Source organism: Papaver somniferum, chromosome 5, assembly GCF_003573695.1.
Source record: "Papaver somniferum cultivar HN1 chromosome 5, ASM357369v1, whole genome shotgun sequence".
Taxonomy (NCBI): domain Eukaryota; kingdom Viridiplantae; phylum Streptophyta; class Magnoliopsida; order Ranunculales; family Papaveraceae; genus Papaver; species Papaver somniferum.
The window spans coordinates 100,243,846-100,315,934 of record NC_039362.1 but is presented as its reverse complement, the minus strand read 5'-3'; the positions used below and the strand labels follow the sequence as shown (position 1 = coordinate 100,315,934).

The 72,089-nt window shown below is 36.0% G+C and overlaps 2 protein-coding genes and 1 long non-coding RNA gene across 4 annotated transcripts; 2 read left to right on the top strand and 1 right to left on the bottom strand.

Annotated features, from left to right (window-relative positions):
• The first annotated feature begins 31,839 nt into the window (after positions 1-31,839).
• On the top strand, positions 31,840-34,513 carry LOC113277683 (protein mak16-like). Its single transcript, XM_026526717.1, has 9 exons — positions 31,840-32,077; positions 32,174-32,283; positions 32,400-32,518; positions 32,600-32,697; positions 33,182-33,269; positions 33,362-33,520; positions 33,697-33,799; positions 33,927-34,069; positions 34,268-34,513. Exons 1-9 carry the CDS (start codon positions 32,016-32,018, stop codon positions 34,307-34,309), a joined length of 924 nt encoding a protein of 307 aa, XP_026382502.1. The 5' UTR covers positions 31,840-32,015; the 3' UTR covers positions 34,310-34,513.
• Positions 34,514-39,624: 5,111 nt separating this feature from the next.
• On the bottom strand, positions 39,625-40,452 carry LOC113279387. The gene has a single exon (XM_026528080.1). The coding sequence runs from the start codon at positions 40,450-40,452 to the stop codon at positions 39,625-39,627; it is 828 nt and encodes a 275-aa protein (XP_026383865.1).
• Positions 40,453-52,308: 11,856 nt separating this feature from the next.
• On the top strand, positions 52,309-55,048 carry LOC113277682. 2 transcript variants are annotated; one of them, XR_003325050.1, is made up of 4 exons: positions 52,309-52,442; positions 52,832-52,904; positions 54,499-54,527; positions 54,629-55,048. It is a non-coding gene; the product is annotated as an uncharacterized LOC113277682 (long non-coding RNA). The 2 variants fall into 2 exon arrangements; XR_003325049.1 differs by having other exon boundaries at positions 52,330-52,442; positions 52,812-52,904.
• The last annotated feature ends 17,041 nt before the right edge of the window (positions 55,049-72,089 follow it).

Below are 72,089 nucleotides of genomic sequence, written 5' to 3'. Positions count from 1 at the left end.
GTCGACTGCTGGCCAAAATAATTATGTCTTCTTAATATTCAAATGCAAACCTCTTTGTGGACCTTCTAACTGTATGATCTTTAGGGCCTTAGCTACCTCCATTGTATCACCAACAATGGTGCCGTCGTCCAGGTACCATGCACGCAAGTCCAGATTGCATTGTGAAGATATTTGAGCATTAAAGGATGTAAGGTGTAAGGACCCTCAAGCTCGTCAACGCTATTAGACCAGTCAAGTAAAGATTAAGCCGCTAATGACTCGGTCAATTAGAGATGAACCTTAATTAATAGAAATTAATCTAACAACGATCTCGACACGAAACTAGTACCATTAGATGGATCTCGAAGAGTTATGCGAATTAGAATACTCGAACGTGTCATTTAGATATTGGACGAAGAAGAAAACATCAAATTTGTATGAAGGGAAAATTAGTCTTTTGCAGATAAACCGCCTTGGCTGCCCTTATCCGTTTCGTGGGCGCCTTCATAATTTTATTCGGTTTTATCCAAAACCAGATCGAAGAGAATTCATTATTCTCTTATCTTCTTCTTCTTTCTCTCTTTCCCTGTTCTTCCTCTGTTGATGCTCGAGAGATGAATTGAGGGTGATTTTGTTTGAGAGATTCATAAGAATCTTGGTGTGTTAACGAAGTGAAGGAGAAGGTGTTACTTCTGCGGTTGATTGAACACAGGAAGAGGAATAAAGAGTTGCTGCTGCAAATCGAAGTTAGGGTTTCTCTGTGAATCGATGAAGGTGAGGATGATGATGAGATTAAGATCGAGAGATGAACAATAGAGCTGCGGATAGATGAAGATTAAGAGGGTTAATGTTTAATTGAAGTCGTAGAACTGTTTTGAGGTTTGAATCAAGAGTTAGGGTTCATAAGAAGAATTCAAAGAAGGATTAGAAGATGAAATTGATAATTAGGAAAGGCGAATTGAGATGGGTATTGATCAATTGAATGAATTAGGATCAAGGATGAAGAGTAATTCAAGATTAAATAAGATTAGGGTTTTCTGTTCTTCCCCAAAATGGAAATTAGGGTTTCAATAGAATTGAATTGGGAAATTAGCTATCCATAGGATGCTCATGCTTGGGTAAGATTCCAATTTCGTTTGAGTTTAGTATTTTTGTTTCAATTGTTTAGATTGTTGAATTTCTGTATTTGTGAATGAATCTGTTGTTGAGTTGAGTTTAGATGAACCTGATGCTAGGATTGTTAGTATCTGCCATAGAATAGAATTAGGAATGTTTATTGAGTTAATGGAATTTGAGATTGTTATGAATAGAATGAAGTTGTGGTGTAGTTTAGTTTAGATTTGAATTGAATTACAGGGGATCACTGGGGAAATGTAATGAAGAGCTGGTGATGTTTTACAGATGTTGATGACCTGCAGGTGGAATGAGAAAGAGAAGTAGTGGCAGTGAATTAGGATTATACAATTGAAGTTACCAGAATTAAGTAAGTGTCTTTATGTGTATGTAAGAGTCTGAGTTAGTCTGGAATTGGTTGTGGTGATGTTGTTGTGTTGGGATGAGCTGTGAATGTAGCTGTTGGTGCTGATAAAGAAGATTACAGCTGTAATGAATTGAAATTACAGGTGGTTGTCTGTGTTGTGTATGGGAACAAAATATGTGGTGTTGTGGTATATTTTTGAATTGTTGTTGAAGTTAACTGAACTGGTGTAGGTAGAAATGTTGAACTGGGATGAATTGAGGTTGATGGGAAGATAGCTGAAGTTGTAAGTGGTGGTATTTGGGAAGTCATGGAGTGAACTGGTGGTGAAGGGATTGGATATGGAAATATATTGGTGTTGTTGTTGCTGATATAAAGATATAAAGAACGGCTGGATATTGAATTCGCGATATATATGAAGATATATTGGTTATATGTTTACTGGTGTTGCATGATTGATGTAATGATGTTGTTAAGGAATCTGGTGGTGTTTGAATCTGAATTATGTGGAGGTGGCTTGCTAGAGTTTTAATGGGTCTAAACTGGAATTGTAGACGATTACTCATTAGAGATAAAGGCCTTGCAGATCGGAATGTTTGTGAAGTGGAAATGGTAGATGCTAAATGGTAGATTAGGTTGTAATAGAGTTACAAGGTTTGGGTGTTTGCATTTGTATTGCATCTTGATTGTGCATTAGAAGTTTGTCCTGAGCGAAGGCTCTGACCTTGAGATTTTCTGTTCAGTTAGATGTCTCACTGATTTAGTCTAGCTGACTCAGTTAAACTGACTGAGTTGATTTGGTGTTAACTCACTGAGTTCCCTATCTTGACCTGAGTCGACTCAGTGGACTTGACCTGGACCATGGACCCTGGATTTTGACTTGACTCTGGACGTTGACCGTTAATTGACCGTTTGACTGTTTAGATGGACCAGACCTTTTGTTAGAACGGTTTTTCGGAGATCAGCTTTTTTTTTTTTGGGACCATTGTTTTATTTTGGGTAAGACATTAGAAGTAAATTTAGGTCACCCCTTACCTAAATATTTATATTAATACCAAAATTATCCTCCTGATTATTTTTATATAATGATTAGTTAATGTGATTAATCATTGATTAAGGTTAAATTAATAGATGATTGTATTTAAAAGAATAGAATTATTGAGTGACCAAAGTAATAGAAAAATAAGAAGAAGAAGAAGATGGAGAAAAAAATTATTTTGAGATGGGTAAATATGGAGAAAAAACATTCTCTCGGTACCGAAATATGCTTGTAACTTAGTGAATGTTGTTATAAATGGCCTAAAATATCGTCAAAATCAAAATTGTAACAAAAATTTTCAACCAAGTCAATAAAGTTCGGTTATATCATATGAAGAACATGTAACCGAACTTTTTGCAAATGTAGTTCGGTTAATAAATCAAAAATCATAGGCAACCGAACCAAAGCTTTAATGGAGTTTTTGTTTCTGCAAATGTAGTTCGGTTGGGACATTTTTTACGACGTAACCGAACCCAAAGTTCGGTTGAGACATTTTTCCGCGACGAAACCGAACTTTTTTGCGACGTCACCGAACTCAAAGTTCGGTTGGGACATTTTTTGCGACGAAACCGAACTTTTTTTTTTTTGCGACGTAATTGAATTTTTTGCGACGTATCCGAACTCAAAGTTCGGTTGGGACATTTTTGCGACGTAACCGAACTCGAAGTTCGGTTGGGACATTTTTGCGACGAAACCGAACTTTTTTTTTGCGACGTATCCGAACTCAAAGTTCGGTTGGGACATTTTTTGCGACGGAACCGAACTTTTTGCGACGAAACCGAACTTTTCTCTGGAAAAAGAAAAACCTCCATTAAAGTTGAGTTCGGTTAGTTCGACAAAGTTTTTCACATAATTCCTAACCGAACTTCTCTCTACAACTTCCATTTTCAACTCATTTTGGTGATTACTTCTCATTTTTTCAACCAAAAACGATATATATATACATATTTTGATGATATATATGTCTATAGAGAGAGAGAGAGGTGGTGGTGGTCGGAGATGGTAGGTGATGGTCGGTAGTGGTAGCGGCGGCGGGAGGAGGAGGTGGTGGTTATTTATATATATGTATATATATATACATATATGCGATTATTAGGTTAGTTTTAAATTAAGTTAGGTTAAGGATAAGTTAGTCATTTCCACATTTTAGGACACCCCTTATAACTATAGTGAAAGTGACCTAATAAGACCATGGTCCCCCCAAAAAAACCATGGTCCCCAAAAAACCGTTCTTTTGTTAACAGGCCGGCTTGTTGGGCAAGGCCGCATTAAGCCCGCGAGTCGTGGGCTTGGACTTAGGACTAGTTTCATTATTGTGAAGGTTTGGACCTCTTATGGTCCGAATTAGCTTTTGGTTCCTTCTACAAAGTTGTATATCTTCGTAAGACTTACGTACTATGGAATCAATCTAATTGAATTAGTAAACCTTAGATATGCTAAAGGTATAGAACCATAAATGGGTTTATAACCATTAGATAATCCTCTTAGCCTATAACTAGAGACTTGTATGAAATTATGTTATGAGCCTTGTGTGATCCTTTTGGCTAATCTCTTTGAGTGATTGTGTGATTAACAGTTAGTCTTTATTAACAACGATCGATTCAAAGGATGAACCATGGATCTCGAGGTAGGCATGACTTGTCATCAATTCAGGTGGGAGATCCGTAACCTTCTTGTAATCATTAGGTTTATGTTATCTGCGAGCATGATGAGTCTTTAATTTTTGTAAGCATATTGTTTGTAATTCAATGAGTATGTTGGATAATATGCGTTGGGTGGTTTCCCCGCGAAGAGTGTCTGTGTTTCCCCATAGCTCTTGGCTAAGTTTAGTAGGGCAATGCTACGTTGTTTGAATGTTACCTAGTAGCCCGTCTTTACCCCGGATAAATATTATTACATTTTATTGTCTTAAGATAGTAGTCCGGCTTTACCCCGGTTGATTATTATATATACTATTTTATTTGGGGAAGTCACTCATGTGCATATTATACTTGATTGTGCAGTCTTAGTAGTATGACTGGTTACTATGATCTTGACTTAGGAAGAAATTCTAGGATCATGATTGGATATGGTTATTATTCGGTGACTTCGGTTTACGAATAATGATTGGGCCTTTCGTGAACCTGTTGTGCGGGGTCAGATCATAGTAATCAAAATCTTATTATATTCTAGACTTAGATGGTGGAATTGGGTTTTATGAGGTGTACGCATTCCACGATAATATCTTACGGTCCTGGATTCATGTTATCATTTGAGACTGGAGTTATTCCTAGCATCTTCTCCTCCATTGAGTGAGACGAGGTTGGGATAACATATGTTTAGGTTGTTTAATTCTCTTCTAGTAGATCCATCCGGAGGTGGATCTTTCACGGATATTACCACTATGGACGTAATATCTGGGGATTTGAATTGAAGCAATCTTCTGCTCTATGTTGCGTGTAAAAGATGTTTATCGCTTTTCTTTAGTAGAACTGAGATGCATGTTAGTGATTACTTGAATGTTATAATGATAACCAAGCCCCCTTTTGGGATGATGTGCTCACTTGTTCCTACTTCAGTTTCAGTATTCAGAAGAGATAGCGCGCTTGAAGATAATCGTTTCGTAGTTTGAAACTTTAGCAGATTAATAACGTTTATGGATCTTTTAAATATATGTATTCTTTGTTTATTTGTAAAACAACACATTAATATAATCGTATCATATGAGAGTTTTCATCTGTTAAGTATCGGAGTGTTTGGAAATTGTTTTGTTTTACTTTATGCGATCATGTTCCTTAAGTTCGAAGATCAAGATTCTGTTACTTCAGGTTTAGGATATATTATGATTAGCTAAGCAGGTTTAGTATTTGGGGTGTGACATAAGGTCAGGGAAAACAATAAGGGACCAAGAGGGCCACCTTGTTGTACACCTTGTGATGAAGACAAGATATGCTCATTGTAATACAGCCTGGATGGCTGTGTATAACAAAATTCTACCCATTGCGAGATGCTAGGACATTTGTTTCTAACTTCTCTAATTAAGCTTGTTCGATCGACAAGGTTGAACGCGTTTGAAAAATCAATAAGCAACATAGAGAGGTTACTTTGAGTACCATTCAGTTCGAGAAATCTGTTCACTCATGAAAAATTCCATCACTGCCGCAAGGGATTCCAACCCCAAATTGATAGTCCCCCAAGTAAGCTGACATAACGCCACACACGGAGGTTGCTGCCAGTTTAGAACATAATCTCCTCCAAATGGTGCCGACTGCAATGGGTCTCAAACCTCCAACCGTTTTGAGTAATGGAGTTAGAGAGGCGCTTGCAATGTACTCTCCCAACACTGCAGGGCATCTCCCAGCAAGCCAAAGATTTACAACCTTTGTAATGGAGGTTAAAAGCTCATCTGCTACTGCCGAGGCTGCGCCACTCTGGGCATCCAATAGGTGTTGTGCTCTCAAACCGTCCCTTCCGCAGGCTGTCCCCTTAGAAAAGCTTTTTAGTGCATTGAGTACTGCTTTGTTATCCACAGACATAGGTGCTGCCTCAATTGCTTCAGATGGAATGGTTGGTGCGCGTGTTTGGGGGTGTTTTTGTTGAAGGTCATGCAGAGTAGCTTCAGTGGGAGGTGCAATTCATTGGAGGATAAGACTCTAACGGCTGTTATGTAGTGGCCGTAGCTAATCTTTTTCGGCAAGCTTGCAGGTTGGTACTCTCCTGCCTCTTCTTTGTACGACTCTTGCCCTTGTGGTTAAGCTTTTGGTTTTGCGCTTTTTTGGCTGCTAAAAGTTTGTTGGCAATGGTGATGCATCCATTATGGTCTTTCCATTCAAGGATGGCCTGGTTTATGGAAGCTGCCTACAGTTTCTTCCGTGTGCCAGATCGTGTTTCCTGCGAGCTTTTGGGGGTGTACAAACTGAGGATGCAGTTTGGCAGCAGGAGTACAGATAACCAAGAAGATAAATCCATGGGGCTGAGAATGACCTTGTCCATAACACCTTTCAGAGTTCTCGAGAAGTGTAACCTGCATTGGGGTGGTATGCTAGAGATAGTTTTGATCTGGATCTGAAAGATTTTATCTAACAATCCTAGGTTAAGGCCCAATGTATTATCATTATCACATACAATGGTTGATGTTTCTGCAGAATTGGTAGCCCAGGGTTTAACAACACCATGAATAAAAGTTTCAACACAAACACCATTAAATGGACTGGCTATAATGTCACCATTGGTGTGTTGACATGGCCTGCTCCAGGCGTTTATGCGCATGCAGTCAATGCAGAGCCACGTCTGCAACAGATTCAACACCTTCTCCCATGCATAGAAAACATCACCATTATTGTGCATCCTCTTCCTACAGATATCATTTGCTTCTGCTGTGGCACAATGTTTTTCATGAACATTCTTGTAAAAGGAACCCTTTGCGTAGCCTCTTCCACCAACACCATCATGGCAATCATCAAAATTCTTAAAAGGGCAACGAGCATTACCTTCTTGAGAAGTTGAAAAAGTAGAATTTTGTGATGACAGAGGGGATGTGGAGGCTGAGAGTGATAAAGTAGCATCAACATGCATTGTAGATTATTTCTGATCGATTAGAAAAGAAGAAGAACGAGTTCTAGACATGACTGCAGGAACCCGTAACTGCTTAGGAATACTGTAACTGTTATCTATCAGAAACCCTGGATGATGGTAGTATTGGCCGTGGAGGGGGTTGATCGAAAGAGAATGACGAGGGGAATTGAAAGAGAAAGATTTGGGGGGAAACTATGGAAGATTTCCTGGAAAATAGCCGGAAAATAAAACTCAGACTTTCAGTCGCCTGAGAATCACCCGGGCTCTCTCTCTTTCAGACTTTCAACAATAACTCCGGGAAGCCTATGTTCAATTCCTTAAGGAATTAGACATGCGACCAGCCAACTTCCACTTTTAATTGAAAGTATGTGTGGCGCTTTTAGAGCGATTTGATTGGTCGATGGGAAAGAGGGGCCAGCAAGCAATAATATGGGGCGTGGCCGGCCAGCCACGGGAAGTGCCTGCTACGGCAAACTGGCCGGACAAGTGGCGTAGCCGCGCTTCCTTTTGCTGCTGCTTTTATTTGACGCAGTTTCTCTTTTACTTATTGTTTTCTACTTTTGGTAGGATTTTGCTCTTACTAGTCGATGGCGGACCAATTTCCTAGCTTGCCTAGGTTTGGTCTCGACCAATAGGGTTCGAGATATTACGCAGGCCGCAAAAAAGACCTAATTTTGTAAATTAGTAAAATTAGGTTAGAAATATTGAATTTTGTGGGCTGACTAGAGCTGTCAACGGGCCGAGCTAGGGTCAACGCTAACCCTAGTACTATTCATCTACAAGCCCAAAATCTCAACCCTAGCCCTAGACGGGTTGGCTTGCTTTACTAAGCCACACAAAATTCAAGTATTTCTGTTTACAAATAATTTTATTTTTTGGTGCTAATGAATCAATTTGTTCTGGATTTGATATCTCTATGTTATATGGAATGTGAAGGGATTGATGATCTAAAATAATACGAAGGATTTAATCGCTAATTGTTATTTTTTAATATGTATATAATAAACGTAAAATGTGTTTTTTATTTCTTAAGTGTAGGCTGCTTTGATTCTATTGAATGTAAATCTCAAGATATTGGTTGTCATTCAAGAGTAAATAAGATATAAATTTGAGATTATTGAAAAATATAAAATGATATCACCGGAAAAATATTTTTGTGTCTCATATCAACCATAAAATCAGACATACGACTATATGAGCATATACTCACGGGTTGACGGGTAACCCGTGGGTTGACCCTAGCTTGGCTTTTTTTCTACTAGGGATAGATGCTAATCCTAGCCCGGCTTGTTTAGCCAACGGGACAAGCCGAGCCGGGTTGAAACAAGCCAAGATAGGTCCAACCCGCAAGCCGGGTTGAAAATTGACAGCTCTAGGGCTGACACAAAATCAATCGATTTCTGGTGAATTTTGTGCGTTCGTACAAAATCACTAATTATATTTTAGAGGGAAGCATAACTTTGCGTGCCTCTAATTGAGTATTTTTATGCATATCTCAATCCTGACATTTCGGGAAATTCATGCTACTCAGTTGTGAGCGAATACTAAATGTCATGTCAATATCAAGAGTTCGGTTGGGGAACATAGCATAGAATAAATACTCGGCAGGCTCCGGCATTAGTGAGTAATGCGGGTAGGAGTTTAAATACTCATTAGGCTCTATACTGGTGAACAATTCATCAAGGAGCTTAAATTTCAATATAATATGAAGAGAGACATAGACACTCATCATATTTTGATATATTCTTCAAATTCCTTGCGGAATATAAACATATCAGGGTCTACTACTTCTGATGCCGAGTCAAGTAGTCATACTTTTACAGTTTTCGCCCTATAAATTACCATCAACACTAAGGATCAGTAAGAATCCCATGGGATCGGTCATAGTAGAGATCCTTCGTAAGGGATCGGTTTTACTAGAGATCCTTAGGATCGATCCTAGTAGAGATCCTTTTTTAAGGGATCGGTCCTAGAATAGATTCTTTGATTCATTTCAACTACGAAACAAGTTTCGTATATCTACTTTTTTAAACTCATGTGGTGAAACATAGTCTCCGAGACCCGAAAGACCAAGACACTAACTAACAACAAGTTATCAATTAGTGTTTTCCGAATCTACGAAGTTCAAATAGTTGTGTAAAACAATTAGTATATAATTCCTTGACACTTTGATCATAATGAAATGATCAAGTCACCAATACCATGGAAACATTAATATATTTTGTACGTTATGTTTTCAACCTAAACGACTTGAAAGAAACATAGATAGAAATCGAACAAGTCAAGTCTGTGTTACTAACCTCGAACAGAAGGATGTGTTTATTGATGCCGATACGCCTTCAGGTTCTTTAGAGTAACATGAGCGAGTGTCAACATTTCTATTGTTCCTAGTCTAACCTAACGAAATTGACTCATAGTAATCTAATCAAGAAACTTCGAGTTTTATAGCTAAAATATGGCAACCACACATACCAACGCTTTGTGGGTTCAACCGTGCAATGCCATACACTTTGAGTTGTACTTACTCAAATATGGTTTGAATCTCAATCACTATATTCTATATATTTGAAGAGGAGAGCGTTTCAAGTACAACACCAACTTTTTATCTAATAAGATTGTGAACTTGTGTAACATTTCTAACAATTAAAAGGATACAAAACTTTTAATGTGGAAAAATAAAATCACACTTTTTAAACGACTCAATGATAGAGTTAAGATGCCTTACCTCAATTCGATTGGCCTTTGTAAGTATCAAGCAGTCATCTGCAAAAAAAAAAAAACGAATTATAGCTGGACTAGCTCTACAGGCTTTAACTCTTTTAATATGATTCTTGCTCTCGTCATTCACAAAGTCCCTAACAAACACATTCATACACAGGATAAGTAGGTATAGTAAGAAACCCCGTTGTCGCAACCATGTTAAAGGTGTGTATGCACTATTGCTTAGGGGTAATCAAAACACCTAAACCCATGAATTTTAACCAACCCAATCCGCATTTTGGTGGATGGACACCCGATTCATCTCTCGGTATTTGACGTGGGTGGATTTTTGAAACTTGCAATTTTCACTGGTTGGACGCGGGTGGAACATCGCCCATCCATCAGGTAACTAATTCTAAAATTAATTTTGGTATCATACATATATATATATGAAGGTTATTATACAAAATTGTTAGATACATTAGGGCTTAGTCTTTTCTCTTCAGAGTACTTTGTTCCTACCTAGTAAGTTTTAGTGCTTTTTGTACATATACCTAACAACTTTTAATCTTGCAGATACATTGGAGGTCCTCAAAGATATTCCATAAGTATCCATTTTGAATTGATGGGTGGCCTTCATATCGATGAATATTTTAATTTTGGTTGTTGGAAAGACGTTACATTATTCATGTGTTGTAGCAAAAATGTTTCCACAACAATCCTCGAGATTTGTATTGAAAGACATAATCTTAACTGATAGGTGAATTAAGATTTATACCTTATCAATGAATTCTGGTGATAGTATATGAATCGTTAGATGATTCATTAGTATTTTTCGTGATGCGTTCCTGATGTATGAGAATTTTCCATCTGCTTGATGAATTATAGTTCTCCTAAAGCTTTGGCTCTTCAAGAATTGTTGATGGATGAAAAGGGGGGGAGTACCTGCAAAGACATTCTGATGCCTCAATGAGTAAGAGCTCTAAGCAGGTTTTTATGGAGAGAGAAGGATTAGAAATTTGTACCTTTCCAGTTGGAATTCCACCTTTATTTGTAGGTTATGGAGGAATTGTATTCAGTCCAATTTACCAGGTTCATCCTGGTCAAAACCAGTTTCTCTTTTTTAATTAGGATCCACAACCTTCAGGTTATACCTGGTCTTCTTCTGTTTCCCCCTTTTTCTAGGGATTTATAACTTCCAGGGTTTGAATGTATACCTGGTATTAAAGTGATTCCTCCTTTTTTATGGGGATCGGTAACTTCCAGGTTACACCTGGTCTTCCTATGATTCCTCTTTTTTCTGAGGATCAATAACTTCCAGGTTAAACCTGGTCTTCTTAATAACTGATTCCTTCTTTTTTTGAGGATCAATAACTTCCAGGTTATACCTGGTATTCTGGTGTAGAATGATAATTGATGACATGGCTATAATTATCCTTCCATATTTTTACCCAAGAGCCCAATGCTTATCTTGGGTAGAATTATTGGGATGAGGAACTTGGGCCTATTTACCAAACTATATGGTACAAACATCACCCCCTCTTAATCCTCAACTTGTTGATGGGTTAAAAAGAGTCCCTTTGTTCAACTGTCTCAGCCTTTTAATCAGACGCCCCCAATCTGCTTGTTGAAGTGACATGGTAGTCTTCTTGCTAACAAGGTTGCACTTGTATCGCTGGATGAGAGTTTTCCATAGTCGAATATGAATGATGCTTGATGATTATATCACGAGTTTCAAGTTATACGTTTTCTGCTTTAACATGTTCTTGCTTGCAGCACAATAACTTTTTTTTCCGCTGTGGCAACTATTGCACTGACTGCTATAAATGTTGGTAAGTCTCTTAGATAATGTACCTCATTTTTGAGACAAGAGCTCGTGGTTGCACTGGCGCAAAACTTGGTGAGATTTTTTGTTTGCGATGAGTGAAAGACTTAAGTATTCACTTGTGATTTGAGTCCGTAGATACCAGCACGACGGAATACTTTCTGCTTGTACTGTAGTTGTTGTACAGTTCGGAAAAAATTGGCGTATTTCTTCTGTGGAGTATAGACCATTGTGCTTAGATTTGTATGATGCGGTATAAATATACTCTAATCGATGTTCCAAAAATGATGACGATGTTGAATCGTCATCTACGCCTTTTATATGGTTGTAAAATATCACAACTACTCATGCATTGAGACATTGATAAGTGATGTTTTTTGAATGATGCTTCACTATTTCTCATTCCTAACCAGGGGAGCATGAGGTAAAATATGAAACTTGAAAAAGCGGGGATCTAACAACCACACCAATATTTCGTTTAGGAAATTTGTACGTACTAACTCCAATGTATTTCCAAGAGAATCAACTAGACAGTCAGACTTAATCAAGGAAAATACATCAAAGAGTTATATCTCGATTTCTCAAATCAATCTGCAATCGAACAGATAGAAATCTGTCAGTCGCACTAATATGAGAAATAACTTGGATGGTACCAAAGACCAATATCCAAGCGTCAATCAATTTCAATCAACAACCAAATGTTGGATTCACCAATTGATTGAACTACGCACAACCTGTGATATTTCAATTATATAGAAAATATAATGCAAAAAAGAAATAAAACAGACACCAGACATTTTGTTAACGAGGAAACCGCAATGCAGAAAACCCCCGGGACCTAGTCCAGATTTGAACACCACACTGTATTAAGCCGCTACAGACTCTAGCCTACTACAAGTCAACTTCAGCCTGGAATGTAGTTGAGCCCTAACAAATCTCACACCGTTTAAGGTACAGTCGCGATCCTTACGCCTCTGAATCCCAGCAGGACTCTACGCACTTGATTCCCTTAGCTGATTTCACCAACAACTAAGAGTTGTTGTGACCCAAACTCGAAGACTTGATAACCAAATTTGTCTCACACATAAAAGTCTATTAAATAGATACATCTGTCTCCCACACAAATACCTACTAGTTTTTGTTCCGACTTTTGATAAATCAAGATGAACAGGAACCAATTGATACAGACTTATATTCCCGAAGAACAACCTAGTAATATCAATCACCTCACGATGATCTTAATCGTATGGTAGGGAAACAAAATATTGTGGAATCACAAACGATGAGAAGAAGATGTTTGTGACTATTTTTTATCTTACCTATCGGAGATTGAATCTCGAGCAAATCTTAGAGAAGATAGTACTAAATACGATTGAACTAAGTAAGATCAGAACACGCAACTACAGATAAAATAGTTGGGTCTGGCTTCAGAATCCCAATGAAGTCTTTAAGTCGTTAACCTATAATGGTTTTAAAAAAACCTAGGTTAAAGGAGAATCGACTCTAGTCGCAACTAATATCACACATGAGGTGTGGGGATTAGGTTTCCCAGTTGCTAGAGTTCTCCCTAGTCTTCAAATCAAGGTTCGCAATCACTGCTACCATGCATTCAATATTCACCGTTAGATGAAAACCTGATTAGATTCAAGCTACTATCTTTCAACCGTTTGATTGAACTTGGCTTGTTATACACAAATGAAATGTGTCTTCATTTAGATATGGGTAACCGTACCTAAACGTGTACACTTGGTTGGCTCAACAATAGTTAACCGAAGTTGGCCATATGAATACTTTCATATCATCCTTGTTCATCTTTTTCACAACTAGTTCAAATGACTCAAATGAAACTAGTTATAGAGTTGTTCAATTGTTTATATTCTCATAGAAGTATAAAAGAGACAATTGAAGCAAAATCGATTTTGATTCACTCGAATCAATTCATGAACATTATATCCACGGTTTGCAAAATATTGCATTCCTTATTATATTAACATATTTGTTCATGACCACTCAAGTATGCAAACGTGTACGCATACTTAGAGTTCCAGACTTGGTATGTCCACCAGTATGCGAACGGGTACGCATACTGTCGTTCACGACCAACTCAGTTGAATTAGTATACAAACGGGTACGCATGCTAAATTCTCGGATTTGAACTGTTAAGCCAGTACATACGGGTATGCATACTAAGTTCCTGGACTTCAACTGTTAAACCAGTACGGATACGGGTATGCGTACACTGGTTCCCGAACTTGGAATAACATGCAACAGTTAGCATACAAGTACGTATACTGTGCTATATCAAATCAACGGTTAATTATCCTAAACTCCATCTTAATCATTGAAGATTTTAGAAGACGGGAATAACTGACTCACACAAACTATTAGCCCTTTAATCAGACGCTCCCAATCTACTTGTTGAAGTGACATGGTAGTCTGCTTGCTAACAAGGTTGCACTTGTGTCGCTGGATGAGAGTTTTCCATAGTCGAATATGAACGATGCTTGATGATTATATCACAAGTTTCAAGTTATACGTTTACTGCTTTAACATGTTCTTGCTTGCAGCACAACAATATTTTTTTCTGCTGTGGTAGCTATTGCACTGACTGCTATAAATGTTGGGAAGTCTCTTAGATAATGTACCTCGTTTTTGAGACAAGAGCTCGTGGTCGCACTGGCGGAAAACTTGGTGAGATTTTGTTCTTGCGATGAGTGCAAGACTTAAGTCTTCACTTTTGATTTGAGTCCGTAGATGCCAGCACGACGGAATACTTTCTGCTTGTACTATAGTTGTTGCATAACTTCACAGTTCGGAAAAAAATAGCGTATTTCTTCTGTGGAGTATAGACCATTGTGCTTAGATTTGTACGATGCGGTATAAATATACTCTAATCGATGTTCCAATAATGATGATGATGTTGAATCGTGATCTACACCTTTTAGATGGTTGTAAAATATCACAACTACTCATGCATTGAGACCTTGATAAGTGATGTTCTTCGAATGATGCTTCACTATATCTAATTCCTAACCAGGGGAGCATGAGGTAAATATGAAACTTGAAAAAGTGGGGATCTAACAACCACGCCAATATTTCGTTTAGGAAATTTATATGGACTAACTCCAATGTATTTCCAAGAGAATCAACTAGACAGTCAGACTAAATCGATGAAAATACATCAAAGAGTTATATATCGATTTCTCAAATCAATCTGCAATCGAACGGATAGAAATATGTCAGTCGGGCTAATATGAGAAATAATTTGGATGGTACCAAAGACCAATATCCAAGCGTCAATCAATTTCAATCAACAACCAAATGTTGGGTTCACCAATTGATTGAACTATGCACAACCTGTGATATTTCAATTATATAGAAAATATAATGCGGAAAAGAAATAACACAAACACCAGACTTTTTGTTAACGGGGAAACCGCAAATGCAGAAAACCCCCGGGACCTAATCCAGATTTGAACACCACACTGTATTAAGCCGCTACAGACTCTAGCCTACTACAAGTTAACTTCAGACTGGAATGTAGTTGAGCCCTAACCAATCTCACACTGTTTAAGGTACAGTCGTGCTCCTTACGCCTCTGAATCCCAATAGGACTCTACGTACTTGATTTCCTTAGCTGATCTCACCAACAACTAAGAGTTTCTATGACCCAAAGTCGAAAACTTGATAAACCAATATGTCTCACACAGAAAAGTCTATTGAATAGATACATCTATCTCCCACAAAAATACCTACTAGTTTTTGTTCCGACTTTTGATAAATCAAGGTGAACAGGAACCAATTGATACAGACTTATATTCCCGAAGAACAACCTAGTAATAGCAATCACCTCACAATGATCTTAATCGTATGGTAGCGAAACAAAATATTGTGGAATCACAAACGATGAGACGAAGATGTTTGTGACTATTTTTTATCTTACCTATCGGAGATTGAATCTCGATCAAATCTTAGAGAAGATAGTACTAAATACGATTGAACAAAGTAAGATTAGAACACGCAACTACAGAGAAAATAGTTGGGTCTGGCTTCAAAATCCCAATGAAGTCTTTAAGTCGTTAACCTATAATGGTTTTAAAAAAACCTAGGTTAAAGGAGAATCGACTCTAGTCGCAACTAATATCACACATGAGGTGTGGGGATTAGCTTTCCCAGTTGCTAGAGTTCTCCATAGTCTTCAAATCAGGGTTCGCAATCGTTGCTACCATGCATTCAATATTCACCGTTAGATGAAAACCTGATTAGATTCAAGCTAATATCTTTCAACCGTTAGATTGAACTTAGCTTGTGATACATAAATGAATGTGCCTTCATTTAGATATGGGTAACCGTACCTAAACGTGTACACTTGGTTGGCTCAACAATAGTTAACCGAAGTTAGCCATATGAACACTTTCATATCATCCTTGTTCATCTTTTTCACAACTAGTTCAAATGACTCAAATGAAACTAGTTATAGAGTTGTTCAATTGTTTATATTCTCATAGAAGTATACAAGAGACAATTGAAGCAAAATCGATTTTGATTCACTCGAATCAATTCATGAACATTATATCCACGGTTTGCAAAATATTACATTCCTTATTATATTAACATATTTGTTCATGACCACTCAAGTATGCAAACAGGTACGTATACTTAGAGTTCTAGACTTGGTATGTCCACCAGTATGCGAACGGGTATGCATACTGTCGTTCACGACCAACTCAGTTGAATTTGTATACAAACGGGCATGCATGCTAAATTCTCGGACTTGAACTGTTAAGCCAGTACGCATACGGGTATGCATACTAAGTTCCTGGACTTCAACTGTTAAACCAGTACGCATACGGGGTATGCGTACACTGGTTCCCGGACTTGGAATAACATGCAACAGTTAGCATACAAGTACGTATATTGTGCTATATCAAATCAACGGTTAATTATTCTAAACTCCATATTAATCATTGAAACATTCTTAGAAGACGGGAATAGCTGACTCACACAAACTATTATCCTTTTAATCATACACCCCTAATCTACTTGTTGAAGTGACATGGTAGTCTGCTTGCTAACAAGGTTGCACTTGTGTCGCTGGATGAGAGTTTTCCATAGTCAAATATGAACGATGCTTGATGATTATATCATGAGTTTCAAGTTATACATTTACTGCTTTAAAATGTTCTTGCTTGCAGCACAACAACATTTTTTTTTCGTTGTGGCGGCTATTTCACTGACTGCTATAAATGTTGGGAAGTCTCTTAGATAATGTACCTCGTTTTTGAGACAAGAGCTCGTGGTTTTCCTGGATCAAAACTTGATGAGATTTTGTGCTTGCGTTGAGTGCAAGACTTAAGTCTTCACTTTTGATTTGAGGCCGTAGATTCAAGCATGACGGAATACTTTCTGCTTGTACTGTAGTTGTCGTATAACTTCACAGTTCGTAAAAAAATTGGCGTATTTCTTTTGTGGAGTATAGACCATTGTGCTTAGATTTGTACGATGCGGTATAAATATACTCTAATCGATGTTCCAATAATGATGATGATGTTGAATCGTGATCTATACCTTTTAGATGGTTGTAAAATATCACAACTACTCATGCAATGAGACCTTGATAAGTGATGTTCTTCGAATGATGCTTCATTATATCTCATTCCTAACCAGGGAAGCTTGAGGTAAAATATGAAACTTGAAAAAGCGGGGGTCTAACAACCACACCAGTATTTCTTTTAGGAAATTTGTATGGACTAACTCCAATGTATTTCCAAGAGAATCAACTAGACAGTCAGACTCAATCAAGGAAAATTCATCAAAGAGTTATATCTCGATTTCTCAAGTCAATCTGCAATCGAACAGATAGAAATCTGTCAGCCGTATTAATATGAGAAATAACTTGGATGGAACCAAATACCAATATCCAAGCGTCAGTCAACAAGCAAATGTTGGATTCACCAATTGATTGAACTACGCACAACATGTGTATTTCAATTATATAGAAAATATAATGCGAAAAAGAAATAACACAGACACCAGAAATTTTGTTAACGAGGAAACCGTAAATACATAAAAAACCCGGGACCTAGTCCAGATTTGAACACCACACTGTATTAAGTTGCTATAGACTCTATCCTACTACAAGTTAACTTCAGACTGGAATGTAGTTGAGCCCTAACCAATCTCACATTGTTTAAGGTACAATCGCGTTCCTTACGCCTCTGAATCCCATCAGGACTCTACGCACTTGATTCCCTTAGCTGATCTCACCAACAACTAAGAGTTGCTATGACCCAAAGTCGAAGACTTGATAAACAAATCTGTCTCACACAGAAAAGTCTATTGAATAGATACATCTGTCTCCCACAGAAATACCTACGAGTTTTTGTTCTGTTTTTTGATAAATCAAGGTGAACATGAACCACTTGATACGTACTTATATTCCCGAAGAACAACCTAGTAATATCAATCACCTCACAATGATCTTAATCGTATGGTAGCGAAACAAAATATTGTGGAATCACAAACGATGAGACAAAGATGTTTGTGACTATTATTTAGCTTACCTATCGGAGATTGAATCTCGACCAAATTTTAGAGAAGATAGTACTAAATATGATAAAACAAAGTAAGATCAGAACACGCAACTACAGAGAAAATATTTGGGTCTGGCATCAGAATCCCAATGAAGTCTTTAAGTCGTTAACCTATAATGGTTTTAGAAAAACCTAGGTTAAAGGAGAATCGACTCTAGTCGCAACTAGTATCACACATGAGGTGCGGGGATTAGGTTTCCCAGTTGCTAGAGTTCTCCCTAGTCTTCAAATCAGGGTTTGGAATCAATGCTACCATGGTAACAAAGCATTCAATATTCACCGTTAGATGAAAACCTGATTAGATTCAAGCTAATATCTTTCAACCGTTAGATTGAACTTAGCTTGTTATACACAAATGAAATGTGCCTTCATTTAGATATGGGTAATCGTACCTAAACTTGTACACTTGGTTGGCTCAACAATAGTTAACCGAAGTTAGCCATATGAACACTTTCATATCATCCTTGTTCATCTTTATCACAACTAGTTCAAATGACTCAAATGAAACTAGCTATAGAGTTGTTTAATTGTTTATATTCTCATAGAAGTATACAAGACACAATCGAAGCAAATTCGATTTTGATTTACTCGAATCAATTCATGAACATTATAGCCGCGGTTTGCAAAATATTACATTCCTTATTATATTAACGTATTTTCTCATGACCACTCAAGTATGCAAACGGGTACGCATACTTAGAGTTCCGGACTTGGTCAGTCCACCAGTATGCGAACGGGTACGCATACTGTCGTTCACGACCAACTCAGTTGAATTAGTATACAAACGGGTACGCATATTAAATTCGCGGACTTGAACTGTTAAGCAAGTACGCATACGGGTATGCATACTAAGTTCCTGGACTTCAACTGTTAAACTAATATGCATACTCTGGTTCCCAGACTTGGAATAACATGCAACAGTTAACATACAAGTACGCATATTGTGTTATATCAAATCAATGGTTAATTGTTCTAAACTCCATCTTAATCATTGAAACACTCTCAGAAGACGGGAATAGTTGTCTCACACAAACTATTAGCTTCAAAGCAATTTTCAAGTGATCAATACAAAACATTCCGAGTCTACATCAAATGACTGTCTCACACAAATCATATAAAATGTTACCAGACGATTTTCATATGATCATCTTTTGACTTCCGTCAAGAATAAAAGATGAACTTGGTTAAGGCGAAAGCTTACCAATACATATTTCGAGAAATATGTAAGCGAGTTAAACTCGGCTCGAATATCAAATTGTATAAAATAAAGTCCATATAGTTATACGAATTTTCTCTCAATAGGAGATAGAATAGAAATAGACTTTTGAGTGATAAATGAGTTCAAGTCTCCACATACCTTTTGTTGATAAAGTTCCACAAGCTCCCCTTAGTAGTTCTTCGTCTTCAATCGATGAACGCTGTGAAGTCTAAATCTCTTTACAAATTATATCCTAATCCGAGACATATCTATAAGTAGACTAGAAATCAAGACTTATAGTTTTGGCAACTAAACTTGACAAACAAGCTTGAGATAGCAACACTTGCGAGTTCGACCGAGCAGTGCTCTAACAATCTCCCCCTTTGTCAATTTTAGTGACAAAACTATCAATACATATGTATTACAAAATAAATAAACTTTGTAGGTTCTCATCCAAATGCTTGATTTCCTTGGTTCATCAACATTACTCGAATATTCGTCACTTCCAAGTACTCCAGTGATTCTGAACGTGTTCACCTCAGCATCATAGTTGTTGAAGATCCGTAGCCATAACTCAAAAAGCGGGGGTCTAACAACACCACCCAATATTTCGCTTAGCAATATGTATGGACTAATTTCGAAATACTTTGCTAGAGAATCAACTAGGCAGTCAGACTTAATCTAGGTAAAAGTATCTCAAGGAGTTAATATCTCTCTCTTGATTTGATTTTTACTCAAGCTAAAAACAATAGCGAGTCTTTATCAAATACAAGGAATACTTGGACGGTACCAAAGACCAATGTCCAAGGATCAATCAATATCAATCAACAACCAAAGGTTGAATTTTCAATTGATGATCACGAACGCACAACCTGTATTATTTAAATTATATAAAATATGATGCGGAAAAGAAATAACACGGACACCAGAAATTTTGTTAACGAGGAAACCGCAAATGCAGAAAAACCCCGGGACCTAGTCCAGATTGAATACACACTGTATTAAGCCGCTACAGACACTGGCCTACTGCAAACTAACTTCGGACTGGACTATAGTTGAACCCCAATCAGTCTCCCACCGATCCAAGATACAGTTGTACTCCTACGCCTCTGATCCCAGCAGGATACTGCGCACTTGATTCCCTTAGCTGATCTCACCCACAACCAAGAGTTGCTGTAACCCAAAATCACAAACTTGATAATAAACAAATCTGTCTCACACAGAAAAGTCTATCAAAGGATAAATATGTCTCCCACAGATAAACCCTAGGTTTTGTTCCGTATTTTGATATGAAATCAAGGTGAACAGGAACCAATTGATAATCCGGTCTTATATTCCCGAAGAACAACCTAGATTAATCAATCACCTCTCTACAATCCTTCCTGACTACACAAGCGGATTGTCGAGGAATCACAAACAGTGAGACGAAGATGTTTGTGACTTCTTTATATTGCCTATCGAAGAACTCTCACGATCTCAAGCCAATCAATCGATTGTACTCGTACGATAGAAGATGCAAGATCACATCACACAACTACGATAAAGTAGTATCGGTATGGCTTCACAATCCCAATGAAGTCTTTAAGTCGTTAACCTGATTTTAGAGAAGAAAATCAAAGGTTAATGGAGATCGACTCTAGCGGGCGCACTAGCAGCACACAGACGTGTGGGGATTAGTTTTGCACAATGCTAGATTTCTCCTTTATATAGCCTTCAAATCAGGGTTTTTCCTTAGTTACAAAGCAATCCTTATTCACTGTTAGATGAAAACCTGATTTAGATTCAAGCTAATATTTCTCAACCGTTAGATCGAAAACTTAGCTTGTCACACACACTTGGGTAGACATTTACTGGGTTCGTGAAAACCATGCCCAAACGTGTACGTGTATGTTGGTTCAACATAGTAACCCAAAAGGTTAACCATATGAGCATTTCATATTAACCTTGTTCTTCTTCACCATAACTAGTTCAATTGACTCAAATGAACAAGTTAAAGAGTTGTTAAATTGCTATGAGATCTTATGTAACTACATAAGACACAATTGAAATAAAGATGATTCGATTGAATCGTCTCATGAACATTATAGACACGGTTTGCATAAAGCATTCCTTAGTAATTTAATGTTTCATGTTCAGAGCACATCTTTAGATCATAACCTCTTAAGTTCACAAACAATTTCGTGGACTTAAGTTAATCGGTTGAGTTTTCCAAACTCAGCAGAAATTCTCGGAAAGAGAACTTCCTCCAGTTTGTGGACTTAGCACACAAACGAGTTTTGGAAAATCCAGCAGAAATTCTCGGTCAAGAACTTCCGACAGTTCGCGGATTGAGTCTGCGGACTGGGTTCGCGGCCTTGGCAAGCCAATTCCACAATCCTCCCGATTTCTCTTGATCAACAAAGTTCGAAAACTTCGGTTCAAGGAATACATGGTTATGTAATCTGAACTCTCATTTAAATCATTGAGACATTCTCAGAGGACGCTATGTAGTCGTTATTCATAAACCGATTCACGTCAAAGCAATTCTCAAAGTGATTGAAACTTCTCATGACTTTCGTCACTAGGTGAAGATAAACTTGATCAAAAAGCGAAACGCTTTACCAACACACGATTTCGAGATAAAAGATAAGCAATAAATGCTCAGCTCGAAATTTCAAATGTGTATGATCTAGTCTATATAGCATACGAATTTTGTCTCATAAGAAATAGGAGATAAAAGAGATAGACTTTTGAGTGATAGATAAGTTCAAGTCTCCACATACCTTTTTGTTGATGAAGTTCCACGGTTCCTTGTATAGATCTTCGTCGTTGTATGATGAATCGTCATGAAGTCCTTGAGCTCAACTACACTTTTCTATCCTAGTCCGAGACTTAGCTATGTAGGCTAGAAATCAAGACTTATAGTTTTGATCACTAACATTGACAAACATGCTTGAGATAGCAACGCATGCGAGGCTGACCGAGCTATACTCTAACAATCTCCCCCTTTGTCAATTTTAGTGACAAAACTATTAATACATATGGAATACAAAAAATATAAACTTTAATGGCTCCTATTCCATAGTATAATCTTCAACGTTCCTTGAAATCTTCGTCCTTCCAAGTACTCCAATGATCCCAAAGGTTGTAAGTTTAGCACCATCGTTGTTGAAGATCCGTAGCTATAACAATGAGAGAAATCGAGATTTTCGATCATTATTATACAATGTCATAGTATTATTATATAACATCAAAGTCAATTGTATCACGACTTTAACAATAATACTACGGTGATATGTATCACTCCCCCTTAGTCAATACTCCATCTCGATCATGGAAACCGCTCCCCCTTACACAATGATCCGAAAACCATATGTATTTGTAGTGTGAACTACAATATTTCTCCCCCTTTTTGTCAATAAAATTGGCAAAGGTACAAGAATGGGATCATAATGAAATTTTTACAAGAGACATTTCATGACCAAAAGAAAAATACATACCAACTTAATTTAGATGCAATCTAATAGCCGAAGCTAACAACATTCATCAAGGAGTTTTAAGGTACAAGATAACTCCTATAAAATTCCACAGTCGCACTCCCCGCAAGATATTACCATTAAGCACAAGTTCAAAAGAACTCTCCCCTATTTGATGTCATTCCCGAAAGAACAACAAGAGCGACCTTAATTTCGAAAGAAAAAAAGGATTTTTTATGGGACACCAAAAACCATAGGAATGATTTTCTATATCCAAAGCTCAACCAAATTAACCACAAGTAAACCCATGATTAATTCAATTGGAATACGCAACTAAATCAAACCACAAAAGTGATCAATTTAATTGAAAGTGCTCAACATAAGTAAACTCACGGAGCTACGACTAAGTCAATCATATGGAGATGACTAACTTAACCGTTCACATATTCAACATAAGGAAAACCTTACGGAATATATGACTACATTAACCAAAGAACATGATAGTGTAGCCTTTCATATACTCAACACAAGAACTTGTGGAATATATGAAAACTCAACTAGATTAATTACAAGAGAACTTATAATTAATCTAATTGGAATACAAACAACCAAACTAATCACCAAAGTAATTAATTTAATTATTTTGGGCTCAACATAAGAGAACTTATGGAACCCCGACTAAGTTCATCATAGAATATGACAACCTTAACCGTACATGTACTCAACATAAGAAAGAAGACTTATGGAGTACTAACTAAATAACCAAACTAGTTGATTAATTTAGTTCCTAATGCTCGACATATAGCATCTTATGGAACAACCAACAAAGCCAAGGTAAATCAACTTAGTTGTAAGGTGCTCAACATAAGACACGTTCACGGTAAAACATAATAAAATGGATCAATGAAGATCAATACCGTGGATAACATACAAGGATCTATTCTATTTTCCATCATAATGACATAATAGACTTTATCCTTGTTGAACAAAAGATTTTATCCTATTTTCCATCAAATACATGACTGCATAGGCATAACTTTTGTATATGTCAAAAGTCCATTCGTCCTTTCATCAATACGAATACCGATTCATGAACGACTTTACTTTTGACACAATATGGGACCTTCAAGTTAACGGACGCAAACAATACATATCCCATAAAAATATTGCAATACTTCAAAATAGATTAATACTGCAATAACAATCTTTGCCCTTAGAAGGTAGAATCAATCTTTTTCGCCCGTATTTATACCAAGAGTGGTTACCAAAAGCGTATAAAAAGATTTCCTTAACAAAGAAGAACATACAAAGTCATTGACGACTATGCACCATAGTTCACATGAGATGATTGTGAACACTCAAGAATATATAGCAATGTGAACTACTACCCATTCTCGAACTTCCTTCTTTGTGATTCACCAACATCACTCTTGTAACAGCCACAAAATAGCTTAGAATAGGATTTCTCCAAGAATCTCAGTGCCCAAATCCAAGAGAATAGAACAAGTGCAACGAAACAGAGCAAACACTAAAAAAAAGAGACAGGAAAAAGACCAATATTAACTCATCCAAATTCAACAATTCTCATCTTAATTTTGAAGGGAAATCAATAAGGAAGAGAATGCAAAAAGAATGAGGTAAATCCGAGTTCGGATGAAGAAGTTACGACCAAAACAAGTCTACCGAATATCGACGTCAAGTATGCATATGGGTTTGCGAACTTAAACCCCTGGATTTTGATTTTGAATGATGTTATGCATACTTGGTATGTGTACCATGTAGTCCAAACATCCCGAACTATTATTTTCAAACCTAAGCATTTTAGACCCTTAAACACAGATCAAGTTAGGTAGAAATGAATGATAAGCAAGATTATTATAAGTATTCTAAGCAAATAAAAGTACAAATCTTGCTCAAGTTTATAGACATACCTTTTTAGATGAATCCAATCGAATTCTACCGCCTTACCGAACATAATCTGTGTGCCCCAATTCTTGTGCTTCCATCACCATATACAAAGCAGGGCATTCCTTGGTGAGGATGCACTTCCAACACAATCAAGTTGCGTTGGGGTGAACAAAGTCTTGCTCACCACAAGTGACCTTTGGATTATCATGAAAGAGATCACTTTTAGAACCTTTCACATCCAATTCTATTTTTCCAAAAAACTTGTTAAGTTCCAACATCATGGATACTGCCTTTTCCATAGTCATGGAGTTTTCTGGAAGACCATTCCTTTTCACACTCAAAACATCATTGTCTTTCTTTGGTATCCACTTCTGAGTGCGTTTAGGAACAGTCGGAACCTTCTTCCCATCACTCTCTTCTAGAATTCTTGAAATAGAACTGGATTGACTATTCTTTTGCAAGTTAGTCTTTCTCCAATTGGGAGCATCGGATCTTGTCTTCTTTTTTACGAAGTTATCCTTTTGATAACCATTACGATTATGAAAAAGATTCGTACGACGTTTATAGGCAAATCTAGGTCTATCATAGCACTGATTCCTTTTCCTAAAGGTTGGACAATTACAACTTGTAACGTTAAGAGGATCAGTCTTAACGTTTGATCTTGGTTTCACAACTTCTTGTGATGCCCAAACAAGAACATCATGAAGTTTCTCATTCGTTATACGGAAACGACATCTCCTTTCCAGGTGACCTTTATTTCTGCAAGTGGCAAACATAAGGAATGTTTTTACCTCGATCCGTGTGTGCTAACTTTGGAGGTTGATAACTTTTCTCTTTTGAATCTTAACTGCCGGAGGAGGTATTTTAATTTTGCCATCAGTGGAAACCTTTTGTTGAGAAGAATCACTAGCCTTGACAAATTTTACCTCTTTGCTAGTACTTGGAGCATCTATTCCCTTATAGCCCAATCCTCGTGTATCACGATGATTTTTACTTGCTCCTAGCATAGTGGTTAATTTGCTTGAACTAGTATTGAACTTTTTCAAGTCATCTTCCAACATCTTGATTTTATCAAGAGCAGCAGCTAAATCAGCCTCAAGGCGTTTTTCTCGAGTGAGATAAGCGCTTTCTCCGTCATCAAAACTTGTTTGTTGAGAGTTAAACCTTGCTTCAGATTCTTCAAGTTTCTCTTCCAACAAAAACTACTTTTGATAAAGATTATCACATTCAAGTGACTTCATACGTAGGTTTTCCTCATAATCCTTGAGGATCGATTCGGTAGAACGATTCGAAAAATAAACACCTGCGTAACATCTTCTGAATTTCTTGTTTTCTCGATAGAGAGGAGTCAGAAGAGGTGTGACATCAGAAGTTATAATCTTCTTCATATTCCACGAATCCAAAAACTTAACATACTCTGAGACTTCCTCATCAACATCTCTATCAATATCTGAATCACCTTCATCAGAAAGTTCATCCAACTGTTCTTCTACGAGAGTTTACCAATCAACAGTTTTTACATCAAGAGAATGTTTGGATATTGACTTAGATGTGACAGTTCTCTCAGGTGAATCCAAGATTTTAGAATCATTTGGTAATTTCTGAAATGGTGCGTTATTAGAGATAGACTCGTACATAATCAGATCGCTACAAACACAGACTTATAAGGTCTTTAACGTGTTTGCCTGCTCTGATACCAATTGAAAAAGCGGGGGTCTAACAACACCACCCAATATTTCGCTTAGCAATCTGTATGGACTAACTCCGAAATACTTTGCTAGAGAATCAACTAGACAGTCAGACTAAATCTAGATAAAAGTATCTCAAGGAGTTAATATCTCTCTCTTGATTTGATTTTTACTCAAGCTAAAAACAATAGCGAGTCTTTATCAAATACAAGGAATACTTGGACGGTACCAAAGACCAATGTCCAAGGATCAATCAATATCAATCAACAACCAAAGGTTGGATTTCCAATTGATGATCACGAACGCACAACCTGTATTATTTCAATTATATAAAATATGATGCGGAAAAGAAATAACACAGACACCAGAAATTTTGTTAACGAGGAAACCGCAAATGCAGAAAAACCCAGGACCTAGTCCAGATTGAATACACACTGTATTAAGCCGCTACAAACACTAGCCTACTGCAAACTAACTTCGGACTGGACTATAGTTGAACCCCAATCAGTCTCCCACCGATCCAAGATACAGTTGTACTCCTACGCCTCTGATCCCAGCAGGATACTGCGCACATGATTCCCTTAGCTGATCTCACCCACAACCAAGAGTTGCTCCAACCCAAAATCACAAACTTGATAATAAAAAAATCTGTCTTACACAGAAAAGTATATCAAAGGATAAATATGTCTCCCACAGATAAACCCTAGGTTTTGTTCCGTATTTTGATATCAAATCAAGGTGAACAGGAACCAATTGATAATCCGGTCTTATATTCCCGAAGAACAGCCTAGATTGCCCATGGAACAAGGTCCTTGCTATTCTTGAGCCTGCTCTAAACCGGTTTAGCTTGCTCGCAAATTTGCGCAAGTATTGACTAAGACCGTGCAAGGAATATTTTTTGAAATATCTCCTCTAATCAAAGCCAAGTTATGATCGGTGCTGGCTATGCGAGAGTTATTGTTTAACTGCTCTGGCTAGTATGCCCGAAGTTTGTGTCCGATATTAGCTATTCGAGTGTTATTTCTAAACGACTCTGGATAGTATCAAAGTGTGTGGATCATGCATTTGTTTGTGAATTGTGCATTTGTATGTGAATTGTGCATTTGTTGTATGACTAGGAAATGCGAATAATGTAAGAAAATTGAGCAATCGATTAGGCTTTTATGAGGCGCGAACGGGTCCAACATCGGAAATATGCATCCCGAATTCAATTGTCAACTATTGATCAAAGTTGCTGGAGTTCCAAGTTTTGGGCTTCATTTTGTTGTTATTCGCTTAATATAACTTCCCTCATTCTATCTTATCTACCAGGTACAGTGCTTCCCCCAGACTCCCCCAGTTGTTCGACTATTGTGAGTAAAATTTGCAATGGTGTGTAAGTCAAACTGTTTTAAAATCGTGCAAGATTGAACTTGGAACGATCCAAAATAACAGATCGTTGGTTGGATTGCGAGATGGATCACTAGTTGGATCAACGAGGAATGCTGGGTCCATGAGTTGCATCGTTAGGGGAAGTATTGAGTTTGATTGATTGACCAAGGGCGCATCTAGGAAAGCTCGGTTACGGGGCGACCAAGTAACGCGAAAATTAGACTAGTGATATGTTGGTGATGCTTTTCGTTGATTTCGAACGAGTATACAACTTGAGCGATGAATATTTGCGATGCTAGGTTAAGAGAGCATGAATATGTTGATTGTATTGCAACTGACGTCGATAGTTGATGTTCATGTCGCTAGGGGTGTCATTGTTGACAACCGTCATCCTCACACTGTGTGATGCATGCGTCTTTTTTTTTTGCGCAACAACAAGATTGCATCCGTGGTAGAATACATCGAAGATTATTCCCATGTAAGCCATCTGAGGTGATTGGCTTCTATTTGCAGGCGACACAAAGGAACAACAATTTTTGTTTTGTATTGCTTTTGCTTTCTCTAGTTTGTGCTTGTTTGAGCGTTGGTTTTCGAGGTAATACTCCTTTCGTTTCCGTTCATCGAGGTACTCATTTTGCTTCTGCTCACCGAGGTATTCCTCCCGCTCATGCATGTTATTTTGCCGTTGATTACGTCCTTATTGTCATTCTGATTCCTCGACGATGCGATGACTTTCGTAGCGGTCATTCGGTCGTCGATCTTCCCTTACGACATTATCTGCTTCAATGTCTTGCCTTTCATACGATCTGTGTCTCCTATCGTGACCACTCCGCACATGTTGTTCCCTCCAACCCTCATGCGAAAGTCGTGCATGCCGACGTGGAACGATACTTTCAGAGTGTTGGGTACTACCCATTTGCAGTCTCTTATCCACTAAGGTCTCCAGTAGTCTGTTTGACTATTTTCCTTCTCTAATTGTTGCAATATTTATAGCAGACCCAGATCTCCGGGTGTTACTCTGGTCCTCTCTACTTTCACAAGGGAGTTTGGACGCGATTTTAATATGTTCTTTTGATGATGATCTAAATCCATTTCGTTCAGATTATCACCTTCACTTAAAAGAGGGGTTGCAATACGTACCCCGCGATTTCTATTACTTATCCCGAGGATATAAGTTCTTGTAGAATGACGTCCTGATATCGTCGTTGTTGGTGATGTTTCAACTTCTTTTCGGAGTAGGTAATCAACATTGTTCTGAATTCTTCGTACTATTGCATCTGCATAAATATTCCATCACTTCAACTTGCTTGTGATGTAGCTCTGGATCTTGATTCAGTTTTGATGATTCCTTCTCTGCCGCACGGTGGGCGCCAAAAGATGTTGTAGCAAAAATGTTTCCACAACAATCCTCGAGATTAGTATTGAAAGACATAATCTTAACCGTTAGGTGAATTAAGATTTATACCTTATGAATGAATTCTGATGATATAATATGAATCTTTGGATGATTCATTAGTATTTTTCGTGATGCGTCCCTGATGTATGAGAATTTTCCAGCTGCTTGATGAATCAGTTTTCCTAAAGCTTTGGCTCTTCAAGAATTGTTGATGAATGAAGAAGGGGGTTACCTGCAAAAACACTCCGATGCCTCAATGAGTAAGAGCTCTAAGCAGGTTTCTATGGAGAGAGAAGGATTAGAAATGTGTACCTTTCCAGTTGGAATTCCACCTCTATTTATAGGTTATGGAGGAATTGTATCCTGTCCAGTTTACGTCTAGATACATTTTGACTATGTATCTAGACCAAATGCTTTCAAGGTTCATCCTGGTCAAAATCAATTTACCTTTTTTAAGATCTTCAACCTCCAGGTTATACCTGGTCTTCTTCTGTTTCCTCCTTTTTCTAGGGATTTATAACTTCCAGGGTTTGAATGTATACCCGGTCTTTAAGTGATTCCTCCTTTTTCCGGGGATCAGTAACTTCCAGGTTATACATGGTCTTCTTAATAACTGATTCCTCATTTTTCAGAGGATCGGTAACTTCCAGGTTATACCTAGTATTCTGGTGTAGAATGATAATTGCTGACATGACTGTAATTATCCTTCCATATCTTTTACCCAAGAGCCCAATGCTTATCTTGGGTAGAATTATTGGGCTGAGGAACTTGGGCCCATTTACCAAACTGTATGATACAAACATCATGTTTTATTGTAATCACTTAGAATTTAGTAATATATGTTTTAAAATTCAATGATCTAAGTTTTAAAACCAGGTCATATTAGTCTTTTTATTTCTATACAGTTACCTTTATTTTATTTTATTTCTGAAAAATATCCACAAATTCATCGACATCTAATCCGCTTATCACTCCATAGCATGTGTGAAATCCAACGGGTAACGTGTTGGATGTGGATGAAAATCTCAAATCTATAATTTTGATAGATTGGACGGGGTGATAACAAATCCACATCCACCTGTCGGCTGCTCACTGGAGCACCATTTGACAACACGGTTGTGTGTAGAAACGAACCCTGATTTTGGGCATACCAAAATCTTTCTACGCATACAAAAAAATACTCCCATCTTGGGTGACCTTATAAGGGGTACCCTATGGGTAGTTCAATTACCTATATACCCTTAATACAAAAATCTAAAGTCAGTTTTCTAAAAAATCAAAATCAGTTTCCCTTACCATCTCTTCTTCCTCCTCCTCCTCTAGCCGAACTCTTCCTCCTCCTGCGAAAAAAAAATTCATCATCGTGATTAATTATCGATTCGTAAAAATTTGATCGTCGATTAAACTCAACCACATAATGACTCGTACAAAGAAAAGCAGGGACTAGGCAAACCAAATCATCTTCTAATCCATCAATTGATGAAGAAGAACCAATTGAAGATGAAGGTGTAGAAACTGAAAATCAACCACCAATTGAACCAGAAATTGAACCAACTGCATCTCCAACTCCGGAAATGAGGATAAGAAAGCAAGTTTCACAAACCCAATCTCTTATTTGCTGTTTTTCATCGATTAAATGACGGTTACAGTGTTGGGTTCGGCTCAAAATTGAGTTGCGTTTTTAGCCGAACTGTTCTTCACGAAAGCTTCCTGTAAGTGTATATGAACAGTTCGGCTTGAAATTTCACAGATAAAGATGCATATGGGTTCGGCGTATTCGATAATCATAATATGTGCCGAACCTAGCACATTAACGAGGTTCGGCTATTACGATATTCTCAATATGTGCCGAACCAATAACAATATTTTAACCCAAAAAATAACAAATTGATGTTCGGCTCATACGATTTTCGAAATATAAGCCGAACCGGTAATTATTTTTTTTCCGAGCTACTCAGGATGTTGTTCGGCTTACTATGAAACTTTCATATAAGCCGAACTAGTGTCTAGCAAACAGTTTGGCACATGCAATAAACAGATTCCGTAAGACGAACCGTTCATCAATTGGTAGATTCGGCTCATAGATGTGAGCCGAACCTCAACCTGTTTCGCCGAACCATGATTCAAAAAACCTAACTTTTGATAATTGAGAGCTATAGAAGTGAGATTAAGTATAGGATATAAGTGTACCTGTGTATTAGAAGCATTGGGTTCCTCATCAATGTCTTCATCATCAGGATTTGGCTCATAAAAATCATCATCTTGAGTTTGTGTAAACAACTCATCCTCAAATTTTTCATCTAAACAACTCTTATAATTCTGAAAATTATTTTAATCACTAAACAAAATATTTAATCACTAATCAAGTTATTAACACTAATACGTAAAGGACAGATTTATCATTAAAAAATTTTGGGTTAAGGGGTTATCTGATTTTACTATTTCACAACCTTTTTTGTCTTCATTCAGTATGCCTTGGAAGATTTTGGTATGCCCAAAATTATAGTTCGTAGAAACAGAACTAACACACTTTCTTGTTCAAGTAGCTCACAAGTAAGATGGCTAGACAACCCATTCGGGACTGAAACGAGGCCCAAGAGGAAGTAATATGACCTATTTGAATAATGCCAAAATAGCCCTTCTTTAGTTCTTCTTCTTCGAAGGGAGACTTAAAATCGCATTTTCTCCCCATAAACCCTAAAACCTTAAACGCTTCCATTAGAGAGACATCACCTTTCTTTTGTTTTTTTTTTTTCTCTTTTTGTCGTTGTTGTTGTAGCTCTTTGTTGCTGTTGCTGCTGTTGTTGTTGTAGAAGAAGTCCTGAAATCAAGATGCAGCACGATGAGGTCATATGGCAGGTCATTAGACACAACCATTGCAGTTACATGGCCAAGTAAGTTATTTTCAAATTAAGAGAAAAAAAGTAGTTTATCTTATTTATTTCTTCATATCTGAATTGAATTTCTATGTGGGGGTTTTGTTTTTGTAGAATTGAAACTGGGAATTTCTGTAGAAACCCATATAATGTAACTGGGATTTGCAATAGAAGTTCATGTCCTCTTGCTAATAGCCGTTATGCTACCATTAGAGAGGATAAAGGTACCACCTTTCATTTCTTTGTGAAATGAATTTTGTTGGTTTAGAGTAAATTAGGTGTTTTGTGTTATTGAGTATATTAGGGGTTCTTCTGATATTGAAATTCGATGTCATTGCAGGAGTGTTTTATTTGTATATGAAGACAATAGAAAGATCTCATATGCCCGGTAAATTATGGGAAAGACTTAAATTACCCAAGAATTATGAGAAGGCACTTGAAATCATTAACAATAATATGGTAAGTCTACTTTACTATGACAAATTGCCTTTATGTTATTTCATTTCTCTCTTTGTAATTATTTTGATACGGTTATTATAGATGTATTGGCCAAAGTATCTTGTGCACAAAACGAAGCAACGTCTTACCAAAATGACTCAGATGCGTATACGTATGAGGAAGCTTGCTCTGAAAACAAGGTACTCTTCATATATACTGGGTTGAATTGGCCGTCTGTTGCCAATTTTGCTGTAACATTTCATCTATTTGTTATAGACAATTCTGTATGTCAATTTTCAAGTACTCTGTATGTAATGTATCTCATATAAAATTCCATAAAAACATACACACGAAAGAACAGTACTTTAGCAGAACTATAACGTTCCGTGTAGGTTAAGTTGGACGTCTATAATTTTTTGTAACATTTTCTTCTTATTGGTAAAGGCATTATATGTCAATTTTCACGTTTTGTAGCCAGACCCCGAGCTCTAAGCAATTAGCATAAGATTCCAGAAAAAAAATGAAACATGAAAGAGCAGAACTATAATGTTGTGTCTAGCTTAAATTTATCAGTTGCTGTGGGATATTAGGCTGCTAACTGTATATGCTTTATACGTATTCTGAGGGATTCTTGTGTTTCTGCTCTTAACATCTTTTTGCTGTTTGTTTGTGCGATTTTGGCAGGGAGACGGTAATGACTATGCCAAGGAAGGTGGGAAAGAGAGAGAAGAGGAGAGAAGAGAAGTCTCTACAGGCTGCACAGCTGGAAAAGGTTGTTTTATAGCCATGTGTATGCGCGCTTTGGTGCACAATTGTTGCATGTGTTGCTTCAGTTTGTACTGATTGTTTACAAATTTGTTGCAGAATATTGAGAAAGAGTTGATGGAACGTCTTAAAGCTGGACTTTATGGTGATATTTACAATTATCATGAAAAAGCTTTCAATAATATTATTGAAACAGAAGAGGCTCTAAAGAAAGGTAAAAAAGTAGTGGATGATGATGAAGAGGAGGACGAGGAGAAGGTACGTATGGATTCGTTAATATCTTTGGTTGGTGGTGTAGAAGCATGTTGTTCGCATTGTTCTTTGTAACTGTTTAATTTTTTTTGTCCACAAATATGCTTGGTATGTATTTTTCAAAATTGCTGATAGATGATTGATATCTTTTTTTGGAACTCTTTCTGTTTATCCGAAACCAGGAAGCAGAAGTTGAATATGTTTATTTGGAAGGAGACGAATTTGAAATGGAGGATGACATGGAAGATTTCGGTCTTGATGGTTCTTTTGAAGATGATGATACTGGTAATTTTGTTACGATTTGAATTGTTCTGTCCATCTCAGTAAAATATTTATGACCACTCCATCTTTTGAATGCACATATAAAGATTATATTATCATTATGTGTTTTATTTATTGTTCATCTATGCAGGAAATGATGACAATGACGATGATGAAGTTGAAGATACTTCTGGTCGAAAGAGATCACGAAAAGAGTCCGGAGTGGTGGTTGAAAAACGTGAGAAAAAGGATTCACATGCTAAGTTGAAGAGGAAGACTCGTGTACATGTTGAGGTAAAGTTATTACATTTTTATTTGTTTATAGGCTTTGGGACACCTAAATTCTGGCCATAGACTCCATGCTTCCTATGCTTATTTAAGGTTTTTTATTTTAATGTTAAAGTTTTTATGTTCAATATGGATATCTCCAAACAGAGTTTGTAACTATAGAGAACCCAGATGTTGAAGTATTCCTCCTTTTCTTTATGCCAGGTTGAGAATGATGCTGGTGAAAGGCGAACAGGAGTACACTGAGAACGTCAGAGTTTAGCTGACCTTGAACAGCTCACTTAAAAGGCCCCAATTTTGTTGTCTGGATCTATTATAGGAGAACTTTTTCTGGTTGCAAGAGCATAATGTTATTTTTGAAAAAGATTTTGATTTATTACTCTCTATTTGAATGGCTTTGGGTGTTCCTGGATTCTTTTTGTTTTCATTGTGATTTTTATTTTTTGAATACGGGAATCATGAATCCTTTTTCATGACCATATATTATAATCCTCTGCAATTCAAATCAGTTGCTGAACTTAATCATGAGCAAAGAAATCAGGGGACGACTTGTCCGACGAGTGGTCAAAATGGCGTGACAGAATTTGGTGGTCTTGCTGTTAATGATTCCTAAATAGATGAAATCATATATCGAAATCGTTATATAACCCATTACTTTTCACCATTTTCGTTTAGGATGGACAAGTTCAATAACAACAACATTGATGGTGAAATTAAATTAAAGTAAAGCGACTTCACAAGAACAAAGGGAACATCGATGGCGACAACAATTAAACTAAAAGAATTCCACCAAGAAAAGAAACAAGAGAGTGGCAGGCAGGAAACCCCAATAGCTTAACGCCTGAAAAACTAAACCCCTAAAAATAGGCCAACTAAAGCTCTCTCCCTATTTTACAAAAACAAGTGTGGTTTTGCCCATCCGATGGTTCTGAATCAATCTTTATAAGTAATCGATGGTTCTCATTGCTTTGGTTCTCATTGCTTTAAAATTGTAACGAAGTGAAAAAGATAAGTCGTGGCTCACAATGCACCCTCTTTCTCCGCTCTCATGCAACGTCCTAAATTCGAGTCTTCTCTCTTTTATCTCATGCATTACCTCTTGGTAGCACAGACGTTAAGGTCGTGTTTGGCCGCTTGGATATCCCTATCCTAGGATGGATTATCTAGATAATGGTTATACCGTGTTTGTCTTCCCTCAATTCCAACTTGCTATAAGAATAAGAAAACCCACCGAGTCTGTTTGGCAGCTTGGAAACGGAACAACATATCTTAAGTGGAGATATCCTTTATTAACTAATTACGAATTGGTTAACTTAAATGATGTTTGTCTCAAATTTTATCTTATCCCAGATTAACATAGAAGTTGTTTGGTTAACAACTCAATCACCCAACAGATATCCTAAGTATAACTTGGATCATGTTTGTTTCGCTCTCAAATTTAAACAACAGTATGCAAATAACAGTATCCAGGTCTAGTGTCAAATATGTTCACAAAATAAGCAGTACGTTAAACATTAGTCGCGGCGGCGACGCTGATAATCATTCCACATTGCATTTGCGATTGAAGTTCGAAGTTCTGAAGCTACTTCTCGTTGTCTATTTCTCCTAAGTGTAGGGCATTCACTGTCTTGTTGCATTCTTGGATCGGTTTCTAGTAGGTTTTGTAAGTTTTCATCATCGAAAATCAAGTCATTAATGCACTTTCTGCGGATGTGGTTATGAAGGATGCAACATGCAAGTACAATTTTCACTTGTGATTCGAATAGATATTGAGGCCGAACTTGCAAAATAGTGAAGCGTCTTTTAAGTATACCGATAACACGTTCAATTGCATTCTGTAACGATGCATGTCGGAGATTGAATAAAACCTTTACATCTTTTGGACGATTTCCACCAAATTCCTTCAAGTGATAACGAACACCACGATAGACCCACACCAAGGAAATATAGGGGGTGGGTTTTAGGTCCCACTAGTTTGTGTGCAGCGGTAAATTTTCTAGAGAAATTCTTCGGGGATATAAATCATTTCCGCAACCCAATATCATAAATGTCATGATATGGCTCAGTAAGCAAGTGACACCAACGATAGTAAACTTGTGGCTGGATAATGGAATCGCAATGTAGATGGCCTAGGTTGAATATACATTTGGTAAGCATTTGAAAATTTTCAAATGCTCTCTCATAACTTTGTACTTTATACATTTCTTGCAAAAATCATTTTGTGATATGCATTCACTATATCGCTCGCATTGTGTTGACGGTGTTCTTCTTGAAGATGTTCTCAGATTATAGAAAGAGAGGATTTCAAACAAATTTCACAAGTAAACTCTTTTACTCTATTTTTCTTCAGCATTCTGGTGTTTTGTTGTATGTTACTCATTGTAAGAATCTGCATGATTAGGGTTTATCTAGTTTAGAGATCGAAAGTTCTTGATTCTTTTATGGTAAGAAAAACTTGCAAGTAAGCTACACCAAATCACTCGGATAAGGAAGAGGTATGGATCTAGTACGATTGTAGTTTACGCAGATGGGGATCTCAACAAGAGAATCAAGCTGACCCGTAACCTAAATTTGTTTAGCGGTTAATTTTATAGTGTGACTTATGAAGTTTCGCTATCAATCCAAATTTGTTTAGATAAGGCTTGTTTGCACGACTATAATAATGCACACAAAAAGAACAAATATTTAACAAGATTGAATCCTCAAAAAGGAATAAATGATTTCATATATTACCGTAAAAAGAATGCAATATATAGTAAAGTATAAAAATATTCTGATGTATCTTTCTAGGTTCTCTTATGAGATATTTATATATATCACAATAAGTTAATACAAATTCATTTTCTTACAAGAATAAGGATTATTTTTCTTAAGTATAGGATTTATAACTTAACACTATTTTCTTACAAGGATTATTTTCCTCTAAGGTTATTTTCTTACAAGAACAAGGATTATTTTCCCTGTAAATATAGGGTTTCTAGCTTAACTCAAGAAGTAACAAAGCTTGGCTCTCGTTACACTTTAGGAACAAGCAAGAGTTTTCCTAAACTCAACCAAGTTCAACCTTAGATTGACCGACTTACCAACATTACCCAATGACTAAGATTTGAGTCATGGCTTAAAAATTGCTGCATGATTCAATTACAAATCTATACTATGACTTGAAATCTCCCTCTCGCGTGACCTATGACTTGAAATCTCCCTCTCGCGTGACGGAATGTACACCTTGGCCCAACGTGACCCAATCTGATTAAATTTTCCATACGCGACCAGGATACATTTAATGACCCAAAATATTTTTGTATAATTCAAAATTTGCTAAGTAAACCAAAATATTAAATATCTCTGTTTGTACCTAAAATTACTTTTAGGCACAAAAAACTATTGGTTGATGATGATGAGGTGAAACTGATGTGTGTCGTAGCCACAACAAATTAGTGAATGTTTTTCCACCTAATTAACATGTGATATAGTGTTGTCAAGTTCGTTCCCACGAGGAGCAAGAGTTTTTACTTGTTTGACTGTCACAAAAAATGGGGGTTTTCTTATTTTAAGTTTGCAAAAGAAAGTAAATAAAGTAATCAAAAAGTTTTGTTCTTGTCCACTTTTTATTAGTCATATATTTTTATCAACCGTAGGTTAACAGGTTCGCTTAACTAACCCCAAAATTCCTTGACTGAGTAACAAGTTCGCATAGTTATCTGATTTTATTCTAACGAACCACCTTGAGGTTCGCTTACAAGATGTATTCAATAGAATGCATTAAGATTTATGAATTTAGGTTTGATACTAGTCGTTAGACTCGGTTCACTCAGTCCACTTTCTAGCATTGTTTTCACACACAATTGCTCCACAGAATCCCTCTGCAAGGTCTTGTGTTTTCTATTTGTGTAGCGGGTTATTCAAAAATTACGTATTTCCTGACCACCACTAGCTTAAGATTAATCAACAAATCAATTTAGTTGGCCACCCAAACGACCTATCAATCAATCAAGCATAAATATTAATATTAGTGAAAACAAACGAAAATCGTGTGAAAACTTCAAAATACAATTAAAACAATAGATTAAATCACGTCAAGAACTAGGAATTTATCCTTAATCAATAAGAAAATTAGCTACTCAAAGTTTGGAGTTCACACAATAATACATTCACGAGTTTAAATAAGTAAACTCGATATATATGCTTTCACGTACAAATGATATATGTACAATTCTAGATTTAAATACGAACAAAAAGCGTATTGAAGGAAACGTGGCCTGCGGACACCAATATATGAATAGTTCACTATACAAATATCGTAATCAAAATCTGTATATTACTAATGTTTACACTATAAGTTTTAATATTTTTTTTGATAGCCAACATAACGAAACTTAAGGGAAAGCAAAAGAAAAAAGTGAAAAAAAAAAGCTAAATTCCCGCTAGGGAAGAAACCCTGTGAGGGAGATTTGGACGAGTACACATAGCGTGATATGATGCAGCATCGCATGATCTGCTAGATCATGAGCCATGTCGTTTACACTATAAACTTAAATAGAACGTTATCTTCACATAATTCATGAGAACACATAAACTAACTTCATATATAACCCACCTTTCTATTCATGAGTACACTTATAGTTACCCAATATATATAAAGTTTGCAGGTTCATGTCTTTATATATATAGTTCCCAGATACACATTGATACATACACTACACTCACTCAATCTATATATGATTCACTCTAGAATACACGGGTTCATCCAATAATTTAAGAGAGCACTGTTACGCTCTCTTAATACACATTGATTCGAAAGCTCTTCTGATCGGAGGTTCATATTATATTTTTAAGGTACACATTCACTTGATCTACGTATAATCACTTAAATTGAATCCTAATTTTCGGTGCCCAAATTGAATAATTAATTAAGATCAACGCAAATACATTCATGCGTTTGAAATACATATACATTATATTGTAATTCATGGGAATTTGCAATTTTAAATACACTCGATGTGTATGGAGTTCACATGCACGATATATATATATATACACTCGATGTGTATGGAGTTCACATACACGATATATATATATATATATATATATATGGATTTATTTTAATTTTAATTTATGTTGGTAGAAAGATAACCAAAAGAAGATCAAAACCACTACTTGGTATGCATTTTACCTTGACAAAATACCAAGAAAATCTCATGATATAATCAAGATGGATGAATTTATCAAACAACAAACAGTTTAACAAATTTATTTATTTTTCTGAAGATATGATGTATCACGATCTTGGTGGAGCTTCTACAGATAATATAAAAGCACATAATGATTGAATAAACCGAAAGAGATGAGAATATTTAGAAGAGCAAAAGCTTGATCTTAAGAAATTTAAAGGATATCAAAGTTTAGAGAAGGATTTTTTTTTCCTGAATCGCATATTATATTAGAATGAAAAATAAGATTGTTAAAGATTACAAGACAAAAATTTAAAAAAAAAGAGAGATATCCAACTACATAGGCTTGAAGAAACTAGCACATTCTGTAATATGCTATGTCAGGAAATTCTATCCTTGATAAAAAACTTGGTCTTTCATAGTAGATTTCTCTTTGACCTGCTGCCAGTAGAGCTCCTTTTTTTGCAGCTGTATCTGCAGAAAAGTTGGTTTCCCTGAAACTGTGCCTGAACTGGAGAGAGTGAATTTAGCAATTGCTTTGTTCCATCTCATTTTGACAAACCATGACATTTTGTTTCCTGCAAATTCAGTCACCACTGTTTTGGAATCTGAGTTGAGAATTACTTCTTGAATCTGCCATTCCACAACTAACTCAACTGCACAGATGATTGCATATACCTCTGCAATGTAATTTGTTGCAATGCCAATTCCTCCAGAGATAACTCCCAATACTCGACATAAATGATCTCTTATTACCACACCAAAACCAGATGCTCCTGGATTTTCAAATGATGCCCCATCACAACAAAACATGACAACTCCAGTTCTTGGTAGAATCCAATAACAAGGTTTTATGCATTGATATTTAAGATTTCTTGGTTTCAATTTAAAGAAGAGGATTACCTGGTCATCAATTTTAGTACTCCATTTGTGACCTTTAATTTTGACTCCTCCCTCAAGGACTGTCCTTTTAATTCTTCTCTTGAAACTTTGAATGTTTGGCTTCACTTGCAAAAAAATCATCTTATTCTTTTGTAACCACAAATCTCTTAAGATTGCACATGCAATGATGCCCCAACATTCTTCAATGAATGGACTCTTGCCTTTAGCATTATTCCACACTTCTTCAAAGGAATTAGGTATTTTAACTTTGAAAACATGGCATATCCAACTCCATATTTCTTTACTGAATCTGCACTCCCACAGCAAATGATTCATGTTGTCTTGATATGATTCACAAATGCAGCATCTAGAAGCAAGTTCAAACCCCCTTTTAACCAGTATAGTATCATCTACATAAACTCCTTGAACAAGTTTCCAAATGTTGCTTGCTATAGAAGGATGAAGATAGAATTCCAAATTTTCTTGTGACAATGCAAATGTTGTTCTTTATTTCTGATTAAATTTATGGCAGAGGAAGTTGTGAAATTACCTTTGATGTCACCTGTCCAAATTAGATTATCATTTCCAATACCAATTTCAGGCAGAGTGAAATCAGAAAGAAGATTTTAAGCTGATCAGGTAAATCCCATTTGCCTTCCTTGAGTAAGTCTGACACCTTCATGCTGATGTGAGCTTTAACATAATCAATAAATCCAATATCCTCAATGATGGGAGAATTGTCAATCCAAGAATCAAACCAAATGGATATTTTTTTGACCATCTCCTATGCACCACCTTATATTTTCTTTTAAGAAGGATTGGAGAGGAATGATTTTTGATCAATTTTTGAAGCTATAATAAGTGTTATGTCTTTGAAGATGCCGAACTATAGACCTATGACATTTTAATTATTTTTTCTGTTGCAATTGGTTTTTTATTAGTTTATTATATGTTTTGTTAATTTTTAGGTCACGAGCTTATTGAGTGTTTTATTATTTTTTATAGTATTACTTATTATGAATTAAACTAACTTTAAAACACAATCCAATATTTCGTAAGCAATAAACCGACCCGTGTGTAACACGGATGAAAATTCTATGCGGCTGCGGCTGATTTGTCTTCTGGCTAGCAATCCTACAATAGTTCACATGAATGCAATACATTCACATGTTTAAAACATGTGATATTATAACTCACGAGTTTAAATTAGTACACTATATGTGTTTTCACGTACAGATGATATACGTAGAATCCTGGATTTAAATACGAACAAAAAGCATATTCAAGGAAACGTCGCCTGCAGACACTCAATATATGCATAGTTCACTATACAAATATCATAATCAAAATACGTATATTACTAATGTTTACACTATAAGTTTTAATATTTTTTTTGATAGCCAACATAACGAAACTTAAGGGAAATCAAACGAAAAAAAAAGTGAAGAACAAAGCTAAATTCCCGTTACGGAAGAAACCCAACGAGGGAGATTTGGATGAGTCCACATGGCGTGATAAGATGCAGCATCGCGTGCTGTGCGAGATCATGAGCCATGTCGTTTACAATATAAACTTAAATAAAACGTTATCTTCACATAGTTCATGAGCACACATAAACTAACTTCATATGTAATTCACCTTTCTATTCATGGGTACACTTATAGTTTACCCAATATATATAAAGTTTGCAAGTTCATGTCTTTACATATAGTTCCCAGATACACATCTATACATACACTGCACTCACTCAATCTATATATGATTCACTCTAGAACACACAGGTTCATCCAATAATTTAATAGCACTGTTATGCTCTCTTAGTACATATTGATTCGAAAGCTCTTCTGATCGGAGGTTCATAATTCAATTTTCGCTTTAGGGTACACATTCACTCTCTCTATGTATAATCACTTAAGTTGAATCCTAATTTTTGGCGCCCAAATTGAATAAATAATTAAGATCAACACAAGAACATTCATGTGTTTGAAAGACATATACATTATGTTGTAATTCATCGGAATGCACAATTTTAAATACACTCAATGTGTATGGTGTTCGCACACACACACAGATATATAAATATATATATATATATATATGGATTTATTTTAATTTTAATTTATGTTGGTTTAAAGATAACTAAAAGAAGATCAAAATCACTACTTGATATGCATTTTACCTTGATAAAATACCTAGAAAATCTCCTGATATAATCGATACGGAGGAATTTATCAAATAACAAATGGTTGAGCAAAAAAAAGATTTATTCCTGAAGATATGATATTTCACGATCTCGATGGAGCTTCTACTGATAATATAAAATCACATAATGATTGAATAAACTGAAGGAGATGAGAATATCTAGAAGAGCAAAAGCTTGATCTTAAGAAATTTAAAGTATATCAAAGTTTAGAGAAGGATTGAAGATGCGTGGTTTTTAATAAATTTATGAAGCTATAATAAGCGTTATGTCTTTAAAGATGCCGAACTACAGACCCATGATATTTTAATTATTTTTTCTGTTGCACCTGGTTTTTATTAGTTCACTGTATGTTTTGTTAGTTTTTAGGTCACGAGCTTATTTAGTTTTTATTATTTTTTATAGTACTATTTATCATGAAGTTAGACACCGTGCGATTGCGGTTATTATATATAAAACAGTAGTGGTTTACCTCCTTCTTATTGTGTCGATGATACTGCCCCCCTTCCATGCACTCCCTGGCAGTCACTTATTTTGATGCAGTCAAGAAGCAAATCCCAGACCAATTTTCTATGTCTGCAAGAGATTCCATTTTGTGGCAGTGTAACCGTGTTAAGCATGCTCAGGATTATTTATTGGCTGTCCCCATTAGTGGGCTTAATCAGTGCCTCGAGTCTAGACAGTTCAGAGCTGTACTTTGCTATCGCCTTGGCATCCCACTTTTTGTTGAGAATGGCTTATGCTCTAGTTGTAACAAATCTATGGATATTTTTGGGGACCATGCGCTTCATTGTGCTAAGCATGTTGGAAGTAAGTTTCGACATGATCTTGTTCGAGATGTTGTAGTTGATATTTGTTACAAAGCTAACGTGTCTGCGCGCAAGGAAGTCTCTCTTGGTATGGTGTCAGATGATGGAAAGGACTTGAGGCCTTCCGATATCCTTGTTCTCAACTGGGAGAATGGTCAAGATGTTTGCATGGATGTCACAAGTGTCTCGCCCTTCACCGGTGAAGGCATTCGTTCTTTTGTCCCAGGTAAAGCTATTTCTAAGGCGGTTTCGCGTAAGCAAGCTAAATATTTGGAAAAGTGTGCTTCACTTGGATATGGTTTGCGTGTCTTAGCGTTTTCTACTCTTGGGGAACTTGGTGAAGATACTTTGTGTTTTTTCAAGCGCCCGAAGAATTGTATTGTTAATAACGATGCTAGTAGTGGTTTTGGTAATTTTATTTTTCACAGATTAGGCATTGCTATTCAAAGAGGTGTTGGAGCCCAGCTTGTTGCTAGGTTACCAACTAAAGGCTTTATCATGAATATACGTGAATTACAAACTTTTGGTTGACAACCTAGCAACAAGCTGTGCTCCAACACCTTTTTGATAAATAATACAAAGTAATGGTTAATTATTAATTTTAAAATATAATCCAAAGAAGTGGTTAATTACTCAATTATATGCATTTTTTTTATCTTTCCCCTCTCTCCTCTCCTTTAATCTTCTCTCTAAGGAAAAATCCTACTCTCCATAACATCTTGCTCAAATTTTGTCATGTTTGGACCAGATCTGAGCAAGATTTCTTCTCTTTTTTAAGTTTTAGTAGGTAGTTTAAAATAAAACTAATTTTTCTATTGGTTTTATATGTCTTTCGACACATTTCTTCGCTATTTGGAGTGAATTTTCTTCGTCATCTTGGGCGATTTTCTCTTCGCTTTGAGGGTGATTTATTCAAACCTTAATCACTGGTTCGTGGCTTTCTATTCTCGATTCAAAAACATCGATGTTTCAACAAGGTATCGCTTTGAATCCATTTTCAATCGAAGGGATTTAGGGCATCCAGGTACGCTTGGATCTACAAAATTATGGGAAAATTACTCATTTTTTTGGAGCATCTCTTGTTGATGAAGAAGAAAATCATATTAAGTAGTTGAAATCGATTCCGGATAATACCATCATTCTTTCCTATTACATATACAAAAATTGGATATCATTGCGGTTTGTGGCTCTTTCTCTTCGCGATTTACTTGTAATTGATATCTTTATTTGTATTAGGGTTTTGATTATCTTATATTTAGATATTTTTGTTACCCTTGTGAGCGATCGTGTAATCACGATTGTGATATGATTAAATTGAAATTGTTGATTGACCAAACAAAAATATAATCCAATTTTTCATAAGCAAGAAACCTGCACGGGTGAAAAACTAGGCAAAGAAAAAGGAAAAAAAACTGCAATATTATTTTTTTGACAGAGATAATTATATTAAACATCAAAGAAAAGTTATATCATTATCCAAGTTTAAATTTGGAGTAGCTGGTGGAACGTGCCACCACTCTCATGTATTAGAAGACTTACTGACAGATTTGGCTAGAGAATCTGGCGTCTTATTACAAACTCTTGAAACATATCTACATGACCAGTTGTTAAACTTTACATAGTTGCACACACACTTATATAACAAAGGAGAGGATTTCCAAGGAGGATGTATACCCATATTGACAGATCTCACTAAGTTTTTACAGTTAGATTCAAAGATTACACTTTTGTTGCTTAACCCATTGCATAGGCTCTAATAGAGACCAACTTTCCGACTGATGAACAATAGATACTCTTCGAATAAATCCCTTCCAGCAACATATGATCCTGTAGAATCTCTTGTTAACATAGAAATACCAGTTAAGTAATAAGCTTTATAAAAAAAAACACCCACATTGATTTTTACCATATCTGGTGGTGGTGGTGTCCGATGGGAATGATCTATAGAATGTCTAGTATGAGATGTATGAAAGGTATGTGATGTATGAGCAATACCATCCAAGTAATTAAACAGTGGATGTAAAATAGAGTTAGAATTGACTATTTCATGTTGAAATACTACTTTACATCTATATTTCCAAAGATACCAGATAGTTGCAATGATTGCATGTAGAGAAGGAGATTCTGAATTGAAGTTAATATCTGCATTAGTTGTCCAATAAGCTATCCATTTATATAATGAAGAAAAATGTTGAAGATAATTAAAGTGCTGAGGTAGACAAGCTTTCCAAATGGCAGTAGCAAAGGGACAAAAGAAAAACAAGTGATTTATGTCTTCAGCATGATGTGTATTACAGAGAGCACAAGAAACATCAACTATATTATGTAGATTAGATATAACTGGGAATGAATTCTGGATAAACTTCCACATAAAAATTTGTAACTTACATGTAATTTTTAACTTCCAAAACTTCAACCAAAAAGCTGTGCTGAAGATATTAGGTACTGAAGGGGAGTTAATCTTACATAGATGTTGATATGTTGAAGTTGTTGAGAATTTCCCAGTTCAAGTAAGAGGCCATTGTATAGAATATTCAGATTATAAATTCAAAGGTATAGTTAAGATAGAAAGCACCTGGATGGGTGTAAATAGCTGATGTAGGAGTTGATATTCCATTGTTCTGTGTCCGAGTCAATGAGTTGAGAGACCCACTGAAGATCATTTGTAATAAGTACATCCCAAGAGTATAGAGTTGTGGACTCACTAAGTATCGAGTTGTTCTTCCAAATGTTTATGGCTTTACCATCCCAACTTGCCATTTTCGAAATTGATGAACAATCTGTTGACCATGAACTATACTCTGCTAAATCCAGCTATAATTTTTATTGTTAGGCGGTAGCTCATGTTTAATATCATGATAAGGAAAGTACTTTGACTTCAATAGTTGCACATAGTGGTCATCTGGACTATGGATGATATTCCAGGCTAGTTTATCTAACATGGCAGAATTATACTGATGAAGTTGTTTCAATCCTAAACCTCCTAATCTTTTAGGAAAACTCATCCTTTTCCAAGATATGAAGTGTTTTTTCCTGTGATTTGATGAACTGTTCCACCAATAGTTTCGCTGAAGTTGTTCTATTTGATTAATAGTTGTATCAGTAAGTTTTAAAACTTGTATATGGTACATACTCATTGTACTGGGAAAAAAATTCAGTTGAGTAGTCTTACCAGCTTGGTTGATAATTTTACTACTCCATCTTTGTAATCGCGCAGATATATGCTCTAAAATTGGATGAAAATTCTTTGTTCTTGATATATGCAGCAGTAAAGGTATACCCAGATACTTTTCACCTAGACCCATAATTTTCATGTGAAGAATATTAGAAAATTGATTTATGAGGGAAGGGGAAACATTTTTTCTTGAAGAAAATAGTTGATTTCTGTGTATTCACTACTTTCCCAGAAGCTTTACTAAACTGATCAAAAATATGCTGAAGATAGTTTGGAGATGCTTCAAAAAATAAAAGGCAGTCATCGACAAAAAATAAATGACTCACTTGAGGGCCATTCCCAACAGTAATTCCTTTCAAGATACATTGTAAGATTTGGATTATTCTTGAAAAACCTTCCATGATGATAAGAAATAAATAGGGTGACAATGGATCACCTTTCGAATTCCACGTGAAGGAGTAAAGGAAGCATATGGGCGTGATGAGGAGCGTAATTCTTGTTGTAGTAACACATTGTTGTACAAGTTGATTCCAGTCCTGATGAAAACCAAGGTGCAGAAGAATATCAAAAAGAAACTGTCATTCTAGCTTGTCGAAGGCTTTCGACATATCCAGTTTAAGGCCAATATAAGAAACTTTTCCTTTTCTTTTTTTCTTCATTGTATGAATCAGTTCATGTGCAATTATGATGTTGTTTTGATTGTGTCTGCCGGGTACATAAGCACATTGAGTAGTTGATATGATTTTTGAATAAGAGGTTTCAAACGGTTATAAATGATTTGAAGATTATCTTATAACTTATATTACATAAACTAATTGTTATGTATTCATTAGGTATTTGAGGATGTAATGTTTTAGGTATAAGAACTTGAAAGGTACGATTGATATCACGAAGCATGAAATTATGAATAAAGAAACACTGAACCGTTGAATTTACCTCATTACTGACGTCGATCAACATTGTTCGTAAAAAGCTGCTTGAAATCCACTGCTCCTGGTGAAGCCCCAGGTTTAATCAGGAAAACTGCTTCTTTAATTTCTTGTTCAGGAGGAAGGCGGAGAAGAGCTTTATTATCTTCATCTGTAACACAAGTCTGAAACAGAGATAAAATAGTTGCATCAGTAACTGGATTTGTAGTTGTCGAAATGCTGGAAAAATGTTGTAAAAGTGTATTCTCAAAATTTCTTCTTTGGAATCATGCCAGATACCCATTGAATCTTGTATAACATCTATCAGATTCATTTTCTTACTGTAATTGCAGTAGAATGGAAGTGCGCAGTATTTCTGTCTACATCATTGATATGAGTTCCAACCTTTTGTATATAAAAGTATTTTTGTATTGGTAACCAATGTTGAAGAGAATTGGTTAATTAGAAATGGTCGGGGTCAGAAGAAGGCAAGTTTAGGATGGTGAAATATTGCAGTTGATGATGTAGCGATTGAATATTAGATTTTATGTTACCAAAAGATTGTTTCTTCCAAATTTGAAGACGATGTCTGGTATATTTAAGTTTAGAAGTAATTTGATAGGATGGAGAACCTAAATTTTTTTGAGTCCAACTATCATTGATAACATCTGAATATGAAGGTTGGGAAAACCAGCATCAATACAGTCAAAAAGGTATCTGTTTAGGACTAGAATCACCACAAGTTGACAAAATGATTAGAGAATGATCTGAAGCAACCGAAGGGACATGATGAAGATAAAAAGTAGAACAGTTTCTCATCCATAAAGTATTAACTAAAGTTCTGTCAAGTCTAACAAATGTATGGGCACTATCTGTTCTATGATTTGACCAAGTTATAGCAGATCCCGTGAATCCTAAATCAATTAATCCTAGTTGCTGAATGATAGGTATAATTAATCTAGAATGACAATGTTGAGAGTTGTGATAGATTTGAATTTCATAGTCATTCATTGTGAAGTTAAGATCACCAATCAAAACCCATGGAAATCTACTTGAGGCTGCATATCTAATAAGTATTGCCATTGTTGTTGATTTTCGGCAGGATCATGAGCACCATACATACAACTGAGTAATATTTCAGGATGATGAGAGTGAATATGCACAATGGAATGAATGTCATGTCTACATGTATGCATTATTTCAAGGTCAATTCCTAGTTTCCATGCAATATATGTACCACCAGACAAACTAACAAAAGGAGCATGACATAAATAAGGATACTTGAATTTTTGTTAATACACATTGTCGAATCTTGGGTTTTAGTTTCGGAGAAAAAAAAATTAGGGTTATATTTGGTAATGCAAAATTGAAGATAATCACGAGTGGAAGGGTTGCCAAAACCCTGATAGTTCCAAGAGAGAAGTTCCATGTTAAGGGAAATGTTAAACCAAAGTAAAACAAAAGTTGTAAAACAAAGTACATGTTGACTAACATCAGAGATATTACGATTCAGGGATTGAACCGAAGCAACAATGTCTCTCATATTTGGCTCAAAAGATCCATTAACTTGATCAGCATGATGGACATAAGTATGTTGAGGCTGACTAGTAGATGCTTGAGGATTAGTAGAAGCTTGATCAGATTCATCATCAGATAATATCATAGTGGTAAGATTACAATATCTTTTTAGACGAATGAAGGTATGAGTACCAAAGTTACTACTAGCTACCACCATAGTTGAGTTAGGATGAGGCAAGGCTCTGTCAGCAGGTGCAATGAAAGAGTTTAATTCAGAATCAATATCCGTAAAGAAAGAAAGATGCATACCATCATCTAAAAGGCCAGCCTAAGATGCAACTGGTTCTTTAAAATTCAATCTCCTTTGATTTCCATGTTGCATGAACAGATTAGCAAGTTCTTAAGGATTTCTTACTGGTAGGACAACTTGCTCAACAGCAGGAGCAAAATTTCTAACGATACTTTCCATATTGATATGACGAGTCTTCCTATCATTACATAAGTCAGCATCATGATAAGGAACTCGACATTATGAACATAACTTATAAGGTTGCTTTTCAAAAAAGAAACTCACCCATCGAGACACTCTACAACATTAACAACATGAATACCTTTAAGCATAGGAGTAGTATCTCTAATCATTATCATAGCTCTGAATTTTGTGCATGTACTTGGATAAATACCACCGGGTTCAACAACAATAGTGTCTCTAACAATATCACCAAAGAGTTTTAAAATTTTAGGGTAAGTGAATTCAGGGAGGAGATTTTTGTATTCAAGCCAAAAGGGTGATGTGTCAAAGTTAAGATGTTGATTAGGGAAAGAAGGATGCCAATCTCTAAGAACAACTAGATGTCCATCAAAATTCCAAGCACCACAAAACAAAATATTATCTTTGTCTTCAGTTGTACTAAATCTGATTGCAAAAATATATGGCTCAAGAGATCTTACCATTAGATGCCACTGATTATTGCATTTAAGATGAGGCCAAATAAATTTAGCAGATTTTTCAGCATTTTGCCACAACATGATACCAGGTGAATAAAGTTTACCTGCTAGGCAAATTTTCTAGTCTTTGATACCTTGAATTAGAGAAATAGTCGAATGAGTAACAACTCTAGCTTTAGCAGGTGTATAACCTAAAGAAATATCCTCCATATGTTGAGAGATATTGTTGATGTTATCAGACATGGTTAGGGGATTGAAATTAAGATCTAGAAATAAAGACTATGAAGATAAATAAAAAAGAAAGGCTGGTACAATATTTATAGTATTAGAGGATATGAATTGAAACCAGAAACATCAGGTAGATGTGATTGTAATGAAATTTTGTCGATGATAAGTACTGAAAGGTATTGAAATTAGAGAAGATAAGTAATAGAATTTATCACTAGGTGTAAAATTATCTGTATAAGGTTTATGACGCAGGTAATAAAAGTAGACAGAACCAATCTTGTAACATCAAGAATCAAATATATTCAAAATACTCATGATTCGATAAAACTGATGCATCACTGCATTAAGAATAAGCCAACATACTTGTAACCAATTGAAATTGGTAGGAAATACCAATAGGTCTTAGCAATAATATATTAGAAAGAGTTTAGTCCAGTTGACTGAGTCAACTATCTGTTTGGTTCTTTTTTTATAATTTATATTGCTATTTGGTCCTAGAAATTATGGTTTGGTCCTAGGTGACGTCATGGATGATGTAATTGTCATCTTGTAGTGGAAGAAATACCCTTTTAGGATCACATATATACAAAAAATCAGTAGAAAATATCTCATTCTCAGATTTACTTTCTCTCTTCTCTCTATTTTCAGATCTAGTTTTTCTCCTCTTCATTTTTTTTTCTGCTGTTGCAAAGATGAAGATTTGTGTTTTTTTCCTAGGGATTTAATTTTTCAGAGATGATGAAGACGATGGAGATCATGAAAACGACGAAGATGAAGATGTTGTTGAAGATGAGAACTCTTTTGAAGATGCTACTACTGTTTTGATGATGAAGACGATGGTGTTTTTGAAGATTCTGCTGCCGTTTATGAAGATTTTGCTGCTGTGTATGATGATGAACATTGTTTGAAGGCGATGAACTTTGTTGAAGACGATGAAATCTGTTGAAGATCTCGATTTTTGATGTTTTTCGTGTTGATGATGATCTATGTTTGTTGCTCGTGTTGAAGATCTTGATTTTGATGTTTGCTGCTCGTGTTAAAGATGAAGTTCTTCTGCTGTTGAAAACGGTGATGTTTGCTACTGTTGTTGAATACGACGAAGAAGATGAAGATGATGATGTTGCTGCAGTTCATTTTTTACGAATGAACTCTATTTTTTATGATTTTTTGTTGTCTGTTCATTTTGAAAAATGAACTATGTTTTCTTCTGTAGGTTTTTTTAGGTGTTCATTTGAAAGAATGAACTCGGTTTTAATATAAGTTTTTATTGGGAGTTCATCTGAAAGAATGAACTCAGTTTTCATATAGGTTTTTATTGGGAGTTCATTTGAAAAAATAAACTCGGTTTTCATATAGGTTTTATTAGGAGTTCATTTGAAAGAGTGAACTCTGTTTTCATATAGTTTTTATTAGGAGTTCATTTGAAAGAATGAACTCCTGTTTTTATTCATAATAGTGGAGTTTTTGTTGTGTGTTCATTTGAAAACATGAACTCTGATTTTTTTTGTTCTTAATAACAAAAAATTTGTAGAATTTAATGAAGTTCATAGAATATAATGAAATGTACAGTTTTCATGAGACAGAATGAACTGAAATGTAGAAAAAAACCTGATAGTTCATCAAAAAGAATGAACTGCTACAAAAGATAAGTAATTAATTAACATGGAAGGGTATGTTGGTCCATTTAATATTTTTAAATAATTATGGACCAAAGAGGAAACGTGTTTTCCCGCTGGACCAAATAGTCTTGGGACCACCTATAAAAGGACCAAACGATATTTTCCCTTTGAAATTGAGCCAACTGAAGGTGAGAGACATTGTTGCAATCAGTGATGTAGACAACACATCTTCAATGCTGCATAACACTATAGAGAAATTTAAAAAGAAACAAAAACCATATTAATAACAACAGGTGAAGACACAAAATCAAACAACAAAAACAGAAGAGAAAACCCAATTAACTGTAAGATTTGATTACATCAAAAAAAAAGGGAAATTTTAAAAATTAGGTTAGAAAAATGCAGATGGATAAAGATGCCCAAAAATAGGGTTAAATGACAATAAAAAGGATAATTAGAAGAGGAAAACAACAATCAAAGTACAATCAAGAAGGAAGACGGGGACGGAAGATTGAATTTTAAGATATGATGAACAAAAACTCTAGTTTGACTAAGTTGACTTTGATTGACTTTTTTGCTTGACTTTTATCTAGATAAGAACGTGACCTCCGTGCAAAATCAATGCGTTTTGTTTAGACCAGATACTGAAATATAACGTGCTGCGAACTAGAAATTACTGGTTAAGCCTATCTAGAGAACCCTTTTACTGTCTAATCCACGCATTGAAATTGTTTAATCGGTAGTCCAAAAACATATTTTTGGGCCAAAAATTTTATTCCCTGGTCCACAAGCGTGCGGGAGATATAAACTCAATGTTTTAAATGGAAAAATTACCCTTTTTATTCCTCTTCATTTATTTCCATTTTTTCTCTCTCGTTGTCGTCTGTGTTAGAAGAGAGATTCGGATGTGAGAATTGTAAGGTATGTGATCGATCTCTATATGCGTCTTTGATCTTCAAATCGATTTTAGATTTTTATTCAACGATCCATAGTCTCCATATCCAACAATTTTTCGGAAGCAAACAACTTTGTTTTTCTTAGACCTAGTTATGATTTTTCATTTTGTTCAATTCATAGATCTGATGAGCAATTGGAATTGGAATCTGTATCGAAATCGAAATCGTTATCTATATATATATATTGCTTGTACTAGAATAATTTGTCTTTGTTCAGGTGTTTTTTTTTTTGTATTATTGTTTTGTACTGCATTCATAGGATTTGGCATGATAACCCATTGCTAAAATGGAAAATTTTCCGAGGGTGTTCATGACGGTAGTCTTACTTTGACAGGTTTCCTATACTTCATGCAGTGTTTATAAGAGGCGGTCGCATTGACATAGCTTGGATTAACATGAGAAATTTGGATATGACAATGAACTTCAGGTATATCAAATGGCTCTTCGCTTGTTGCATATTTAAATAATATTATGGAGTATCACTTAGCTTTTTATTAAGTTTTAACTCAATTAGTAGACAAATAATTTTTAGTTGCATCATTTAGGTGGTACACCGTTGATAGACAACTGGTTAGCTATTATATATTGAATGTCTCATTTGGCACTTGGAAAGGTGCTGTAGTGATTTCAGAGTACATATTTGTTTGCACTAATTTTGCACCGGTGCGGCTACGATGTGGTCGGGCCGCATACTCAAAGTATGTGGCCCCTTTTCTTTTTTTGACACGTATATAAAGAAAAAAATAGAGTGAAAAACAGTTTTATTACAAAAGTATTTAACTAACTTTTTTTAGTTAATTTCCTATTTTTCTCAAAAAATGAATGTTTTGCCGGGATTTGGAGGGGGCGGGGTTTAAATTTATATACGTGTTAGAAAAAGAAAGGGGCCGCATACTTTGAGTATGCGGCCCGACCACATTGTAGCCAGGGCGATTTTGCACTCCACATATGCGTAAACTGATTTCACATTACATATTTGCATATACTGATTTGACTATACCGATATATTTTTTAACTTTTTGATGTTCATTTTTGTTCACCATTGTATCAGTACATATCTGCATGTACTCTTCTTTTTATCTTTGTTTTGGTCGTGCATACAGTTTTTGTGATCCACACGGTATTGTTCAGGTTAAGAGTGATATAAGTCGGATTTTTTGTGTCGTGGCGATTCTTTTAGCTTGCATCTTTTCCTGTATTTTGAGACTCGTCGACAAGTTTGTATGGCATGTAGGTTGCCTACATGTAAGAGTTAAAAAATGTTCTTAATTTTTCTTAGTGATATAAGTCAGATTCATTTTCTTAATGCTTTTTTAGGCCATGAATGTCATTCTTCGCTGGAGTTTATACATCCAGTTGATTATTTTCTTAATTGCATCACCAGCAATAACACCAGACACAAATTGTGGGGAAAAAAAGTTCTTTTTGGCTAAATGGTTTGGTTTAGGTCTGAATTTATGAGAGTTCAAGCAAATTTTGGACAACAATTACTTGGTATGCCTATAATGGTTCTCATTTTTTCTTTTGATTCGTTCGCCCAGTAGTCAAGTTCGATGTTGATGGAGACCAGTAGTCAGGTTTTCACTCGGTACATATAAATATGTACTGGTTTTTCTGTTCTTGTTTTCTTCAATACATGTATATATGTACTGTTTTTTTCTTCGATACATGTGTATATGTACTGCATTTATACACTCAGTATCTTCATGGATCCAGAAATCCTCCTCTTGCTGCTTGGCTCTTGGATCCAGAAATCCTCCTCATCATGTACTGTGATAAAGATAATTTTAAAATGTGCTTTATCTGATTTTAAAATGTGCAGCTAAACGAGTTTATCTTGACCATTTGCTTTGTGGTTTTTGTTTTAAGATACTGATTTTTGATTTATTCAAGTCAGTATTACCAAAATGTCTCTTAGCCATATAGTGAGCCTGAAAATTATAAGAAAAGTATATAATTTCCTTCTTGCACGGAGTGTTTTTACGATGAGTACCTGATATATTTCATTTCTTCGGCATTAGAGGTATATGACAAGGTGGGAGAAATTCAGGTACGTTTACTTCTGGTTTCTTTTTCAGTTCACTTATTTCGCAATACATATTTGCTTGTAGTGATTTTGCAGTACATATTTTGCCTATTGTGATTTCGCAGTTGTTGATGGGGAAAAACGATTCGCTGGATTTTTAGGGAATGGAGAGACGACCGTGCGACGGAGGCTCCTTCAACCGAGCGAATTGCTTAAACTCAAACAAATGCACTGCACGGGAATGCTTTGAGTTCGAGAGATCAATCAGTAGGACTCCGACCTAAACCAAGTAAGTCAATGGCCGTCCCGGAGTCAATTCGGTCACAAAGAGGGAAGAGGGTTGATCTATAGGAGGGAAGCTAAGAAGTGTGTGAGATCAATGATGATCAAGGATTGTGTATGTGTTGTGGGTTTCTGCAAGTTTTCTGTGAACTGTTGAGTTCAAATAAGTTCTGTTTGATTGATGAATTCTTGAGAGTGATTACTCGAAAAATTGTCCTGTTTCAATCATGGATTCAGAGACTTATTTATATTGCCAGAATAGTAGACACATTGATCTCCAGTGAGTGTGACGGTTTCTCGAGTTAAAGAGTGGGAAAGTGGGAAATCTTGGTTTCACCAGTTCCTCGTACGTGAGAGGGTTGGTTGATTGTACACCCACTACTTCGCTAACTCCCTCAACCGCTTGCACTACTTACTCACATTTCTCATCGTGGATGAACACACGTGTTGTAGGCCGCCAGATCAAAACCCTAATTCATATCCCCATGTGACGTGATTGATGTCTCACGAACGTGGAGTTTCGGAAGCATACATGTACTTGATCAGTCAGTCGTTGACTTGATTAGACAGTGGGTCTAAGTATTGCTCAGTCGAGCAAGATTGTTGAATGCTCAATATTCGTGAATTGAACATGTCTGTTGGGACGCGTAATTCTTAAATGAATGATGTTGATATTGCTGAGCAAATATTGTAAATTCAATGAATTGTTGAGTATTGAGTTGAATCAATCGACGGTAAATTACTGAATATTGATAGTTGGATAAATATTCGAGCAACTGAGCAAGTATTGCTCGTTCGATAAATTACTGAATATTGATAGTTGGATCAATATTCGAGCAACTGAGCAAGTATTGCTCATTCGATAAATTATTGAATATTGATAGTTGGATCAATATTCGAGCAACTGAGCAAGTATTGCTCATTCGATAAATTACTGAATATTGATAGTTGGATCAATATTCGAGCAACTGAGCAAGTATTGCTCATTCAATAAATTACTGAATATTGATAGTTGGATCAATATTCGAACAAATGAGCAAGTATTGATCATTCGATGAATTACTGGTAATATAACCGAATAAATATTAATTAAAATATTGGTAGCTGAACCGAATATTTCATAATTAATCTAGATGTTGACTGCTGGATCTGAAAAAGCGCGGGTCTAACAACACCACCCAATATTTCGCTTAGCAATCTGTATGGACAAACTCGAATATACTTTTAAGAGAATCAACAAGACTCAATCAATTAAAAGTATATCAACGATTTTATATATCTCTCTTGATTTGATTTCCTCAAACAGAAACTGCGAGTACTAATCAAATACAAGGAACAACTTGGATGGTACCAAAGACCAATATCCAAGTGTCAATCAATATCAATCAACAACCGTTAGGTCGGATTCTCCAATTGATTGATCTAAAGCACAACTTGTATTATTTCAATTATAAAGATAAAACAATATAATGCGGAAATTGAAATAACACAGACACCAGAAATTTTGTTAACGAGGAAACCGCAAACGCGGAAAAAACCCCGGTACCTAGTCCACATTGAACACACATTGTATTAAGCCGCTACAGACACTAGCCTACTCCAAGCTAACTTTGGACTGGACAGTAGTTGAATCCCAATCAGTCTCCCACTGATCCAAGGTACAGTTGTACTCCCTATGCCTCTGATCCCAGCAGGGTACTGCGCACTTGATTCCCTTAGCTGATCTCACCCACAACTAAGAGTTTCTACGACCCAAAATCGCAGGCTTTGACAATAAAAAAATCTGTCTCACACAGACAAGTCTATCAAAGGATCAATTTGTCTCCCACAGAAAAACCCTAAAATTTTTGTTCCGTCATTTGATAATAATCAAGGTGAACAAGAACCAATTGATAATCCGGTCTTATATTCCCGAAGAACATCCTAGATTAATCAATCACCTCACAACAATTTTAATCGTATGGTAGCGAAACAAGATGTTGTGGAATCACAAACAATGAGACGAAGATGTTTGTGATTATTTTTATATCTTGCCTATCGGAGATATCAAATCTCAAGCCAATCAATCTGATTGTACTCGTACGATAGAAGATGCAAGATCAGATCACACAACTACGATAAAAGTAGTATCGGTCTGGCTTCACAATCCCAATGAAGTGTTTAAGTCGTTAACCTGGTATTAGAAGAAGAAATTCAAAGGTTAAAGGAAAACCGACTCTAGTACACAAACTAGTATCACACGTAAGGTGTGGGGATTAGTTTTTCACAATCTAGATGTCTCCTTTATATAGTCTTTCAAATTAGGGTTTTTCCTTGGTAACAAAGCAATCAATATTCACCATTAGATGAAAAACCTGATTTAGATTCAAGCTAATATTTCTCAACCGTTAGATCAAAAACTTAGCTTTTTATACACAAATGAACTACACGCTTTTAGGTTTGTTAACCGTACCCAAACATGTACATTGCTGGTTCAACAATAATTAACCAAAAGGTTAGCCATATGAGCATTTCATATCAACCATGTTCTTCTTCACCATAACTAGTTCAAATGACTCAAATGAACTAGTTGGAGAGTTGTTCAACTGCAAGGAAATCTTATGTAACTACACAACACACAATTGAAGCAAAGATGATTTGATTCACTTGAATATGTTCATGATCATTTATAGCCACGGTTTGCAAACTGCATTCCTTAGTCTTTTTAAAGTTTAAGTTCAAAAATCATCTGCAGATATATAACCTTCTCAAGTTCGCACATTAGGTTCGCGGACTTAATACACCGACAGAGTTTACAAACTCCAGCAGAAAATCTCGGCAAAAGACCTTCTGTCGGTTCGTGAACTGGGTTCGCGGACTGGTACTCACGCAACTAGTTTGTCAACTCCAGCAGAATTTCTTGGGATGAGAAGTTCGGGAGTTCGTGGACTAAGTTCGCGGACTTGGCAACAAGCCACTCTTCCGGTTTCTCTTGATCAACAAAGTTCGCAAAATTTGGTTCAAGGAATAGGACTTATACATAAATGTGTTTCCACAACAATGCTTATTTCCATCATTGGTTATGTAATCTAAACTCTCATTTCAATCATTGAAACATTCTTAGAGGACGTTATACAGTTGTTACACCATTTCTCGTCAAAGCAATTTTCAAGATGATTGAAACATATCATGACTTTCTTCACTAGGTAAAGATAAACTTGGTCGAAGCGAAAATCTTACCAACACATATTTAGAGATATAGATAGGCGAGGCACACTCGACTCGAAATACCAAATGTGTATAATCTAAGTCTATATATATATCATACGACTTATTGTCTCAAGAAGTAGGAGATAAAGTAGATAGACTTTTGAGTGACAGATAAGTTCAAGTCTTCACATAACTTTTTGTCGAGAAGTTACACCGGTTCCTTGAGTAGTTCTTCTACTTGTATGATGAATCTCCATGAAGTCCTTGAGGTAAACTACACTTTATATCCTAGTCCGAGACTTAGATATAATAGACTAGAAATCAAGACTTATAGTTTTCATCACTAACATTGACAAACATGCTTGAGATAACAACGCATGCGAGTTCCACCGAGCAATTCTCTAACAGGATCAACCATAAAATTATTAGTGTTTGAACTTGCTCAGAATTATGATTTGTGGAGCGTTTGTTCGAAACCCTAATTTTTGATCAATTGTTCGTCAATTGATAAATTACTGAAAATAGGTGAGTGAAGGAGGGATCGACCACATGGGATTGTGAACGACCATGTGGTGCCCAAGTGCTCAAGTGAGCGTGCACCAGAGTTCTTTGTTGACCAGTTGGTGAAAGAACGATCAAACGCTGTTTTAATCATTTAATAGAATAACGCTCGTGTGAGCGTTAGATAATAAAACCTAGATATGGAAAGATGAGGAACCGAACAAGAGGTCATGGGACCGGCCCTTGGTGTCTGTAAGATCATCCGACGGTCTGTTGAGCGAGTCCCAGTCGATTGAGAGAGTTTTGACCCAATATGAGCAATTGATAGCAAATTAGGTCAAAATTATGAATATGTGTGGGACCGGCTTATTGCAAGCCTTAGGGCCGTCCTTGGTCGGTCAAGGAAGCATGACCGTGTCACCGCGATGTCCGTGACTCAGTCGTGAGAGTTTTGGTATTTTCTGACGAGCGATTGAGCAGTATTTTGGATTTTCAGAAGAGTTTGATCTTGACTGAAATTCTCAATTTTTCTCGAATGAGCAAGTAGAACTTTGCTCATGTGACTGATATTTTGAGAATATTAAAATAATGATATCTTAATTTTTGACCTGAGAAGCCCATTCGGTCGAGTGACCATTTGACTTTTTGGATTTTCCATGGTTTGAGCAATGTTTGAGAAAATATTGAAAAACTAGGATTTTCAATCAAACGATGGAGTTCCATGAGATGATGGAAATAATAATATGAGAAAATAAGGAATTGTGAGGTGTGGGACCGGCCACGGCTAGGGCATGGCTGGCCGTCTAGGTGGCCCGGTCCCGTGACACCTTTTCCTATTTTGTTTGATAAAAGTATGGAAAATTAAAAGTTTCTGTCAAATGAGGGAATCTTTGTGAGATGAGGGAAGAAATAAAATAATGGAGGGGACCGGCCGGCAGGCCGGTGAGCCCGGTCCCACGTCTCTAGCTTATTTTATTAATTATTATTTTATTTCTATGAGTCGCTCGTTCGTCCATACTTTTACCGTTCGTTCGTGCGTTTTGGTGCTCGTTTGTGCATTATTTGTCAAGTACGCTTGCACCATTCTCTCAGGACTTACTCGATGACAGTCAGACGCCCGATTGTGGAGTATTTATTACTAATTCATGAAATTAAGCTGGGAATGATTGATGAAAGAGGGCAATAAAATGAGTTGAGCATCCATTATTAATCCATGAAATCCAGCCCGGGGATTCAGGGAACGAAGTAATGAGATAAAATGATTATCTATTACTAATCCATGGGATCAGCCGGGGATCAACCATGGAACGTAGTAATAAGATAAAATCGATTATTTTCCAGGAATTCAATCGGTGAATGTCACGGTAGAATTAATCTATTGTAGAATCGAGATATGAGATAGTTGAAGCATCATACTCGTTCTGAAAGGTGCATAGTCATGGAACAACGTGCAGCGTTGTTGACGTCCTGAAGGCGTTTAGCCCCCTAAACAAATAATTATGTAGGAGAGCCGCCTGAATCTATACACAGCCTCTCTTCATAGTAAGGGAACAGCAAGTGTCGCTGACGTCCTGAAGGCGTTAATCCCTCTCAACAAACAATTATGTAGGAGGACCGCCAATCGTTCTTCTATGTAGAGGGGGGTCTCTCTATGTAGTCAGGGAACATCGAGTATCACCGACGTCCTGAAGGCGTTATGCCCTCTCAACAAACAATTATGTATGAGGACCGCGCAATTGTTCTTCTACATAGAGGGAACGATCAAATGCGTAGCATCGAAAGCTCGGCTAGTGGGAGTCCTTTCAAGAAACATATTCATCGTGGCTCTGAGAGGAATGCTCACTTAGTCAGAGATCGTGAAACGGTTCACGGATCGTAAAACACGAATCGTCACATGCGTTCCTGAAGCCGCGTCAGAAACATGCAATATCATGATTTTACGATTTTAGCCCTTGTTGAAAATCCACCATCAACATCAGTACATATTTGCTTGTACTGATTTCACAATACATATTCGCCTATAGTGATTTCGCAGTACATAGTGGATGTTTTGGTTCCTAAAAGACTTCTTATTAGTTCTTATACAAATAATAAATAAAAAAAACTAATTATCGGTAGTATGAATGTATTTTGGTTCCTAAAGAGTTGTTCTTATTAGTTCTTGTCGATATCAGGACTGTTCAATTGATATGGTTCTCTAAGAGTAACATAGAAGTTGAATGGAGTTCAACTCCAATTTGATATTATTAACTTGTATTGCACAACTGTTATTCGGAGTACATATCAATATCGACTAGTTTTTCTTCGGTACATATCAATATCTACTAGGTTTTACACAATGCTTATCAATATTTACTAATTTTTTCCAGTACAGTTTGTGTATGTACTGTGATTTTCGTTTTGAGTCTCATTTTTTTTTTTTTGCGATTTATGTATAGTGTAGATTAAGACTTCTTAACAGGGGTCGAGGGGGCAGCTCCCCCTCATACTTATTTGTCAATTGGCATTTCCCTAATATGTATAAGTAAAATGTATATTGCTTTTATTTACAATAATGGTGTCCTAAGGAGTAGAAACGTTTTTTACTTATTTATTTGCAAGTGCTGAGTATGACTGATGTGAGATTTTGAACTTAGACGTGAAAAGTCTGTAGCTTCTCTATTTATAATTAGCGTTGTCATTAATTTCTTCAATTCTTAGTAAAAATCAAAAATACATCTTGATTACAAGGGATAGACCTTGAACTGTTTCACACCATTGATAACCTCGTCAAGTCTGCTACGAGTACTCCTATTCTATTCATTGCGATTGCCGGGTTTGAATTCACGACTGAATTTGGTGAGTCTTTGTTAACTATGTGTTCATTGTGTGTAAGTATTTCAGTAGAATACTTTCGCTAGGCTCTGATCATGTTGACTACGCACGTAGTCAAATTGCTGGTAGTGATATAATTGTGAAAAAACTTGAAGAGTCTGATACCTAGTACATATCAATATGTACTCTGGTTACACTTAGTACATATTTATATGCACTGGTGTCAATATTAAGGTCTGTTTCTTTCGTGTCCTGTAAATTGTGTTGTCTTGGCTGTTGGAAGTATCCACTTTTCTAATATAATTGCACGCATTCTCAATAGACTGATGTGATACCTTGTACATCCTTCCAAGTGCTACTGTGAGTATTTAGACCATTAACCTCTCAAACTTTAAGGGTATTTTAGCATTAACCTTGCGCACCACTTGATAGTTTTGATTCCAACACTAAATATAGATTCTACCTTTGCATTGGTCACACTTTGAAAACTATGTTTTGTCAATTTTTATTCGATACATATGTATATGTGTTGTTTTTCCATAGTTGAAAGACATTTTGTATTTTTTGTGAGCTGAAGTGTCTCGATTTGTCTTTGCATTGAGTTTCACTCAGTACGTATCAACATGTACCATGGATTCATTCAGTACATGTGAATATGTGCTGTGATTTTAATTTTAACCTAGGGACTGAACTTGAAAATGGTAAGTTTCGCGGTTATTAAACTGATAACCACTTGAAAATGGAACTGATTTCATAAAAAATTGAGAGAGGGGAGATGTGGAAAGAGAGAATTTTGCAAAAGAAATAACGATTCCGAGTTGTTCATTGTTTGTTTATTCCGTGCTTTTTTCTTCTCTGCAGATGCTGCTGAGGCAAATTTTAAAGAGGGGACTTCCTCCTATGAGGCCATAAATTATGAAGGAATAATGGGCAGTGCTAATGGAAGAAGCTTCGACAGCAATCTGAAACTATTTTGAATGCAGAAAAGTCACGCCCAGAAAACTATTTTGCTGCGATATTTTGCAATTTGATTGGAATGTGATATGCTTTTTTTTGTGTTGCCGAATTGAATTAAATAAAATATGTCAAAATCAATAAATATGTATTCCCTTTGGTACTGTCAAAATTGGCCTAGTTTTTTTTTCTTTCAATACAACACAATATATACTGCTGGATCACTTCAATACAGGATAATGTGTTCTGCAAATGACACACTGACAATTTTTTTTATAGATTAACGACCAGAAACATTGTATGAAGAATGCGATAATTTACAATGAAATAATTTCAATAATGATCATTAATTTTCGATACATATGATGTAATTCAGTATATCCACTTGCTCCGCTGCTTGTTGCCTTCTAGTAAGTAGTAACTCAACGTCGGTTCTGCTGCACTATTTACCAAAACTAGAGTACATATATGCTTCACTACAATGTTTACCAAAACTAGAGTACATATGTGCTTCATTGCTTAGCGATAGATTGCATATCTGATGAACTACTTACAAATTGAAGCAACCAAGTGAAAGATAAGTTGTTTATAAAAAGCTTCAACTAAGAAAGAGTACAGATATGTTGCAAAATTGAGGAGTCGGGTTACAATATGCTGTCATAAGTAAAAGATTTTGAATTAGCAGCAACTATCCTGGAGACTTTATTGATCAAGTAATACAGATGGAGAAGGGAAAAGGCATGGAGATTATTAGTCGTCAGTCAATGCCACCTTTACATAATTACTAGCTCCAACAAGAATATTTCCATGATCGGAAGCAATCCCCAGTTCAAGGAGTCGTCTGGTCTCCTACTTCAGGTCCTCTCGTATCAACATAATAAACAAGCATCAAAAACCAAAGTACATACTGATATGTACCTAACATCCAACTATACATGTTGATATGTACAAATGGATACGTACAGTCAGAAGTGAATTTTTCGATCAGTTCGTACCAATATGTACTGTTTTTACACATTATTTTCCTTTTGTAAGGTGGTGCTTATGTGATTCAACAACACAAATAGGAATATTCTAACTATCTATTGGTTTCCCAATTGTACCCCTGCATATCAACATTTGTTAATACTCCTAGAAAAAAATTTCATTATTTCAAATCAAGTATGATGTTACACAGTGTCCAAATCTAGGAAGAGACGACCACTGGTATGTGGTTTATCACGAGTTACATAATGTCTCCAATTATACCAACTACTTCATATAGTGATTTTGTGCAATTTGAGATGTTAAAAAATCAGAGAATGTTTAAAGGCAAATTTTTTTTACTTGATGGACCCTCTAGATCTATCTGCCAAGCCTTCCAAACTGATCCTAACCATGCAGATGTATTATGAATAACCAAGGAACCCTGCACCAAAGCTGGTAACGCAACAAGAATGAACAATGTTAAAAAATTTAGCAGGACTTATGAATGATATAATGACTGACTTCTCATATCATGTGTTAAAAGTACCTAATACATATGTAATTTAAGTTAATAATAGTACATATTAATTTGTATTGATCTATTAGAAGTCAGTTTTTCCGTTAGTGCATGTCAATATGTACAGTCAGTATTTTCAAGGTAGTACATATTGATACATACCTACTACGCAAGTAATCCAAATATCCGACAGTACATATTAATATCCGACTGTTGCTGGGTTCCACTTATTCTTGGCGACTAACAAAGGTCTCCCTCTTCTTTACAACAAAAAGTTTCTTCTTCTTCTACTCGTATCCTTTGTGGTATACACACTAAACAGATTAATCCAAACTCATCATACAAATAAAAAACCAGAACCATGGCATTTCTACTGATACAATTGGAGATGTGACCGACGTAAGTCGATGATAGCAACCTTTGAAAGAGAGATCAAAGTTTATGACGACTGATGTTCGAGCACCGGTTCGTTACAGAACTAGTTTCAATCAAAGTCAAGATAGTGTGTTCTGGATATCAATATGTACTGGGGGTTGACCTAACACATAAGAAGCATAAAAAGGTTTACCCAATACATATTTATTGCATTGGTCATATATATACCCAGCAATACATGTTGATATGTACTAATTCACGAACAAAGTACATCAACAGTACATATATCAACTATAAACTAGGGTTTTTAGCAGTACATATCAACATGTACTGTAGGATCATACACAACATATATGCAGTACTTATGGATATGTATTGTAAGATCATACATAAACATGCAGTAGAAGAGTTTAAGCAGTACATATCAAGAATTTAATAGTACACACTGATATGTACTCTAGGATCATATAGAAAATTGGTATCAAAAATCAACAAAAATAAAACTGAAAACATTACACATATTGGATTGTATTTTTAAAATTAGAAACAATAGATTTTTTGGCAGAAATCCCAGGTTTCTTTGATGTTGGTTGAGTATCAACAAATTTCTTCTTCTTCTTTGATGCTGTTTCAGAATCGGGAGTACCTTGTTCTTCAAAATCACAATCTTTTACCGATTTTTGGGAGAAAAATCTCGTATTATGCTAATTCTTCTTAGTAAACTAGGGTTTTGTGGATATGATTCTTCAAAAAAAATAGGGTTTTTGAGTATTTCGTATAATTTATTAATTGTAAATCTAGGTTTTGATCATTACCCCATAATTTGATTGCAGATCTAGGTTTTTGTGGATTTTTTATAGATAAGAAACATGAAGAACGGAGACGGAAGAAGAACGAAGAGATTTTGGGGAAAATCGTTTTTGTTCACACGAAAAGCTTTGAGGACGTGAATCAATTGGTTTCACACTAAGTGTTGATGGGTAGGGAAGTAAATTTCAGCTTTCAAAAGGTTTTTGGACCTCCGGTTAATTGTTGTTTGCTGCTGGACTATAGGATGAGCTGGGTCGGGTTTTGTGGACCAACCAACAAATTTGTCTTAGAATGTTCCCAAAAATGGACTACGCCGCTTCATGACATTAAGAGCATCTCCAACAGTGGGTGCTACAAATCCTATGTGGAATTTTTATTTAGATCCTTATTTGTGGGGATATATCTATATTATAAGGGACAATGGTGTTTTTCCCTTTGGACGGAGATCTATAGTTTGGACACATAAAGGATGGCCCAGAGATACATATTTAAATCTATATTATAAGGTACAATGGTGATTTTCCCTTTGGACGGATGTAGGATCAAAATCTCGCAATGATAAAGTTTCAGCGAAATTATTAATGACACAACACTTAAGCGTCGCAGAACAATTCCAGAAATGATAAAATAAATGACGACATCTAAGATCACGAGAAAGATATGATAGTCCTGCGAAAATTAGAGAGTTTGCGAAATTAATATTTGTAAGGTTGCGAGAATGTCGCAGACCATATCCGAAAATAAAGGACAGATTAGCTGTCATCCACTATGTATTTCCTTATAAATAGTCATTCGAGTTGTAAAGAAGGGAGAGATCTTTTTTGAGTAAGAAACAAGTAAATAGGAGAGAGAAAGTTTAGAGCAGAGATCATTCTTGAATTCTTTATCTTTTCTTGTAAGAACATCCAAAGATTAATCAATACAATTAAGAATACAAATCTAAAATGAGTTGATTAATAATGAAATCACATGAAGAGTGTAGTGTAGGATTTCCTGCAACTACATAATGGCGCTAGAAACAGGGAATTGAAGATCGAAAGTTGAAGATTTTTGATTGAGAATATTCAAGTCAAGAAAGTGATTAAACAAATCAGTGAATCAGTTAGAAGAAAGATGAATAGAATTAGTGAAAATGGCAAAAGATTGGAGTGTAATATGATAACAAAAACGATGATTAATGAATTCCATGAAAACATCAAAGGAAGAATACATAAACGAAATTTTGAAGGAAGGAAAGTTATGGCGGTAGAAAAAACATCACCCTTGAAAGATTGGGAAAAGCAAAAAATTGCATTCATGGCGGAAGAAATACCAAAAGAAAATTTGAACCACACATCTCCGTTGGTCATCACAGTGCCTATTACACGAAAAGATAGAGAGACAACAATAAAATCCACAGGAGAATGGATGTTGAACAGAACTTTAATCGATACAGGAAGTTCAGTTGATATAATATTTTATCACGCATTCCGGGGAATGGGATTTAAAGATGAAGAAATGTCCAGTTCAACATATTTTGTTCACGGCTTTGGAAAATCCACAACAAAACCTAAAGGAGAGATAGTGGTACGAATTCCACTTGGAGAAATTGAGACACATGTAACATTGTGTGTGGTGGATATGGAATTTCCATATAATATGTTATTAGGAAGATCATGGATACATGCGATAAAAGCTGTGGTATCAACGTTGCATCAATGTATTAAATTCCCCACTCCAAATGGAATAGGTGAAATCAGAGGAGATGTTGACAATGCGAAATTATGTCATCAAATTGAAGTAAAACATTATGAAGTACAAGCAAAAAAGAAACAATTTCGCAGAAAATTGGCAAAGGAAGCAAAGAAGGAAGAAGAATTTAGAGTATATACGATAAGGGAAAAAGAAGGCAAAGGAATAACCAGCGAAATTTCGGAAGAAGGAGAAGGACCCATAAAAACAATAAAAGAACCAACACCAATGGGAGAACCTAAACCCAGTTACACTGTCGCAGAACCAACAAAAGAAATAAACGTTGGGACTATAGAGGAGCCTCTAATGTTGAGAATTGGAACCAAAATGGATATAAAAGAAGAAGAAATAACTTTTAACTTGTTGCGAGAATACAAAGATATTTTCGCAGGAAGCGTGGATGAGATACCAGGAATTGATCCATCAATTGCATGCCACAAATTGGAGATTAACAAAAATGTGAGACCATTTAAACATAGAATAAGAAAAATTGAAACAACTTACCATTCCCAAATAGAAGAAGAACTACAGAAAATTCTTGAGGAAGGAATTATAAGAGAAGTTAAATACCCAGAATGGATAGCGAATATGGTCATTGTCCCAAAGAAAAACAAAGGAATCAGGATTTGCATAGATTTCACTGATTTAAACAAAGCTTGCCCCAAAGATAGTTGTCCGTTACCAGATATTCCTCAAATGGTGGAATCCGCAGCGGGAAATGATAGGGTATCATCTTTAGATGGATACAAAGGGTATAACCAAATCCCTCTCGCTGAAGAAGATCAAGAACATACTGCTTTCTTTGCCCCTAGAGGTTTATATTGTTACACGAAAATGCCATTTGGTTTGCGAAACGCGGGAGCGACATATCAAAAAATGGTAGAGAAGGTGTTCGCAAAATGGATACACAAAACATTAGAAGTATACGTGGACGACATGTTAGTAAAGAGTAAAGAAGCTAAAGACCATGTACAATACCTGAGGGAGATTTTTGAACAAATGCGGCAATATAACATTAAATTGAATCCTGAGAAGTGTATTATTGGAGTTGCTTTGGGAAAATATTTAGGCTACATTGTATCAAAGGAAGGAATACAGGTTGATCCGGAAAAAGTGCAAGCAATTCGTGACATGCCAACACTAGCAACAATAAAAGATGTACATAAGTTGAATGGGCTTCTAGCTTCACTGGGGAGATTTATTTCGCGATCATCAGACAAATGCAAATATTTTTTCGATATACTCAAGAAGGGTGCGAAATTTAAATGGACAGATGAATGTGAAAAAGCTTTTCAAGGAATCAAAGAACATCTTATGAATACAACTATTTTATAAAAGGAAGAATCAGAAGAAGAATTATTGATCTATCTTGCGACGACGTCGCATGCATTAAGTGATGTGTTATTGCGAGTAGACGCAGGAGTGGAGAAACCCATTTATTACATTAGCAAAACTTTTAATAGTGCCGAGAAGAATTACTCAAAGATTGAAAAATTAATTTTAGCATTAGTTTATGCTTCATTTAAACTCCACATATACTTTCAAGCACACAAGATAAAGGTATTAACAAAGGTACCAATTGAATCAGTGATGAAGAATTCTAAAATATCAGGAAGAGTGGAGAGATGGAACGCACAAGTAGGCCACTTTGATATTAAATATGAAATTTTGTCTTCACCAAAATCACAAGTTGTTGCAGATTTTTTGGCAAAATTTCCTTTAGAAGAAGATGAAGCAGTAGAAGAAATGATGGAGGTAGAAGAAGAACATGGAGATCCAAAAGATTTGTTAACAAAACCAAATAGATGGGAGATATTAGTAGATGGATCATCAAATGGAGAAGGAAATGGAGTAGGAATTGTTTTAATTTCGCCAGAAGGAATAAAGATGGCTTTTTCATTCAGCTTGGAATTTGCATCCACTAATAATGAAACAGAATATGAAGCTGTGGTACATGCTTTAAGATTCGCAATAGAAATGAAACTAGAAAATGCCAGGATCACTAGTGGTTCGCAGCTAGTTATTCACCAAATAAAGGGAGAGTATATTACAAATGAACCATCCTTGAAAAAATACAAGAAGCTGGTTGAAGAATTTTCAGCGAAAATCCCAAAAATAAAATGGAGGCACATTTCAAGAAAGGATAACAGACTCGCAGACGCTTTTGCTTTCATCTCAAGTATGATGACGGATCCAACTGCGAGATGCATAAAAATACAAACACTTTTGTCACCATCAATCAATAAAGAAGAAGAAGACGTGGATGTGATGATAATAGACAATGAAAAAGAAGAACAAATGAACAATATCGCAGACTGGAGAATGGAACTTCATGCATATTTGGCGAAAGGAGAAACACCAAGAAATAGATTGGAAACACACAAGTTAAAAATCCGTGCAACTAATTATGAATTAAGAGATGGGTTGTTATACCGAAAGTCCTTTAATGGACCATCACTCAGATGTTTGACACGAGAGGAAGGAGAAAAGGTGCTATAAATGTTACATAGTTGGGATGATGACAATCATAGTGGAGGAAGATCTTTGGCACATAGAGCAAAAACGCAAGGTTATTACTGTCCATACATGTATGAAGATGCAAAACAAATATCAAGACGTTGCGAAGATTTTCAGTGGCATGGAAAGAAAATACATGCACCTGGAGCACCATTGTCATCTTCAACTAGTGTATGGCCTTTTGGAAAGTGGGGCTTAGATATTGTGGGGCCATTTTTACCAGGATCTGGACAAAGAAGATACTTAATAGTCGCAACAAATTATTTCACAAAATGGACAGAAGTGAAGGAAGTACATCATATTCGCGACAAAGATATCTTTACATTCATATTCGAAAATATCATTTGCAGATTCAGAATTCCTGCACAGTTGGTATCTGATAATGGGAAACAATTTGAAGGACAGAATATAAAAATGCTACTTAATATATTCAAGATAAAATGTGGAAAATCTACTCCTTTGTATCCACAAGCTAATGGGAAAGTAGAAGCAACAAACAAAACAATTGCAGATATATTAAAGAAGAAATTGGAAGGACATCACAGAGTATGGTGCGAACAAGTACATAATGCAGTATGGGATTATAATACAACTAGAAGAGAAGCTACTGGAATGTCACCTTTTTGTTTAACATATGGAGTTGAAGCGGTGTTACCAACAGAAGTTGTTATTCCGACAACAAAAAGAGAAGCTTGGGAGAAAAATCTTAGTGCGGGCTTGATTTTAAATAAACTTGATGAGTTAGAAAAAACAAGAGAAAAAGCTTTACAACATATGGAGAATTATCAGCGAAGACTAGCCCGAGAATATAATAAACGTGTCAAAATACGCGAATTTCAACCAGGAGATTTAGTTCTGCGAGAAACACCTATATATCAGCGAGAAAATGGTGGAAAATTAGCGTAAAAATGGGATGGACCTTACATCATTAAGGAGATAGTTGGAACGGGAGCTTATAGATTAATGGGTCCAGAAGGAAGAGATGTTGGTCATAGATTAGATAGACCATGGAACAGGTTGTACTTAAAAAAATATTATCCGTAAGAAGCTTTGAGAAGTTATGGATTTTGAAAGAATAATTGCAAGATTACTCATATCAAAACAAGATCATGATATGCGAAATTTTCGCAGAGATAATTACAGAACAATGACATAAAAGAAAGGGGCGAACCTTTATGGCGTACACCTTAGTTCGCGAATAAAATTTCGCAAGAGGCAAATGTAAGACCTAAAGTACGTCATATTAGGGGGTACCTGTTGCATGGATCAAGGAAAGGCTACACCACCACCGGAACCTGAATCATGGAGATTTGGGGTCAATAAAGCCCATCCGGGAGAGGCACCTTGGATTCTCAGCTTAAGCACATGACTTGGGTTGGGTGACTAAGGTAATAAGGACTCTCCCAAGGAGTGCAGATCTGATCAAGGCGCCAAGGTACACGGTTGAGTCAAGAGTGCCAGGGACGTTTGAAGCGTACCTTGCCATTCTTGACAAGTCTTGGCTTATACTGCACTCCGCCTGAAGAAAACCCCACTTAGGCTGCAGTCTCGTAACCATAAGCCCTATAGGTAAAAGATATAAGAGGCTGCGAAAACAACTTTTTGTTGTTAAGACTGGATGGAGGAGCTAACCTTGTATGGTAGAAGTACGCCTCCTTGAAGGGGCTACCAGGGGGGAGATAAGAGCGGCACCCTTCATTAGGGAGCTGATAAGTGTCTTAAGACGCAAATGTCATGAGGCTTTTTATTTGCAAGGATATTAAGACTTATCATATTTGTGCAACAATCCTGAAGAGGAAATAATACTAAAGAAATGGATAAGACGAGATCAATGGGTTTTCGCATGAAAGTGCGAAGACGTCCTGCGATTTCGTCGCAAGACGGCAATGTCATGGGGCTTTATTTTCGCAAGAATATTTAGGCCTGTCATATTGTCGCAACATTCCTGAAGAGGTCATTATACAAAAGAAAAAGTTAAGGCAAGATCAATGGGTTTTTGTATGAAATGCAAGGACGTCCTGCGATTTTGTCGCAATGACAAGAGGTGGCATAATAAGACCTTTAATTAGGAAGGAAAAATAAGACCATATGATAAAACAAATTAATTATAAGTATTCGTAACAGATTATTTTTTTGCAAGAAAGATAATGAGAGGCAAGTATGGGAATCAATACACAAGAAGCATTATCTTTCTTATCAACAAAATATTAAAAGGAAAAGTTGACTCCAAAGTTGGTTGAAAAATGTAACTCTCAAAAGTGATAAAAATAAGACAGTTCAAGAAAACAAAGCTAGATAAGAAGCTCAAGCTTCAGTATTAATTTCAGTAGCAGGAGATGACATAAATTCTTCGCCAATATTCTCGCAAGCCTCTCCTTCATTTCGGTTTTGATCTTCGCCATGACTAGCATCTTGATTATCGCCAGCAATCACTTCTTTAGGAGAAATTTCTTTCTCATTCTGATTAACACCAGCAGATACTTCTTTAGAAGGAACCTCTTCTTCATCTTCCAAGAAATTATCCTGTGCACCGCTTTCGTAATCATAATCACTATCAGCAGGACGAGGAACTTCATCGTCATCTACTTCTAAAGTATCAATTGATGTAAGAGGAAGAGAATTGGATAATAAAATGTCATTTACAAGGACTTCAGCCCGGAGATAAACTTGGCGAAGAAGTGCTCTCTGATGATTCCTATCTTGAATATCCTTAAAATAAGCAAGATAATCAAGTCTTCTTTCCGCTCGGTCGCGAGAACCAGTAAGAGTAGAGACAAGCAATGCATTTTCTTTGCGAATTTTGGCATATTTAGCCTCCAAAACAGAAATAGAAGAATGAAGATTCTTCTCAGACTCTGAGAAAGATAGAATACAATTCATTAATATAAAGAGTTCAGAGAGATATAACAAAGAAAAGATAATTAAGGCAG

Bases quoted from the DNA above. Each gene is read 5' to 3' on its own strand.
- LOC113277683 (XM_026526717.1), top strand. From the start codon at position 32,016: ATGCAGCACGATGAGGTCATATGGCAGGTCATTAGACACAACCATTGC. The intron at 33,270-33,361 runs GTTGTTTTATAG...AATTTGTTGCAG, and splicing joins AGGCTGCACAGCTGGAAAAG to AATATTGAGAAAGAGTTGAT. The intron at 33,521-33,696 runs GTACGTATGGAT...ATCCGAAACCAG, and splicing joins AAGAGGAGGACGAGGAGAAG to GAAGCAGAAGTTGAATATGT.
- LOC113279387 (XM_026528080.1), bottom strand. From the start codon at position 40,452: ATGAATCATTTGCTGTGGGAGTGCAGATTCAGTAAAGAAATATGGAGT.